Raw genomic sequence first — 71,659 nt, 5'->3', positions numbered from 1 at the left:
GGGCGTGCTTATGTCTGTAGGGTCAGGAGCCTTAGGTCTGCCTAGTGGAAGGGAAGGGCAGGGCTGGGAGGGAAGGGCTGTCTCAGCAAAGGGTGTGAGTCAGCGGTGAGCTAAGTCAGGTCACTTATCACCTCTCAGGCTACACATTTTGTCTCTGGGTTATTCTTGGAAAGTGAAACTGACTCCTAAATGACGCTGCCGGGAAATCTCCCTCTTTCCCACACCTAGGAGCCCAGGACTCGTTGCTCCCCTGGAGTAGGGCAGGTGGGCTGGTGGAGGTATTTCATTTCTCCCGGGAAGCATCCTGGAGGGCTGGGGTGGGGTGGGGTATGATAGGGGGTCTGGTCACTCTCTCCTCCTGCCCTGTTAAGGGTGAGCTGAGGTGGAGGGAGCCGACTTTCAGCCGCTGGGGTATGGGATAGGGGCAGGGGGAACGAGCCACGTGGGGTAGGTTAATTGAGGTCTGAGACCTGCGGTGTTTTCTGACTTACCGGCTCCCAGTTGTGCAGCAAGCAGCAGCAGCAACAGCGCGGGGAGGGCCAGGGTGCTGGCCTGGGCCATCAGGGTCTCTTGTGACCCCTGCCAAATCCCTGACTGGTCAGTCTCTGTCTGTCCCGGGCTGGATGTCACTCTCCGATCCGATTCTCAGTCTCTCTTTGCCTTGGAGCCACTCTCCTCCCCCTGGACTCCAGGCTCCACCCCGGAAAAATTCCTTGTACAGTCCCGGAAGCACTGCCCTTGCCTCCCACACCGCTCCCACCTCCCTCTCACTCTGGGATTCTTCACTTGTCTGTCGCCCTCTTTCTGTCTACTCCCCCCAAATCTTTTTGAGAATCAGAGCATTTCAGAACCTGTAAAGACCTCTGGGGAGACGGCTCGGGTTCAGATCTCACCGCAGATAGTACCTCTATGGACAAGTCACCCTACTTGTCTTTGCCTCAGTTTCCTCATCTGTAAAATGAAGGTTGAGAGAGACTAGCAGGTCTCCGAGGTCCTATCCAGCTCTAAATAGGGGATCTTTTGTTGCATTTCTGCCTCCAGTCCCATGCGAGAATCCCCAGTACAGCTCTTCGGACAGAGGGCAACCAGGTTTCAGCTGAACATCTCTGGTGGCAGAGAGCCCACCGGCTCCCGCGATAACCTGTTTCGCTTTTTAACATTTCTGATTAGAAAAATGTCCCTTAAATGTGCTAGGAAACTCCTTTCTGGCTTTCTAACCCACTTTGCTTTTCGTTCTGCCCCACCTGGGGCTGCCGGAAGTCAGTTTTGTATAAACAGTCAACCAGAGATAGGGGATTCCCCCCAGACATTCCCAGGGGTGACTGGGATTAAAAAGAGGAAATGTTTTATGCTTATTTTTACCCACTGGAATCCCAGCCATGATAGCCAGGGACAACAAGGGGAAGTTATCAGGAGGCAGATTTAGTAGCTATATAAGGAAATAACTTCTTACTTTGAGGTTTGCAAAATGCATTCAGTATCCTGTGAGGCAGATAATATTTTACTTCCATTTTACAGGTAAAGAAATTGAGGCCCAGAGAGCTTAAATAACCGACTCAAGGTAACGCAGATAAGAACAGATTATATTTCCATCGTGCTCCAAGGTCCAAGAAGCATTTTCTACCCAATCCCTTTTGTAAGAAGGGTTTCTTCACTCTGTGTTGTGTGGTATATATTCTTTTATTTATACTTTCTCTGATTTTTGTTTGTTATCTGGCTAAGTGGGTTTATGTATTATTTGTTATGTGTATTTATGGTGAAACTGGCATTTGATGGGAAGAAAATCTAGCCTTGGAGATATCTATATGAATAAATAAAAATATATATAACATAGGTAATGGTATACAAAATATGAAATATACATACACACACACATATGTACATACACACATACATACATCTATATGCATGCACACACAGAGCTTGGGGCTCTCCTTTCCTATGGAACAGTAGTGATCAGGAGTGTCACTTGAACCTAAAAATGACTTCTCCTAGAATAACAACATTTAAGGGAGCAGATAGATATAATTTTCGCCTCTCTATGAAGAGAGCAGAGTGGACAGCCTCTGGTTCCAACCTCCTGTTTTCCCTCCTGGCAGGAATCAGTCTTCCTCGAACAAGGGTGGAAGGGGGAGGCACTTCCTTTGAGATAAACTCATGTAGATACACATAACTTACATGGGCAAAATCAAAATCATCCCCACACCGCTGCCTCTTACTCATAAAACTTTCCTTATTCCTCCTGACAGCCAGAAGATGTCAATGGAATACTTGGGCCGTCTGCTTGTCATCTCTCTCCCTTTCCACATGGCCAGCTCTTTTGACCATACATTTATTTCCCTGGTGAATTCTTTACATGAATTTACCTTCAAAGTTCCATATTTGTTGTGTTACAGACGGCTTGCACCACTTAAAATTATTTGCAGATTATACTGCTACATGACCAGCAGTCAAAAAGAACACTTTCAGTAGAGAATTGCTCTTTAAAAAATGAGCCTTTGTTACAGGGAGAAGTTTGGGGTCATTAAAGCAGATTTGTATTTTCCTTAGGAAAATGCTGCCCATATTTCTCCTCTTCTTGAGCTCTGGGGCCAACTCATTGTTCATTGGTAATGTCTATTCCAGTTATGTATTTTCATGGACAAATTCATACTGATCACTACATGTTTTAACCTAAACACTAGCCATTTTTATCCCCTTATTTTGTTTTAAATTTTTATTATTTCGATTACTTGTAAAACAATTTTAAACAGTCATTTAAAAACAATATTTTTAATATTAAAATATATCTTAATATTAATTTAAAATTTTTGGGTTCCAAATTCTCTCCCTCCCTCCTTTCTTTCCACCCTCCCTGAGATGGTAAGCACTTTGATATAGGTTATACATATGTAATCATGTGAAACACATTTCAATATTAGTCATGTTGTGAAAGAAGACTCAGACAAAAAAAACCCCAAGAAAAATAAAGTGAAAAATAGTATGCTTTGATTTACATTCATACTCCTTCAGTTCTTTCTCTAGGTAGAGAGTATTTTTTTATCATAAGTTCTTCAAAATTGTCTTGGATCTTTGTATTGCTGAGAATAGCTAAGTTGATCATTGTCCAATATTGCTGTTACTGTGTACAATGTTCTGGTTCTGCTCTCTTCACTCAGCTTCAGTTCATATAAGTCTTTTCAGGTTTTTCTGAAATCTGTCTGCTAATCATTTCTTATAGCACAGTAGTATTCCATTCCATTTGTATGCCATAACTTGTTCAGCCATTCCCCAAATGATGGGCATTCCTTCAATTTCCAATTCTTGACCACCGCAAAAAGAGTTGCCATAAATATTTTTGTACATGTGGGTCCTTTTCCATTTATTGCTCTCTTTGGGGTACAGACCAAGAAGTGGTACTACTGGATCAAAGGGTATGTACAATTTTATAGCTCTTTGGACAAAATTTCAAACTGCTCTCTAGAATGGTTGGATCAGTTCACAACTCCACCAATGGTGCATTAGTGTCCTAATTTTCCCACATCTTCTCCAACATTTATCATTTTTCTTTTCTGTCATATTAGCCAGTCTGATAGGTGTGAAGTGGTACTGTAAGAGTTTTAATTTGCATTTTTCTAATCATTAGTGATCTAGAGTAATTTTTCCATATCACTATAGATAATTTTGATTTCTTCATCTGAAAACTGCCTGTTCATTTCCTTTGATCATTTATTGGTTTGGTTAACATTAATTTTTAAAAATTTTGAATTCCAATTTCTGCCTCTCCCTCCCTTCCCCCTCCTTGAGAAGGCAAGCAATTTGATATAGATTATTAATGAGGTATTATGCAAAGCATGTTTCTGTATTAGTCATGTTGCAAAAGAAAACACAGAGAAAAAATCCCCGAAACAACTGCAAGAAAAATAAAGCTAAAAAAGTATGCTTTGATCTGCGTTCGGACTCCATCAATTCTTTCACTGGAGGTGGAGAGCATTTTTCATCCTAAGTCCTACAGAACTGTCTTGAATCACTGTATTACTGATAATAACTAAATCATTCAGAGTTGATCATTTGGTTTTTCTTATGAATATGATTAGACCAAAATGCCTTTGAGTGGTTATAGATCTCTTCTAGAAGGTTCTGCAAGTGTTCTAGTATTGATGCAACCAATACAATGTCATCCACAAGGAGGAACATCATTAGGCACTCATCTTCCATAGGGAATCCTTCATCATTCTGCCCTGGATTCTGTGCTATATCTCTTTTATGACTATGTTGGAACCCATTGCAGAGTGTGCATATAACTCATGTCTTCACTGATAAGAATGATCAGAGGGTCGTTGAACAAGGTAATCTCTGCCAAGGAGTTTCAAATAATTTTGAAGTGTGAATGGGAGGTTCCTTGTGGGAAGAGAGCCTTTAAGGAGACATTTTGCTCTATTGAAACAAAGGATTTTATTAGAAAAAAAATCAACAAATAGTAGACACAATAGGCTCTTATAGTTGTCAGATCTTTCTGTCAGTTTTGTAATTGTAATTGTAAATTCCACTGTGGAAAGTTGCTTTTGAAAGCCTGACTGTTTTCTATTGTTGTCCTCATTGAGGATGCTTTTGGTGTGTGTGGACTTGAACTTCATAAAAATTTCATATTGATGAGAAGTTGGGCATTAGTTTCATAGTAGTGACTTTCTTGGAGGGCTGAGGTGTTTTCCCCTATGCTTTTGGCATGTTTCCCTTTTCTCCTTCAAACACCTTGTGGGTCTTTTAATACCTGTACATTCATATCACTTTCTGAACAGAAACTCCTCTATATACCCTTGGTCCAAATCAGTTGCTTTTTCCATCCTTGCTCACTTTAATGTCCTTTGTACCCTCTCTATAGGCCCATCCATTTTTCAAGCCCAAGTGTGGGCTTACTGTCCCTGATGGTGAACAAAAGTTTGTTGTATAAAGATTTTCAGATCTTTCTCCTTTTTCTTCTGTTTTTTTCCCTCCCTTTGACCCATAAATGTCCTCAGTTTGCTTAATTTGCTTAGTTTCTTATCAGACTTTCTTTAAACTGGTTTTACTCCCTCCATTATTTCTTTGTTTTCAATGAAATGATAATGCTCATATATTTTAAACTAATGTCTTTGGATGCCATCTCTCTCAATAGGTAAATAAGTCAAATGCTTGTAAAGATACTTTTAAAAACTCTTCTGGTCTCTTTTTTATGGCGATTGAATTATATTAACTAAATTTTCATATGAAATTATTTTAGTCTGTGTCTATGTCCTTTTTCTTCTGTCCACACCCCATTTTTCAGCATTAAAATCTGTTTGAATATGTCAGGATTGAGACATTTCGATTGCATGCTACGTTCCATGAATTACAAGATCACTGTATGCTGAGTGTCTAAGTTTTGTGAATGTGTGAGGTCATAATCAGAGATTGGAGAGCTTAGACATGGGGTCCTAGAACTGCAGCTTTTGTAACATTAACATTCCACCCCATCCCTTTTGATTAAATTCTGAGCCTGGTCAGTACTGTTGTTTGAAATGGTAGCCTTCATGTCCATGGAGGAGAGTGGAAAGGGTAGTCCAGGTATCTTCAAGTTTATTTTGGAAGGTTAGGCACACATATGCTCTAGGGAGAATCTGAGACAGGGATCCTTTTCCCCTTCCTTTCAGAAGATTTAAAAAAATCTTATATTTATTTAACTACTTTTTTGGATTACATTTTGAATTCTGAGTTGTCTCTCTCCCACCCTTCCAATCCTATATTAGAGAAGGCCAACATTATATATGTACATATAAACATATATACATATAGAACTATACAATACATAATTCCATATATCAGTCTTTTTTCTGGAAGTGGATAGAATTTTCCTTCATAAGTCCTTCCTGGTTGATCCGAATGATCATATTACTCAGAATACCTTAGTCATTCACAGTTACTCTTTGGCAATATTGCTGCTACCATATATAATGGTTTCTTGGTTCTACTTTTTCACTCTACATTATTTCATGAAAGTCTTTCCATGTTTTTCTAATGACTGCTCATCAATTCTTACAGCACAGTAGTATTCCATCACAATCCTACATCACACCTTATCCAGTCATTCCCCAATTGATCGACATCTCACTTTCTAGTTCTTTACTACCACAAAGGGAACTGCTATAAATATTTTAGAAGATAGTTTCTTTTCCTTTTTCCATGATCACCTTGGGAAACAGACTTAATAGCGGTATTGCTGGGTCAAAGGGTATACATAATTTTATAACCTTTTAGGTATAATACCAGATTGCTCTCCAAAATGGTTGGATCACTTCACAGTTCCACCAACAGTGTATTAGTGTCCCAATTTTTCCATATCCTTTCCAATATTTATCATTTTCCCCTTCTATCATTTTAGCAGATCTGATAGGTGTGAGATGATACTTCAAGGTTGTTTTAATTAGATTTTTTTCTAATCAATAATTATTTACAGCATTTCTTCATATGGCTGGTTATCTGTCTATCCATTCACTCACCCACCTATCTCTCTCTCTCTCTCTCTCTCTCTCTCTCTCTCTCCATCTGTCTTTGATTTCTTTTTCCAGAAATTTCCTGTTCATATTCTTTGACCATTTATCAATTGGAGAATGATCCATATTCTTAAAAATTTGACTCAATTCTGTATATATTCAAGATATAAGGCCTTTATCAGGGAGATTTTCCATGAAGTCTCCCTCTCACAATTTTCTCCTTTCCTTCTAATTTTGGCTACATCTTTTTGATTTGTACAGCCCTCTTTGAAATAATATAATCAAAATTATCCATTTTATATCTCACAATGCTTTCTATCTTTTATTTATTCATAAATTCTTCTCCTATCCATAAATCTGATAGGTAATATATTCCATGTTCTTCTAATTTACTTATTTCATCTACTTTTGTGTCTAAGTCATTTAAATATTGGTGTGTACCTGGTTTCTAACATGGTGTGAGATATTGGTCTGTACCTAGTTTCTGCCAGACTGCTTTATAGCTTTCCCAGCACTTTTTTAAACCAAATAATGAATTCTTATCCTCAAAGCTTAGATCTTTATATTTATGAAACACAAGCGTACTACAATCACTTACTACTGTGTATTGTATACCTACTCTATTCCACTGATCCACTGCTCTGTTTCTTAGTCAGTTATCCCCTTATACTACAATTTTAAGATCTGGTACTGCTAGACCATCTTCCTTTACATTTTTTTCATTAGTTCCTTTGATATTCTCTACCTTTTGTTCTTCCAAATGAATTTTTTTATTGTTACTAGCTCAGTAACATATTTTTGGTAGTTTAATTGGGATGGCACTGAACAAGTAGATTACTTATTTTTGTTATATTGGCTCAGCCCACTCATGAATAATTACTATTTTCCCAATTATTTAAATCTGACTTTATTTGTATGAAAAGTGTTTTGTTTATATGTTTATATAGTTCTTGCATTTGCCTTGGCAGGTATTCTCCCAGGCATTTTATACAGTCCACAGCTATTTTAAATGCCATATGTCTTATTATTTCTTCTTGCAAGGCAGAGATTTTTAATCTAGGGTCCATAAACTTCCAGGTGACCATAGATAGATTTCAGAGGGTCTGTGAATCTAAATGGGAAAAGTTATATCTTTATTTTCACTAATTAAACATTTCCTTCAATTATTAAAAGGAATTCTGAAAAGGGATCCATAAGCTTCACCAGAGTTACAGAAGGGTCCATGACACAAAAGGGTGAAGAAGGCCTCATGTGAGGTTGCTTAATTGGTAGTTTAAGGGGCATGCCACCTGATGGCCAACTCAGCCATTGTAATCTCCTTTAAGATTCAAATTTCATGAGTGTTGTGCTGAGTTTCTGTAGGCTGGAGGTTTAAGGAAGGAAGGTAGATGATTTGGGTGGCTTACATTTACATGTTGCTGTAGGGTCATAAGTACCCATCCTGGACCCTCTTTTTCCTTCATATGTCTTCACTTGGTGATCTTATCAGCTTCCATGGGTTTAATGACCATGTCTATGCTGATGATTCTCCCTGCCCCAAACTCTGCCAACTGCCAATCTTGCATCTTCATCTGCCTTCCAGAGATTCTGAATTGGATGCCCCAGGGCATTTTAAACTCAGTGTAACCCAAGCCTAACTCATTATTTCTTTCCTACCTTCTGCCCTCTGATCTTCCCTGTTACTGTAGAAGGCAACACCCTTCTCCCAAGTTCCTCAGGCTCACAACCTGGGAGTCATCCAGGACTCCTCTACAACTACCCCAAGGGCAGCTAGGTTGTGCAGTGGGTAGAGCACCAGTGCAGGAGTGAGGAGCACTTGGGTTCAGATCTCACCTCAGACACTTGACACTCACTAGCTGTGTGTCCTTGGGCAAGTCACTTAACCCCAACTGCCTCATCCTGGGTCATCTCTAGTCATTCTGATGAATATCTGGTCACTGGATTCAGATGGCTCTAGAGGAGAAGTGAGGCTGGTGAGCTGCACAGCCCTCCCTCACGCAAAACAAAGTCAAGTGCAAGTCATGTCATTATTTCTCTGATGGCATGGTCTTCTTCAGCAACTAAGGACTAACACACACGCACATCTCCCCTGCTTCCATATCCAATCTGGAGCCAAGACCTGTAGATTTCATCTTTGCATCATCCCTGGAACCCATCTTCTTCTCTCCTCTGATGCTTCTCTCCCCCTGGGGCAGGTGTTTGTTACCTCACACCTGATCAACGCCTTTCCCAGGGTCCTGTCCCCATTTCTAGTGCCTTCCTGGCTATTTTCCTTTAGGAAAATCACTTTAGTGGCTGAAAAGAGGATGGACTGGGGTGAAGAGGGATTGGAGGAAGACAGATCCACCAGCAGCTACTGCAATAGTTCAGGAATGAAATGATGGGTTGCTGTGTCAGAGAACAGAGAAGGGTTAATAATGTATCATTTAAGTTAAAAAAGTAAGTATGGAGCTAAGCTCCCTTTAGAGCTACATTGTATCTGGAACTTGTGCCTTGTTACTGTAGCCCTGAACTCTATGGGCTATGTTCAGTGCCGAATTTTTTTCCTGGGAATGTAAGGATTTGCCTCAGGACTAGGTTTCCACCTAAAAAGAGAAAAAGAATCATTTGCTTCCATGCAAAAATACAGGCTAAGAAAACATCAAACATAGGACAGGCTTTATTTGACTCAGGAAAAATACACAAAATGCTCACACCACAGAAACAGTTCTGCCTACTCTCTTCTCTTTTCACTGGACTTCCCCAGGGATCTTCCTGACCTTCCTGACCTGTAATGTTACCTAAGGAGGGCCTGTGTACCCAGGACTGTGGGAGAAATCATGGCACAGTGGAGTCTGGGGAGACTGAGCCAGTCACTGAACATCTCTGAGCTTCAACTTTCTCATCTCTAGGATGAGGAAGATGGACTAGTGGGGCCTCCGAGGCATCTTCCAGTTCTTGATCTAAGACCTATGATGCCATCTACCCTCCAGTAAGGACCTTCATGGTCTACATGACTCCCTGAGAATGGAAGTTCCTTGAAGACAGGGACTGTCTTTGTATTCTCGCACTTGTATTTGTATTTTCAGTGTTTGGCATATACACATGTAATTAATATCTGTTGACTTGACTTGACTTGACTTCTTTCTGTCTTGGGTGGCAACTTGGTGGAGAGGCCACACATCTAGAGAAATGGACCTGCTTCCAAGGAGCTGAGAGCTTGTCTCTGTCCTTCTTCTCTCTATCTGTTCCTGGGCCTCCAGGTTCTGGACTTTGGTGAAGCTTGACCTTTAAAGACCAAGCTGAAAAGATATGAATTAACTATGAATTTTATCATCAATTTGGTAAAAATTGAGCTGCAGAAGCCCATTCCCAGTTGGCTCATGTTTGATCAGAGTTGTGCAGAGCACTGGACAGAAGATTATTCAGGGAAAAAAGGGACAGGGAAGATTCTTCTTGGGACAAGAAAAAAAAATTAGTCAGTCAGTTTCATTGTATTCTGCCCTAGTCACACTTTGGGGTATTTTTTTTAGTTCTGGTCTTTAGTTTTTAGTTTTTTTAGTTCATTTTAAGGAAGACAGCAAATGAGTTGGTGGCAAGCCATTGGGATGTTGAAGGGCCTTGAACATTTGCCAAATCAGGTGCAAATAATTAAAGAAGATTTAAGAAATACACAGTAGTTGTTTTCAGTCAGGCAGTCAACAAGCATTTATTAGGAATTTATAGGTGCAAGAACTGAGAGAAATGATTATTAAATAATAAATTATTGGGAAAATCCAGGGTTTTTTCCCTTCCTATATTCTCATTCTATACTAGGCCAAACCAGCATCTGAGGGACATTGTCAATAATGAGATTAGGTTAACTTTCTCCTCAGTCTTGTTCAGATCCCACCCAACTGGGGAAACTCATTGTGTTTTACTCAGGACTGGACAGTGTGGCTTCAGAAAGGGCTGAGGAACAGTCAATATGGTATTTGCTGCCCAACAAATCCAGGAGATATACCAGGAGCAGAACAGAGGTCTGCACACAATGTTTGTAGATCTGACCAAGGCCTTTGACACTGTTAGTCGTGAGGGCTTATGGAAAATGGCGCCAAAATTTGGTTGTCCAGAGAAGTTCATCAGTATTGTTGGTCAATTTCATAGTGGCGTGTTCGCCTGGGTTCTGGATAATGAACTATGCTCTCGTGCCTTTCCAGTCACCAATGGAGTGGAACAGGCTGTGTGCTTGCTCCCATGCCTTTTCCACATGATGTTTTCAGCCATGTTGTCAAATGGTTCAGTGAGGATGAACAAGGACTCAAGGTCAGCTACCATACTGATGGCAAATTCTTCAATTTGAAAAGGTTACAAGAAAAGACCAAAGTGGAAGGAGTGTTGGTGCATGATTTTCTGCTTTCAGATGATTGTGCACTCAGTGCAGCCTCTGAGATGCCACAAAGTACACATTGACCATGAGGTTGACACACATTGCCAGAGCTAACTTAGTGTTTAGGAGACTCCAAAGAAAAGTTTGAGAGAGAAGAGGTATTAGACCTACTACCACACTGAAGGTCTACAGAGCCATTGTGCTGACCTTCTTGTTGTATACCTGTGAAACATGGACAGTCTATCAGAGCCATGCCATGAAAATGAATAGCTTCCATTTGAACTGTCTTAGGAAGTTTCTGAGGATCATCTGGCAGGATAAAGTACCAGACACCAAGGTCCTTGCTCGAGCTGGCTGTCAAGCATTCAAAGTATACTTCAGAGAGTGTAACTCTGATGGGCTGGCCACGTAGTTCAAATGCAAAATGTATGCTTGCCAAAAAAGCTGTTTTATGGAGAACTCACATGGAGCAAGTGATCACATGGTGGTCAGAAGAAGTAATACAACTACATTCTTAAGATCTCTCTTAAGAACTTTGGAACTGATGGTGTGACTTGGGAGACACAGGCATAGGACTTCTAAGCATGGCGTTCTCATATCAGAGAAAGTGCAAAGAAAAATTGTAACAGTTCAAAGGAAACTCAGAAGATGCAAGTTTAGAGTATCTACCCCAAATGTTCACATTTATTATTCATGCCCAATCTATGGTAGAACATTCAGAGCTTGTACTGCTCTGATCAGCCACGTTGAAGGTTAACTCTAGCACAGTGATGTCATTTTGGTCCTCCTTGAGAAGTAAGGACAACAACCACTCAGCATTGGGTGGGTGGGATTTTTTTTTGGCTTGATTTTCTAAGGCTAGGGGGTGGTCTTAGAGCAGGAGTAATTAAAGTCACGTTCAGCATCTCATTAGAATAGGTCCACTTCATTATAATATTCAATCTCTCTCATTACTTGTTAACCAATCAGATTTGATTGCCACCCTCAGGAACACCTACTTTTCCAGGGGCATATAAATATTGACTGGATTCCATGAGGGGCCTTTGACATTTGAGAATGTCACTGATCCCTTTTATTGATTATTTGCTATCATGATTAATGAAATGATTAATTACCCAGGAACTATGTCTCTTGAATTTTTTATACATCACAGTATAAACCTGTAATTAAACAGTAATTAAACCTGAGAAGCTGGATTCTATGGAGTGTTGAATAAAGAATAAGCAGACTGGGATGGCAGGAGGGGGCCACTTTCTGAAGAGCTTTAAATGCCCAACAGGAGAGCTTATATTTGATTCTGGAAGTAATCAGAAGACATGGGGGTCTTTTGAGCACGGGGTCAGACCAATGCTTCAGAAAAGTTACTGGCAACTGTGTGGAAGATGGATTGTAGTGGTAAAGATGTGAGGAACAGAGACCAGTTAGAAGTCTAATGCCTTCTAATATAAGATGAAGGGAGCCTGCCTCAGGGTGGTGGCAATGTGGGTGGAGAGCAGGGGATTTACGCGAAAGATGTCATGACTGTAGAAATAACAAAATTTGGCAATGAGATATATATGGGAGGGTGAGTGAGAGGGAGAAGCTGAGAACAACCCCAAGACTGTAAGGCTGGGTGACTGGGAGGATGCTGTTAACATCAACAATAAATAGGGACAAGGGAAGATGGGAGGTTGTGAGGGGAAAGACGAGTTCTGTTAAGATTTGTTGAATATGAGATATCTGTAGAACCATTTTGAGATGTCTTTGGTATACATATAATTTTACCATTTATTAAAGACAAGAGCAAATTTCCATGCTGGACATGATTGTTTATTTTTACATAGAGAATTAAATCTTGGTGGAATATTTGATGCTGCAGAATGGAGAGCTTCTTCAGCATTTTTCAGATTGATCGATGCTTTGATTTTCTAATCGTCAATGCTGTGTTCAGAACCAAGGATGAAGTGAAGTCGTGTGATGTGGCATGGGCAAGCACTGCCAGAAACACCTCGGATTCATGACGCATTTCATTTGGAATTAATTTTTGGTCATTGTGTGTTCAGAAAACTTTTACTGTTGCCAAATTTTTCACAATCCTAGAATTCAATTATGGGACCCCATTGTGGGGTTGCAACTCATAGATTAAGAAGTGCTATAGACTAGTCTGCTTCTGCATGGTCCCTAATACTCCTCTCATTTTACGGATGAGGGAACTGAGACTCAAAGAAATAAAATGAGTTGCCCACAGTCACATAGCTACGTAGGAGAGTAGTAATTTGAACCCAGGTCTTGTGACCCCAGAGTCAGGGTTTTTCCCATGACACCACACTGGTTGGTTCATTGCTTTTCATCTAAAGGGGCCTGAGGCTGGTCATCACATTCCTTTCTTGCCTCCCTGAGCTCACTTGGCCCAGACCTGCAGGGACAGAAGAGGGCTGGCATTAGTAGCTTCATAGGACCGAGAGAAGTCCTGCCCACGGCTGCAGTCTGTCTCTGCTGCCCCAGGCTCTTGCAGAAGCCTAGAACTGTAGAATGTTGAAACTCGTCAGCTTGGCATTCAAGGCCCTCCTTGGTCTTTTCTTGTCCTTATCCCATGTGCTCAATACTCTGGGTGGCTCTCTACATCTTAACAGGACCTGTACTCTCCCACTGCTGAGCCTTTGTTCACACAGTTCCCCCAGGGATGACCTTCTTTTCCAGCTTCAGCTGCAACATTGCTACCTGCTCCTTAGAGCCCAGCTCAAAGGTCACCTCCTCTAGGAAGTTGACCCTGATCTCATCCAGCACTTTATACCTGTCTAATGCACTCAGTAAGTAGCTGGGTGGCTCCATAATGCGAAGTATGCTGGACCTGAAGTCAGGAAGCCTCTTCTTCCTGAATTCAAATCTGACCTCAGACACTTACTAGCTGTGTCACCCTGGGCAAGACACTTCACTCTGCCTCAGTTTCCTCATCTGTAAAGTGATCTGGAGAAGGTAATGGCAAATTGCTCCAGTAATTTTGCCAAGAAAACACCAGATAGGGTCATGAAGAGTCAGAGGGTACCCAAAGGGGGTCACAAAGAGTTGGACACAACTGAACAGCAAAAATGAAGATACTGTATATTATAATCCTTTCTGTGTGTTTCTTATTCCCTGATTAGAGTGTGAGCCACATCGGGCCAGAGAAAAGCTCCTCTCTAAATTGTTGCTCAGTGCCCTGTGTTCTAGAAAATTGTTTGTTGAAATAAATTGAACTGAATTGAATTTCTGAGTGAGGAAGGACCTTAGAGATAAGTTAGTCCAACCTGCTCAGAAAAGGAAAGCAATTTATCTGAAGGATCACAGGAAGTTGATGCAGGACCAGACTCCTGACCTCCTGGGTGCCAGGGAGTGAGCTCCACTTTCTCCAGCTGTGTCTTAACTTAGTCTAAGTTAAACCTCAGTTTACCCTTCAGTCTTCTCCCTGTGGTTTGCCCCATTCTTTTCTGGTCATTCCCAGTTCATCCTTTCCCACCTGGCCTGGAGGCTAGACATGGAGATGGTCCGGTCCAGACATTTAGAGGCGGTCCACCCTTGTGGGAAAGATGCTAGCAACTGACAAGCTGCTATTTCTGGCTGGAACAAGGACAGACACCCAATGGACTCCTTTAATATGAGAGGGGTGCAATAAGATCATGTTCAGGTCCTTTTCAGTTCTGCTGATCTCTCTCCTGTTTCAAAGTTCCTTCTCAGCCTTGACACCCCTTGTTCTGAGATCCCTCCCAGCCCTGGCGTTTCCCATTCTAAGCCTCCTCTCAGCCCTGACATCACCTGTTCTAGGGCCCCTTCCAGCTCTGACATTCCCTGTTCTGAGGCCCCTCTCAACTCTGACGTTTCAAGGTTTAAGTTTTCCCCCAACAAGGACATCTGATGCTCCATATTGTAAATTGCTTTCCAGATACCCTCCCCTTTCTCCTCTGCTTTTACCTCATGGGCCGAAGGGTCTTTGAAGCTCACAAGCAGCCCCACCTTTACTCATTCTTCCTTTCCTGCAAAGGAGAGAGGAGAGGGAAGTTAGAGATGGAGAAAGAGGGAAGGGCTCTTCTCTTCAGTCCCTAACTGGGACTGTGAAAAGAGAAGAGGTCTTCTGGGTCCAGTACGAACTGAGACAACCTTTGCTTTTTCATGGCAGGGGAGAGGACTTCTACCTCTTGGTAGAAGAGTTGGACCATTTGAAATCTGTTGGCAGTGCATGGTTCTACCTAGGTTATCTCAGAGATAGAACTAGGGTGCTGCAATGGGGCTTGGCCTCAAGGTAGCAAAATTCATAGGGGCTATGTCATGAAAAGATGAGTTATTCTATGACAATGACATTGATAATCAGTTCAAGGTCTCCTGGCTCACCCCCATGAGGGATGCTTTACAGAATTTTCCATGACATACCCAGCGCCAGGAGGATGGCTGCTTTGGCATGTCCCAAGAATGCCCACTAATTACCCGATGAAAGAGAAGTCTTCCTTACTTCAATACCTTCCTCTTGATTACAGAGCATGTTATGAGTGCGATGGAGGATCCTATCCCTGCGATTCCTGCAATGGTCAGGAGGATGGCGGGAACCCCAGAGAGGGCATAGTTGGGTCCAGGTTCTATGGGCTTTGTGTCAGTATCCTCTGAAGGGGGATCTAGGGAATGAGGAGACTCATGGAGTGAGGGCCTGGGGATGCTGCAGCCATTCTCCCTGCCCCCTCCCCCACCAGCCACAAGCAGACAAAAGCAATGGCAATGTCACAAGAATGTGTGTCCAGACCTTTGCCTGAATTCTGGTCCCAGGGACCTTCCCTTTGGTTGACTTTGGTTCCTTAATCTGTAACAATTCAATTCAATCCAATGAGTGAGGATCAAGCCCCTACTGGGTGCTTAGCACTGGAGCTAGGCACTGGGCATAGAAAGATGGAAAAGAACCGATCTCTACTTACATTCTAGTAGACAGTGAGATATGATTTCATACACATGGAAGCTGGGGTTTCACTGGCACAGGGAACTCCCAGGTCAGGAAACTCCCTCCACCAATGCTGATTGGTATCTTATAGTCCCAGAGAGGTACCTGTGGGCACTAAGAGGTTGAGTAACATGTGTCAGAAGTGAGACTTGAACCCAGGTCTTTTGGTTTGCAAGATCAGCTCTCTATCAGCTGTGGCATGCTAGCTTGTGGAAACTAAACCAACTTAAAGAAATGTGGGAGTGGGGTGGAGGGACCCAGAAGAGCCTTGTATAGGAGGTGGTCCTAGAATGGAGGCTTGGAAGGAACAGGAGGAGGTGAGGAGGTAGAGTGTACCAGTTATGGAGAACAGCTTGGGCAAAGGAGTGGTGATGGGAGATGATGTGGTTTGTCCTTCCTTCTAGAAGAGGACCTGTGACATGAGGGAGGTGATGCCATGGCATGTGGGTGAATTGGTTTGAAGTGAAGGAGGGATGGGCAAAGTCACCAGCCTCACTCTCTCCTCTGGAGCCATCTGGGCCCTGTGGCTAGATGTGGGTCAGGGTGACAATGACTTCTTCCTGAATGGAGGTCTTTAGGGAGAGAGCAGATGGTTACTTACTGAGGGTGTTGCAGAAAGGATCTCTGGTTAGTTATGAGCTGGATATTACATTTCCAAAGGCCTTTCCAATGCTAAGATTTCTTATTCTGGCATTCAAGGCTCTCCACCTTCTGGCTTCCTGTTTTATTTCCAACATTCCCCTTCTCTCAGCTTAAGGTAGCTAAAGGTTCAGGACCTTCATCACCTGGATGACCAAAAGTCTCCTAATTGGTCTCTCTGCCTCCTGACTCCCTCCTCTGTGATACATTCCCCATGCAGCTGCATTCCCCAAACCCAGTCAGACCATGGCAGTCCTTCACTCAAGAAACTTCCATAGGGACTCCACATGGCCCTTAAGAGAAATGCAAGGACCTTGTTTTAGCATGTAAAGCCCTTCACAATCCAGCTCTAGTCTGTCTTCTCACTCTTCCTCACTACTCTACTGCTCTCTGTGCTCTGGCCAAATCTGACCTGTTTGCCATTTCCCATCTCCAGCCTCCTTGCCTTTGCATAGGCTGTGCTCTCCCCTGTCCCTGTCCTGGAATGCTCTCTCTCCTCACCTCCCTTTCTTGCAACATTTACTCCTCCCAGGGCTCAGCTCAAGTGCCACCTTCTACAAGTGGCCTTTTCCAGATTCCTCCCAGTTTTTAGTCTCCTCCGAGTCATCTGGCATTTATTTTCTATACATTCCCTATTTGCTGATTTGTGAGCATGCTGCATGCCTTGTTGGGCGTTGTAGTTTTCTGCAAAGAATGCTGGCTTTGGATTCAGAAGATCTGGGTTCTAATCCCAGCTCTGCTGCTAATTTGCTACCTGTGTGACTGGGAAAGTCACTTAACCATTCTGCACCTCAGTTTCCCCATGGGATAACCTCTGAAGTCCCAAGGCCACTCACGATCATGGGATGGCAGAGTTAGAGCTGGAGGGAAACCATCTTGTCTATTTTCTTTATATGACAGAGGAGGAAACTGAGACCCAAAGAGGTCAAGGTAGGTATTCCAGGTCACATCGCTAGTGAGAAGGATTCACACCTGGGCTCTCTGACTCCAAACCCTTTTCAGTGTATGACAAACCTCTCTCTCCACTCAGCTCTCTTGACCCTGACTGCTTATAGTAATCACTTGGCACTGGATTTAGACCTCCAGGTGTTGTTAATAATATTGGGTGGGGCAAGTATTAAATCACTTTTACAGGTGAAGAAACTGAGGCTGAGAGAGGTTAAATGACTTGTCCACAGTCTCTCAGCCGAAAATTAACAGAGGTAAGAGTGGAACCCTAGTCTTTTGACGCCAAGCCATGATGCCAACTGGACATGTGTGTGTTTCATCTTTCTGAGGAGAGGATGAAGATCATGCCTTGTGTTGCTTTCCCCCCTCCCACAGCAGCTAACGTGGGCATCTTGAACACAAAGGGGGCTTGGAAAAGGGTTATTCATTGATTTGGGGCTGGGCTGGAGGGGTGATCATCAATGATGAACTCACTGGGCAGGCACACTTGGATGGGATGGGAGATGTTCAGGCCCACGCTGTTCTCAGCCGTACACGTGTAGTTGCCCAGGTCCTTCTGGGTCAGTCTCTGGATAATGTATTTGTCATGGATGCCACACACGCTGCCATTAAGGGACCAGGTGATCAGGGGACTGGGGTTTGCTGTAGCATAACACTGCAGGACCACCGAATAATTGAGATCACTGACAACGATGCCTTCATATGGTTTTGGATATGAAGATGTCACCACTGATCCAGGTCCATCTGTGAGGGGTAGAGGTTGTCACAGTGAGGTGAAGAACCTGGGAGAGAGGGTTAAAGAGAGGGAAGGGGTCCAGTAATTTCTTTCAAGTGGAGGGGGAACAAAAGTGGAATATCTGAAAGGCAGGATGAGGGTCCTTAGAGCAGGGGATGTCAGGGCTGGGAGGGTCCTTAGAGCAGGGGATGTCAGGGCTGGGAGGGGCCTTAGAGCAGGGGATGTTAGGGCTGGGAGGGCTCTGAAGGACCATCTAAAGTAGTTCCTTTCTTTTACAGATGAAGAAACTGAAGTCTAGAGAGAAGGAGTCTCCTGCCCATGGCAACCCAGTAAGTTAAGAGTAGTGCTAAGATTATCTCCCAGGCCTTTGGACTGAGTCCAGTGTCTTTTCTACCCAAGTTCCCTGATTCTTTCTCCTTCAGACTGCTGGCTGCCCCATACCAAAGGCTGAATGTCACAGGAAGGCAGATTTCATTTTGTTATTTGTTGGGGGGTGTAAGCTCAGTTTCACATGGACAGTCTCGGGCAGGTAAAAGTGAGGACTTCTAAACCTCAGAGTTCTCATGAGGCCCCCCAGGGAATAGCTGGGAATTGAGGCGTGAGACACAGGCTATCTCGTGCATCTCTGCCTCTTCTCCATGGGATACATGCTGGGGAGAGCATCCCACCCTTGAAATTGGCCCGGGGTCTGAGCACACTTGTTGTTGACTAGCTAAAGGCTGAGAGCACGTCCGGTATTCACGTGCAAACTATGCGGCGGGAGAGCTTAAGTAGGGTCAGGAAAGCCTGAAAGCACTCTTCGCGCTGAGGGGCCCTTAGAGGGCAGAAGCTCCCTCCCCTCTCCCACTCCCATTCTCTTGCTGTACGATCTTTGCCTCCTTGGGAGGAGGAGGATTCCTCTCTCCTGAGGAAGAATTCACCCTGCACATGTAACCAAGACCCTGAATAAAGCCTAACCCTTGTTCAACTCTGGAAAGTCTCTTCTCTCAATATGTTTATCCAGTTTGGCCGCCGAAGACCTGCGACAGGTAAGGTAAGACTCGGGTAGCCCATCGGCCTCAAGGCTGAACAGTTATTAGGAATCATGATAGCTAGCATTCATATACTTCTTTGAAGTTGGCAAAGCATGTTAAATTATTTATCTCATCTGATCCCCACAACTACCCTGGGAGGTAGACTCACATTATTATTATCCTTATTATTCAGATGAGGAAACTGAGGTAAGCAGAGGGTAAGTGACTTGCCCAGGTCACACACTGAGTTGGTGTCCAAGGCTGGATTGGAACCCAGTTCTTTCTGATTCTGGGCCCCATGCTGTTATGTACTGTACTCCACCTGGTGCCCTATCCCTGGGTTTCACAGCCTCAGATTCACCATTTGAAAAATGAGGTTGCTGAACTAGGTGACCCCAAAGGCAGAGCAGTATAGAGAAATCAGTGCAAGATTCAGCCAGAGGACTTGGTTTTTGATATTCCTTCTGCCACTTACTGAGTAACCTTGGGCAAGTCACTTCACTTCTCTGGCCTCCATGTCCCCATCAGTAAAATGAGAGGATTCTGTGGTCCTTTCTAGCTCCAAGTCTATGACACTCTGTTCCTTGGGGATGATTGTGCTCCTGGCAGAGAATTTCTGCCCGGGGTGAGAGGTCTGGTGAGGCTTTTCTTCTTCCCCTAGTTTGATGGCCTCCTCTCTTTGCTTGCCTATGGAGGTGGGTGGTGGAATCAGGACAGGCAGGGAGAAGAGACCTTAGTTACAGATCACAGTCAGCTGGATAGTGTCACTTGTCCGGTTCTCAGACTGTTTCCACACTCTACAGAAGTGCAGCCCCATGTCATCTTGGGTCACCTGATGGATGGTCAGGGTCCTGTTCCCGTTGGACAGCTGCAGCCGCCCTCCCCGCTGCAGCAGCCAGCCGCCATCATACCAGAGGATCTTGACATTGGTTTCATTGGTGTGGCATGTGAAGACCACTGAGTCCACGTTCTCCAAGGCAACAGTCATGTTGGCTGAGATGACCGGCCACTGAAGGTACACTGTGGAGTAGAAGGGGGTGGAGGAGTGAGCACGGAAGTTTGGGGTGGACATCATGGGACCCAAGGTTCAAATCTCATCTCAGTCCCTATCTCTGAAACTTTGGGCAGGCCGACTGGGCCCTCTAGAAAATGAGAAGCTGGACTGGACTTGGTAGTTCCTGAGGTTTTTTCCTAGCCCCTAACTCCATGGTCCTATATATGATCTTGGGTTAATCATTTCACTTCTCTGACCTCAATATCCCCCTCTGTAAAATAAAGGGGTTAGAAAAGAGAGCCTCAAATGTCCCTGGTGGCCTCCAGGATGCCCTTGTGAATGCCTTATCTCCATACTCTCCTCTCCTTCCTTTAAACTGTCATCACACTTATCACCCATGTACAAATACTCTGGTGTCTTCGATCTTTCTGGGTATAGTTCCCTTCCCTCTTGGAGGAAGTGTGTGTGCCCAGACAGTTCCATCCCCATAGCAGCCCACTCTAGAGGGATTGTCCTTCCTCCCACTTTCACCCTTGGCTCCTGGGGTGAGAAGGAGGTCTCATGTGAGATTGGAGATATAAGGGGACTATAGATATCACTGAGTTCTCCCCCTTTTACAGAGGTTGATTCTGAGGTCCAGAGAAAGAAGTGACTCATCTAATGTCATTGGGCTGTAAGCATCAGAGGCAGGAGTAGAACCATGGTCCTTCTGTGTCAAATTCAGCAAGAATTGATGAAGCCCTACTATGTGCCATGCACTGTGTTAGGCACCAGGGATAAAAAGTGAAATGGTCTTTGTCCTCAAGGATCTTCCATTCTAGGAAGGTGACAGAGGCTTCAGGGATGTTCCTTCTTGGGGGACCAAGGGCAGGTGTTACCAGCCCATGGCCATGCAGACTGTGCTTACCTTGTTGGTGCCCCACTCGGATGTAGGTGGATGCCTTCACTATTCCTGAGTCAGTGTTCAGCACCAGGGAGTAAAAGCCAGTGTCAGAGGGAGTGAGGTTTCTGCTGCAATGTGTTCCAGCTTACCAGAGCCTCCCTCGTGGTGTGGGCAGGACCAAGGCACTGGGCACAGGGGCCTGCCTGGGTAGTGGGGATGCAGCTGGTGATCATGTCAGGATACAAGGTCTGGAACCCTGAGTACCAGGTGGCATTGAGGATTCCATCTGGGGCGTGCAGGGCTGTCAGACTCACATCGCCTTCTTCCATGGGTTGGTTTGGGATGGTGATGATGGAGATCTGAGCAGATTCTGGGTGGTCCCAGAAGGTCAGCAGGGTAGCTTGGAGAAGGACCAGAAATGAGGTTGAAGGTGAGGTGGGAAGAACAGCTCTGTGAGGGACTGAGTTGGGGTCAGGTTGGCATTCCCTTCCCAGACATGAATGGTGTTTCTTTCTGGTCTAGTGGGTGAGAGTTGAGGTGTAATTTTTACACATGCATATTACACATACTACACACCCTCTATTATTCCAGGGATGGTGTCATAAGATATGGTTCTTTTGTTGTAAGGGAAGCTAGACACCCTGGAATACCAGTGCAATGCTGAATTTGGGGGAATAGTTTAGAACAGGGGTGGGCAGCCTGTGGTCTTGAGGCCACATGTGGCCCTCTAGGTCCTCAGGTGCAGCCCTTTGACTGAATCCAAACTTCACGGAACAAATCTCCTCATTAAAGGATTTTGTTCCATAAAATTTGGACTCAGTCAAAAGGTTGCATCCGAGGAACTAGAAGACCACATGTCACTTCAAGGCTGTAGGTTCCTCACCTCTGATGTAGAGCAAGGTTAGTGCTCCCCTTAGTCTGCCATTTTAATTAGTTTTTCTTGCTAACTAGGTGCTTAGTGTGGTCACTGCCCTTTAGAGTCATCACCCTAGTACGAAGCACTGACCTTTGTTATGAGAGAGAGGATAAATATTTGTGTGAGGCTTTTGTGTGTCTGATGAAGTATTTCGTGCTTTCCTTGTGAACAAGATAGAGAGAGGTTGTCAAGACAGTAGTGCTTTGGGGGAGATTCAGAACTAAATGAATGGGTGGATCCAAAAAGTAAGTAGTCAGCTAGAATAGGTCTCTGTCAACTTGGAGGGTGGTCTTCAGGGATGTTACCTAATGGTTTGTCACAGATATTTTATAAAAGCCTTGATGATAGCATAGATATATGTCATGCCTATCAATTGACAAGTGACACCAAACTAGGAAGAATGCCATCCCCAGGGAAAGAAGAGAAGAGGGGCCACAGCTAGGTTTATTTCCTTCATCTTGCCCAAGCTCAGGTAGACTCTAGTAGCTAAGTGATGGCTAATGACACTCAGTTTCCCACAAGACCGTGACAGACTTCATTCTAGGGGAAATTCTAACAAGATGAAATTGACTAGGGATAAATATAAAGTCACTCACTTGGATTTAAGGAATCACCTTCTCAAGCACAAGATGAGAGGAGCTAGCATGAATATCCAATTACCTGAAAAAGACCTAAAAGCTTGAGTAACCTGCAAGCTATGGCAAGTGCTCCCAGGGCAAGATGGTGGCCATGAAAATGAAGATCATACTTGGCTGCATTATAGGAGTAAAGAAATGATGGTCAAACCTAGATTGCACCTGGAGTGTTGTGTTTAGTCCTGAGAAACCCTTGTTTAGAAAGGTCAGTGATTGGTTAGAGAATCTCTAGAGAAAGATAGCCAGACTGGTGAGGGATTTGGAAATGATGACCTATCCAAGGGTCAGTGGGGATGTTCATCCTGGAAAAAATGAGACTTGGGAGAGGGGTGGGCCAGCTTTCTCCAAGTAGCTGAAGTTCTGTTACACAGAAAAGGGTTAGATCTGGTCTGCTTACCCTATGAGGATGAAATGAGAGGGCAAAGGCAGCAAGCTGAAGAGACTTCTTTGGTCTCAGTGTAATACAAAGAGATAGACTTCCTCACAATGGAGCTGTCACAGAGTGGATTGTGTTGCCTTGGAAGGCAACTGGTTGGGCTCTTCTCCAGGTTGTTTATATGACCTCTGAGGTCCCTTCCAACTTGGGAATTCTGTGAACCTGTGACTCTAGCTAAGAGGATAGGGGGCTGCATGGAAAGAGCACTGGAGAAGCTGGCTTCTGTTCCTCTGCAACAAGGTAACCTTGAAACTTGGGGTAACTCAGTTTCCCCTTATGGGAGAGTTTCTCCATCTGTAAATGAGAGGACCATGATAGATATTTTTAAAATGCTGCTTTCTGGCTCTGAAATTCAGTGCTCTGTGTTCTCAGCACTCTGACTTCCTACTCCCTGAGGTCTCTGATATTTTGGGTGAAATTCCTTCTGGCTCTAACATTCTGGCTCTTTCTAGCTGTGACTTTCTACCTTGTATGTTCCACTGGTCTCTCTAATGTTCACATTCTAAGTTCTGATAACCCTCCCAGCTTGGACACCCTTAATTCATTCTACATATATGCATATATGTGTCCAAGGGTTCGTGGATGATTTTTGTGACCAGCCCAGAGTAGGCAGAGCCATCCTATTATGTTGAGGTCTGGGCTTGGATTGTTTTGAACTTGGGATTGGGTCCCCCCAAGACTGTTCCCTCCCTTATTGATCTCCTTAAACCTCACTGGTAAGGGTATGGATGGTTCTCCTCTTACCTGTGAGCAGGAACCTCTCTTCCAGGGGTTGCCCAAGTCATGTGGAAGGTCTCTGGACAGCTCCATGGCTCTGCCCCTCCTTGCTCAGCAGTTCTTGCCTCCCTTCCTGAGTGGAATCGTTTTCTCAACCAGAGCAAGTGTTGCTGTTGCCCAATCCTGGCCGTAGGACAGGCCTGGTTCCTGTCACTGGCTTTGCCCTTGGTGACTTGCCTTGCCATGCCCAGGATCACATGGTCTTTCTGTCTGGGGAGGGACTTTGCCCTTTACCCTCCCCCCCTGAGCTGTACCCAAGTTCTTCTGTCTCCCCAGGTGAACCTTTCCTGGACTTACACCCCTCCTGCCAATCACTCTCTGGAGACCTCTCAAATCTCCCTGCATTCCAACCCACCTCTTTATCCATGAGAGAACCGCTCTGTGTGTGTGGCTTTTGGGTGGAATAATAACTAGATACATTCATATAGTGCTTTAAGTTCATAATAACCCTCTGACTAGGCACAGAGTGTCTTTGGTAAGATTCTTTTTTGGGTCACCCTTCTCTCTGAAACTTCACTCTTTCCATTTCTCCTCTGAGAAACCCAGATCATCTGCTGCCTCATTCCCAGGGAAAGAAGGGAAGAGGAGCCCCATCCAGGTTTATCTCTCTCCCATGCCCAAGCTCAGTGTAGGCTCCAAGTCCCATGAGAGGGCCTTGTGATCAGAGAAGAATGAGGTTGGATGGTGTCTCTGTACCATGTTAGGATGGGAGCTGAGTGATGATGGTGGTGATGCCCTTGCTGGATTCTCTGTTCAGTGCCATGGCCTTTGTTGGAAGGGGCAAACGTTCCTATTCCTTCCTCTCAGGGTTTTGTGGACTTATCTCTTCCTCCTTCTTTCATGTCCCTGTCAATTTGTTTGTTCAAACTCTTTCTCAGCTCTCCTGGGCAAAGGTTCTCAACTTATCAGATAAAGTCCAGGAATGATAAGGCTAGTATTCATGATTTGTTTCTTTTATTAGCCTAAAATTAGAGGCTAACTAAGTTTATTGTATTAGTCACTAAGTCACAGGATGAGGCAGAGGCAAGCGATTCCTTCTCCCTTAGCCTTCCTTTTGCTCTCTCCCCTCCTCCTTTGCTTCTAGGGCAACATGGTGTAATGAGATAAGACCTGAACTGGGTTCTAGCCTTGGTTCCGACAACACCTTGGATTGGGAGTGGGTCAGGGATTTCAAAGCCATAGGGAACTTCCAGGAGAGGAAACTCCCTCTACCAGTGTAGGTTGGCAACTTCTCTGTAACTTATAATTTTAGAGAGAGTTGTCTAGAAAACATGACGAGGTTAAGCGACTTGTAGAGGGTCTCCCAGCTAGTGTGTGTGTGTGTATGTGTGTGTGTGTGTGTGTGTGTGTGTGTGTGTGTGTGTGTGTGTGTGTGTGTGAGAGAGAGAGAGAGAGAGAGAGAGAGAGAGAGAGAGAGAGAGAGAGAGAGAGAGAGAGAGAGAGAAGCAGGCAGGATATGAACCTAGGACTTTCTGTTCGGGTTCTGAGGTCAGTTTTCTGTTCTGATAATACCATTTACCTACTATTAAATCTCTTAATCTTTCTGGGTCTTAGTTTTCTTACTGAAGAAGTGAAATACACTCTCATCTACCTTCCTCTGCTTCTGGTACTATGATCAGATCAGCTCTGCTATTGTTGCTGGAAGGGATGTGTTCCTCCCTATGGACCTGCTTACTGGCTCTGAAACTTTCTGGACCCAGTTGTCCCTTCCTGGCTACCACTCCCTTGTGGGTCATCTCTCATCTTAGAATATAAGCTTCTTTAACAAAGGAATGGATTTGCTTTTCTATTTATATTCTCAGTGCTCATTATAGTGTGTTGTTGTTCAGTAAGGTCCAGCTCTTCATGATCCCACGGACCATAGCATGCAAAGACCTTCTATCCTCCCCTATTTCCTAAAGCTTATTCAACTTCATGTTCATTGCTTCTATATGAAAATATCTATCTATCTCATCCTTTGCTGTCCCTTTTTCTTTTTGCCTTCAATCTTTCCCAATATCAAGATCTTTTCCAATGAATCTTGTTGTGTCAATATGGGCCCAAAGTATCTGAGCTTCAGCTTTACTATTTGTCCTTCCAGAAAATAGTCTGAATTAATTTCTTTAAGTATTGACTGATTTGATCTCCTAATATCCAAGGGACTCTCAAAAGTCTAAGCTGAAAGTGTCATTTCTGTGGTGCTCACCTTTCCTTATAGTCCAACTCTCACAGCCATACATTGCTAACTGGAAAAACCACAGCTTTGACTGTAAGGACTTTTGTTGTCTCCGCTATTTAGTATTCCATCCAGATTTGCCATAGCTTTCTTCCCAACGAGCAAACATCTTTAATTTCATCATCGCTACAGCCATCATCTGCAGTGATCTTTGAATCCAAGAATATAAAATGAGACCCTGCTTCCATTTCTTCTCCCTCTATTTGCCAAGAAGTGATGGGACAACTTGCCATGATCTTAGCTTTTGTTTTTGTATATTAAGCTTCAAGCTAACTTTTACACTCTGTCATTACGAGACTTCTTAATTTCTCTTTACTTTCTGCCATCAGAGTGTTATTGTCTGCATGTCTGAGATGATTGAATCTGGCTTTTGATTCCTCCAGCCTGGCATGTCTCATGGTGTATTCTACATGTAAGTAAAGTAAATAAAGTGACAGTGTATAACCTTGTCATACTCCTTTTCCAATCTTAATCAAGTGAGTTATTTCATATTTGTTTCTAACTGTTGTTTCTTGGCTCACATACAGGTTCCCGAGGAGATAAGAAAGATGACCTGGTCCTCCTGTTTCTTCAAGCTCTTGTCACATTTTGTTGTGATTCACACAAAGATTTTGGTATAGTCAATGAAGTGGAAGTTGTTGTTGTTCTGGGACTCCCTTGCGTTCTCCACAGTCCAGCAAATGTTGGCATTGGTCTTTAGTTCTTCTGCCTCCTCAAAACTCAACCTACACTTCTGGTAATTCTCAGTTTACCTATTGCTAAAGTCTAGCTCACAGAATGTTTAAAAAATTATTTTCCTTTCCCCAAATTACACGTAAAACTATTTTTGACACTCATTTTTTTTTCAAAATTTTTGAGTTCCAAATTGTCTCTCTCCCTCCCTTCCTTCCCTGTCACCCTTATTGAAAAGGTAAGCAATTTGATACAGTTTATATATGTGCAGTTATGAAAAACATATTTCCATCTTAGTCATGTTGTGAAAGAAATGGAAACCAAAAAACCCCACAAAAAATAAAAATGTGAAAATGAGTATGATTTGATCTACATTCAGACTCCAATCAATCCTTTCTCTGGAGATGGATAGCATTTTTTAAATCATAAATCTTTCATAATTTCCTTGGATCATGGTATTGCTCAGAATAGGTTTGTAGAATCTTAAGAATGACCTTGCTTGCATGAAAAATCAATTGTTCTTTAATTACATTCCTTGATGTTGCCCATCTTTAGTACTGGAATGTAAACTGATCTTTCCCAATCCAATGACCCATGCTTAGATTCTAAATTTACTGGCCTACTGAGTGCTGCACTAACAGCATTAACATCTTAGGGGTTTTAAAATAATTATTTTTAAATAATACAGCTAGCATTCCATCACTTCCACCAGTCTTATTGTTACCAATACTTCCTGAGATCCACTTGACTTCACTCTCCAAGATGTCTGGCTGTAGACTGCTGACCACAGCATTGTGGTTATCAGTGTTGTTAAGATGTGTCTTGTATAGTTCTTTGGTGTATTCTCGCCATCTCTTCTGCTTCTGTTAAGTCCCTACCATTTTTGTCTTTATCATGCCCACTTTTGCATGAAACTTTCTCTTGCTATCTCTAATTTTTTTTGAAGGGATCTCTTGTCTTTCCCATTCTATTGTTTCCTTCTGTTTATTTGCATTACTCATTTAAGGAAATCCTCTTATCTTTCCTTAGTATTCTCTGGAATTCTGTATTCAGTGTTCTTAATGAGTATTTATTTTCTGTTTCTTTCCCTTTCAAGACACCTGGCATGCCTTTGAGAGAAAGTGTGTGACTCAGGAGAGAGCTCCCTGGAGAAGAGATTGAAAAACTTGGGTTCAAGGCTGATCTCTACTATTAACTCTCTGGATGACTATGTCTATGTCCCAGGTGCACAGCTTTCTCATCTGCCAAGAATAGAGAGGGCTAAATGTACTGAGTCATGCCAAGGTTTCCTTCCTGATTGGCATTCTATATTCTGGAGTCTCAGGCTCCTTTCTACTCTGATGTTCTGGGTGCTGAGTTTTCATGTTCCTTCCTCCTCTAACTAGATTATCATGTACATCAGAGTTTTAATACCTGTACTCTGTGTTTTAAATTTCTTCTCAGTTTTCTTGGTCTATATTTTAAAGTAACTCACTGCTGTGATACTCTGAATATTTTGAGGTCCCTTCCCGTCCTGACATTCTATGTTCTAAGGTTATTAATATTTTGTTTCATGTTCTATTTTCAAAGGTTCTTTCAACCAATATTGTGCATTCAAAGATCCCTCTGAGTTCTGCAATTTTATGTCCTGTGTCCCCTTCCACTTTTGACATTCCCTGTTCTAAGTTCTCTCCCAGCTCTGACGTTCCCTGTTCTAAGTTCTCTCCCAGCTCTGACGTTCCCTGTTCTAAGTTCTCTCCCAGCTCTGACGTTCCCTGTTCTAAGATCTCTCCCAGCTCTGACGTTCCCTGTTCTAAGATCTCTCCCAGCTCCGACGGTCCCTGTTCTAAGTTCTCTCCCAGCTCCGACGTTCCCTGTTCTAAGTTCTCTCCCAGCTCTGACGTTTCCTGTTCTAAGTTCTCTCCCAGCTCTGACGTTCCCTGTTCTAAGTTCTCTCCCAGCTCTGACGTTCCCTGTTTTCTAAGTTCTCTCCCAGCTCTGACGTTCCCTGTTCTAAGTTCTCTCCCAGCTCTGACGTTCCCTGTTCTAAGTTCTCTCCCAGCTCTAGCAATCTGCGAATCCACCCTTTCCAGTCCCCCAGAGAAATCATTTGTGATGTCCAGACCAATGAGATGGCATTCTTTGTATTTATTGAGGCTGTCACACTGTCCCCCATCTCTTTCTTCCCCTCTCCCTGCAGCTTGTTAGGCTTCTTTTCTTGACTTCAGTCACCTGTGGAGGACAAATGCATGAAGTTTGTATCTGGTTTGGGGCAAGGAGCTCCTTGGGGGGGGGACTGAGACCCATAATGGCTGCCATAGCCTCACCCCATGATCCCTGGGCCCATCCCTCCCACATCTTTGCCCCTGATCCTCACTATGCTTGGCAAAGGCTGGACTGTTCCATCCATCTCTAATCCCTCCTTGTGCCCACTGCCCAGTGTGCATTCAGTGCTCTAGGTAAACCAGCTGCTGGTTGGTCCTCTCTTGTCTCTGGGCACAGGATATCCCCATGCCTCAATGCCCACCTCCTTCTCTTTGGCCCTTTGGCATCCTGCTTCCTTCAGGACTCAGTTTCCATAGGAAACCTTTCTTGGCCAACCCTACTCCTTACCCACTAGTGTCTCCTCCTACCCCCATTACCTTGTATTCACCTTGCCAATATTTTGCCATCTACTCAATGAATTCCTGTTGTTTTCATGATAGAATAGAGGCTTCCTGTGATGAAATTGTCTGGTGTCAGGTCTAGCCTTTGCTGGTCTAGGTTGGTTGGCTTTGGCATAATTATTGAATTGAATGGAATTTCAGGGTCAGAGAATGATGTTGTGGGAGATGAAGAGTGTAGGGCAGACAAGAAGGGGGTGGGCAAGCTGGTGTACAGCTACACTTCAGCAGAGGGTACAAGAGGGGAGAAGTCTGAGACTCAGGTAGCAAGGTCAGGCTGTGCTGAATGAGGAATGACAAAGAGGAGAGTGGCCTCTTTTGGGGGCAGGGCACCATGTGAGAGGCCTGTGACCTGTGCACATGGAAGATGAGTCTGGCATTGGGTGATGGATTTGTAGGAAGATGGATCTTCCCCCTGTCCCAGCCTGTCCCTCTTCTGACCCTGATGCCCTCCACCAGCTCAACATGGCATGAACCTCTGGAGAACAAGTAGAAGAGGAACTTTCCAATGAGGCTTAACAGGAAGAGACTGATGCCAACGCTGAGGAAGATGACCCTTCCTTGGCTGATGGTATAGGAAGGCCTCACGATGGAAGAGAAGGACACTAGAAACCAAGAGGGTAAGAATGGAGTCACATGTCATCTGTAGGGATGCCTTCTCTGGCATCCCAACCAGGCAGATCTCTCTTCCCTTGAGAGTGTTCTGGTGTGGATGCCAGATGGCCATGCTCTTGGGGCTTTCTGTGTGGGAGTGCCCTGGGTCCCCAGCTGGACTGCTGGCTCTCTACAGATGTCAGGGAGCCTGCTGTAGCCCACTGAGGCTCTACCTAACTTGGGAAGGGGTCTCCTGATACCATGCTTGCCAGGGCTCTCTTCCGCAGGATTTCTCTGGGCACCTGGTGTATTTCCCATGAGGATGGGAGGTTAGGTGTGGGGGAGGACTGACTGGGCTCCATTGACACATCATGGAAATGGGTTTTTAATAAATGTTTGTGGAGTTGGGCATATAGGCGAGGCAGAGACAATGCAGACATGTCAAAGTCATGGAACTTCAGATCCTTAGAAAGGGGAATGTCAGAGCTGGGAGGGGCCCTAGGACAGAGAATGGGATGACAAGGGCTGTCTTCACACTCGTTGAGTCCCCCTCTCTTGGCTTTCACTAGGACTATCTAATTACCTTTAATTTTGCTTTCACCCTTATCCCAACTTTCCTTTTCCATCCTGTGGCATTCTTGTACTTTTCCTCCCTTTCTTCTTTATCTCTCTGGCTCATCCGCATTCAGGGGACCAAGTGGATGGGACCCTCCCTCTCCCACTGACTGTCCCTCCTTTCAGTGAATTCATTTCAAGGCTCAGTGTTGAGATCTTCTCCCTCATCCCCTCATATCCCCAAGGTAGCAGAGGGATGACACTTTCCAGAAAAACTTACCATAAACTTTGAGGGTGACAGTCGAATAGAGAATGATCTGGGTCTTGGGATTCTCTGCGATGCACCTGTAGGTGCTGACATCTCCCCAGGACATTGTCTGTATGCTGAGGGTGTTGTTGGTAGCCAGGGCAGTGCCATTGAGAAGCCATCGATACAGGCATTCCGGCTGTGACCTTGCCAAGCAGTCCATGTTTACCCTGGTGCCCAGCTTAGCTTTGATGACGTCCGTGTAGAGAAGAGGGGTGCTGGTTATATACATGGACTCTGGCCCATCTTTGATGACAGAAAGGAAGGATCCTTGTCTCTGATCCCTGTCCTTTGAGGTCTAGTTCAACTTCTTCCTCCATTCATGCACACATGCATTTTACAGGCTATTTCTCATTTTGACAGGGCTTCTCTAATTCCTAAACATTATTAAACACCTCTATGCACACCCTGCTGGCACTGTCTACAAAGGGGAAATACTCTCTGGGAATTCGTGTGGGTACATCCAATGCATTCAGAGATTGGCAAATGACAGAAATGTGGTTTTGCTTTGAATCTGTCATTTGCTTAGCATAGGAGACTTCCCGAGAGAAAACTCCCTCCATCAATGTAAGTCACCACCTGCCCTGCAACCTCAGAGTTTTAGAGCATTGCCTGAAGACAGCAGGAGGCTGAGGACCTGCCAGAGTCACACTCATGCTGTGAGGGCGGGCCTTGTACCAGTTCTTCTTGACTCTAAAACGAATTCTCTCTTTCCTGGACCATGTTTTCTAGCAAATATAATATATGCAAAACATATGCAATATGAAAGCTGATATGAAGTCATTTCTTGCGTGTTAAAGGGCCCAGTTAGGGACTTTTGTAAGAAGTGAGCCTTGAGCACAGACTTGAGATTCCCAGAGGTGGAGGTGTGGAGGGAGTACATTGGGGCACGGAGGATAGATAGCTTGTGGAAATGGAGTTGGAGGTACAAATCTGGCAAGGAAATAGGGTATACAGCTGGCATGAGGTCAGTCTGGAAAGGAGGGCTAGAACTAGAACATTGGTTCGAAAGACCAAACAGGAAGCAGCACAAAACCTGGTACACAGTAGGTACTTAATTCATGTTTATTGACTGACTATGCTGTTAGGAACCTCAATCTGGTTGCTGTCTAGGATACCATTGAAAGTGGTCCATGTGAGAGGTTGGAAGGGCGTGAGCTGCGCTGATCATGCACAGAGAGAGAGAAGAAGGTGGAGTGGGAGAGTGAACAAGCCTCAGCAATGGATTGTCTCTGGGAAGGGACAGCCAGGGAATCAAGAAGACCTCCGTTCAAGTACTGACCCCTTCATCTCCTGGGTGGGGACCCTGGGACCTTGAGCTTCTCAACTCTGTAGGCAGTGACTCAAACCTTTTGGTATGTGAATTACTTTTCACTTTCAAAGTTCACTGAGGACTCCCCCTAAAATACTTCTCTTTATGTGGGTTAAATCTCCTGATAGGGCACAGTAAAAAGGGCTTTAGATTCTGGAAGACCCCAGGTCAAAATACAGCCTCGGATACTTTCTTGGAGAGTGACCCTGGGCAAGTCATTTCACTTTTGTCTGCCTCAGTTTCCTCAACTGTAAAATGGGAATAATAATAGCCCTTACCTCCCAGGTTACTTGGGAGTTTCTTGGCCAGAATCACAGATCAGACTTGGAGAGGACCTTAGAGATGTTTTAATACAAAGCTTGAAATGTTCAGGCGAGAAAAGTGAGGCTCACAAAGTGAAGGTACCGGTCCAAGGTCACATGCATGTGCTTGTACATGAAATTTTTGGGGTAAGCATGGCTGATCTTTATTTCCTACACCTCTTATGTACCTGCTGCCTTTCACACTAGTCACCATTGCTGATGGAAGAGAGAAAAATACCTCCATCAGTAAAAGTACAGTGGGGATAAGTGTGTCTGGCCAAGGATTCAAACTGTAGGTAGTCTTGTAGACTGCACCACGAGCTGAGACCAGGTGTTAGACATTAGTGTTGCAAAGAATGTAGTAGGTTTTGTTTCTTTAAGCAGTCATAGATAAAATTCTGGGAGGTTTAAATAGAAAATATGTCTTAATAGAGAATCTGAGTTGTTATAAGTGATAATTGCAAAGTCAGTCACAAAGTCTCTATAAAGACCAACTTCTTTTCCTCTAGTCAGAACCCCTGAATCCAGAACCCTGTCTGTGCTTTACTGCTTATGTTCTAAGACTGAAGAAATCTTCCAGCTTTAAAATAGCTGCTAACCTTGTTGATATTGAATCAATAGATATTGTGTCAAAAAAAAAAAAAGATTAGGAAGCCAGGACTAGGGTATGGATCAGCTCAGTCTGGAGCACCTCCCTCAACCTAGACCTTCCATGTTCTGAAGTCTTGAATTCTGACATTCCACCTGAGGAATAGAATTCCATGTGGGAGAGTGGAGGCCAAGGTCTGTCTCACTCTTGTATTTGTATCCCCAGCATCCATCACATAGGCAGTGCTTAATGAGTGCTTGTGGAATGATTGCTATTCTAAGGCCCCTCTTGGCCCTGACATCCCCTATTCTAAGGCCCCTGCTACCCCTGGCATTCCTTGTTCTAAGGACCCTCCCATTCTTGACATTCCCTGCTCTAAGGATCCTCCCAGTCCTGACTTTCCCTTTTCTAATGGCCCTCCCACCTCTGACAGTCTGTGTCAGTGACCTGAATCCATGTGGTAACTCTCTCCATGGCCCTGACTGTGTCTTACTTCTCCCTCATTGCTGAGGTGTTGGGGGTCTGGGAGAGGATGGGAGCCCTGAGTTACGCACAGTATATTTGCAGATTCAAATAGGTGCTCCTCCGTGTAATGGCTGGATTTGAGACTTGGCAGAAGTAGGGCACATACTGGAAGCGAGTGACCCAGCCACTGAGGATTCTGTTGTCTGAAGACAGAGTCCACTGAGAGCCCTGAGACATGGGCAAGTAGTTGTAGTACCCCTGAATCTGGATGTTGTTGGTGTTGTTGCAATGACACGTGAAGTTCACAATGTCCACATATTCTGCTACACTGGCCTTGCTTACTGTGATGTTGGGTTGGAAGAGATTCTCTGGGGGGACAGCAGAGGGAGATGAAGAGATGGGGGATAACGCACTCTAGACCCAGGCCAAATGTCAGCCTAGCCTCCTCCCCCCAGATCTCAAGAAGGCAAGGGGAGGGGACTCAAAGCCAGACCATAGGAGCATCCATCAATGACTGAATAAGGAACAAAATACCCCAGGATTCCCACCCTAAAGTGGCCTATGTTCTTCTGGGGAATCTAACATTCATACCTCTGAGAAAACCTATGATAATTTCAGAAGGGTGAAGGCACCAACAACCAGGTGATCAGGGAATGTTTCCCCCTACTGTTCCTGGCTCAAGCCTCTCTGGCTAAGCCCAATGGGGCTTCTCTCTCTTCATGGGATAGGTCCTAATCCATCTCCACCACAAACAACTCCAGGGTCTTCAGGATATCCTCACTCAGGATGACCCGGGATCCCCAGGCCTCTCCACCCTTGTCCTTTACTCCCTCCCTTATAGAATCCTTTGGGAGGTGGGAAGGGAAAGTGACCCTTCCTGTTTGACTCCTACTGACACCAAAGGTCATGCTCAGGAAGCCTGGCTACCCCAAACCCACTGTCTTCTCACACTCAACCATTTTCTTGAATTGAGGCCCACAAAAGTTTCTGAGACATAAGGCCCAAGGCTAGAGCCTTCAAACAACTTCCAAACCATCTGATGAAATTCTTGGACAGATAGTGAGCTCCCCATTCCTGGAGGCATTCAAGCAGAGGCTATACACTCCTTTTTAGGCATGGGATCTCAGAGGCGTGAGGTAGCCTCTACCCCTTGGATGCTGTGATTATCCCTTACTGGAGAGACAGAGGAGGAACTTGGCTTACCCCAGACCTGGATCTGTCCAGTGGTCTCCTCGGATGCCTCAGTGCTGGCCACCACTACTGTGTAGTTCCCAGCATCACTGAACTCTAATTCTGTGATAGTAAGGTAACCTTTTTCAGTCACATTCTCCCAACCAGTATTTATAGGGCCAGGAATCTAGCTAGGAGGGGAGGAGATGTATGAAACAAGCATGTTTGCTTCGATGGATCCATTCCCCCGGTACCATGTAAAGTTGACGTCACTGGTGTGGGAGGTATAGACCTTCCATGTAATTGAACTGCCCAGTAGCTTGTTCAGGAGTTCAGGGCAGAGGAATAGTTCAGCAGTTGCCATGGAGGCAAGCAGGGTGGCTAGGAGATCAAGGAGGGGAGACACTGGTCAGTAACTTCCAGCCCTGTAGCCAAGAGAGCAAGTATTTTGAGGCAAGCATATCACTGTGTACTTGTAAACATGTGCTGGGATGTATTTGTGTGCCACCCTGATATAGCTGGTGGAAAGAGCCTGAACCTGGTGTTACCTTGTTGTGTGACCTTGGGCCCTTCCATCCTTCTACTGGCCTCAGTTTCCTCATCTGACAAACCAAGAAGAAGGACTAGACAGTTGTTAGCTACATTGCTTTCCACTTCTGACATGTCTTATGTTATATATGTCCAATGTTCTAGGGTACTTTCCAGCTTTGACATTCTATGTTCTAAGATTTCTTTCATTTCTATTTCTGTGTTCTAGGATCACTTCAAGTTCTGTACTTCTCTTTATCAATATTAGATTTTATTTTTGTATTTAAATATGGGTCTGAGCCACCGAGTGAGGATGTGGATAAAGGACCAGTTCAGAGGGAGGAAACCCGGGTTCGAGTGTCTCCTCTGATACACATCCTGGCTGGATGACCCTGGACAGGTGGCATCAACATTTTAGTGTCCCAGGAAACTTTGTGAGACATCAGACAGAAGAAGAGTTGCTAGTCTCCCTTCACAGGGCCAGTTTCTTCCCTGGGAGTAGCCAACTCCACTGAAGTCATAGGTGTGAATCTAAGACAATTAGTGTGCTTTTGCCAAGCCTTGGACTCCCAGTATAACACAAATACTTTCCCTTATTCCTCCCCTGTCCCCCCACTCCCCTCAATCCTCTCACCTGTGAGCAGGAGTCTCATCCACTGACCGCTGGCCCTGAGGAGAGTTTCTGAGGGATGCACCATGTGTGGGAACTACAGGGTTGATGGCTGTCCTCTCTCTCCTGAGAAGAAGAATCCTGGTTATCCTTGGCCCTGGGTCAGTCTCACAAGACTGAGTCAGCCTGCCCTCACCTCGCCCAATGTCATCTGTCTCCTGCCTCTGCCTCCTTCTGGCTCTCTCTTTGTCTCTTTCTACTTTTCTCTCTCACTCTCTCTGGGTTTGTCACTGAGTGCATGTCTCTGTCTGTCTCTGTCTACCTATTTCTCTCTCTGCTTATTTTTCTCTGTCTGTCTCTGTCCACCCCCCCACCATCTTATTTCCAACACACTGAATTCTCTCCCCACCCTGAATGCTATTTGGTCTCCCAGATCACATGAGCAGGCAGGGGCTTTGGCCTGGGCAGGGAGAGGCTGGAGCCCTGGCGAAACGGGGTGCATTCTCCTAAAGACAGCAAGAACTCTCATTTCTCTAGAAAGGTTAATACATTTCCAAAGCATTTTCCCCAGAACAGCCTTGGGAAAACCATAGTGCAAATATCATCATACCCATTTCATAGATGGGGACACTGAAGCTCACTTGTTCTTGTGTTAAAAAATTAACTTTGAAAGGAAAATGAGGGGGAGTAATGGGTAGATAGCACTTTGTCTAAGAAAGATGTGGGTTGATTCTTTTTTTTTTAGTGAGCTGAAAACTTCCTATGAGACAACAGGGAGATTTGTGCAGCTTGAATTACTAATGGACTGCATTAGGAAGGTCCTAACTTCCAGGAATAAGAAGGTGTAGTACTATTGTGTGCCACCCTCATTAGACTTCCTCTGGAGTGCTGTGCTCAGTTCTGGACACCAGTTTGAGAAGGACATAGATAAGCTGGACAGAGTTCAGAGAAGGGAGATGAGGAGGATTGATGAAGGAACTTGGGAGATTTAGCCTTCAGAGAAAAAGACCCATGATGGGGAGGCATCATCGTTGCCTTCAAGTATTTGAAGGGTTATGTGGAAGAGATTAGATTTGTTACTGTAGCTGGGTGGCTGAGTGGATAGAATACTCAACCTGGAGTGACACAATTCTGATAGCTGTGTGATCTTGGGCAAGTTACTTAACCTCTTTCTGCCTCAGTTTCCTCATCCTTTATAAAATGGGGATAATAACAACTCTGCCTTCCCAAGGGTGTTGTAAGGATCAAATGAGATAATAATTTTAAAGTGCTTAGCACAGTGCCTGGAGCATAGTAGGCATTATATAAATGTTAGCTAGTTTAAAAATGTAGGTGTTATATTTGATTTGAGGAGGTGAACCAGGAGCAGGCGGTAGAAGTTAAAAATAGGCTTGAATTCAGGAAAAGCTCCTTCTGGGTTAGAGTGGTATCACAAATTGCCAGAGGCTACATTCCCACCTGGTAGGGTCTACCTCTCTGGAGCTCTGTCAATTGAGGTCAGACAGCCTACTGGTCAGGCACGGTAGAGTGGGGATTCTTTCATGTATGGCTCAGTCAGGCACCAAAGAAACCCTTACTCTGTGCCAGGTTCTGTGCTGAGCCAGACCAAAAAAAAAAAAAAAAAAAAAAAAAGCTCACACTAGAGGGCGCCTGAAATGACTTCCAAGTGTCAAATTCTAGGATTCTGTTGACTATGGAGAAAAGAAGAGCGACTTCAGAATCGGAGAAGAGCAAATACTGTCCACATTTTCAAAGAAGTGAGAGAACAGAGTCTACAGACAATAGACCAGGGAGCTGGATTTCAGTTCCTTGCAAAGCTTTAGAGCGTCTTACTGAAGGGATGGTACATGCACATTTAGAAAGGGGAGCAGTGGGCACTGAGAGTCAATACGGCCTTATCACAAACGGGTCATGGCGGACTGACTTTGTTTTGTTTTCTCATATTCATACTTACATAGCGTATCAGGGGAATGCTGCAGATAGAATTCATTTAGATTTTTAGCAAAGAATTTGATAAAATCTCTTTCACTTTTCTTGTGGAAAGCATGGAGAAATGTGGGCTAGAACACATCTGACCAGGTACTAGATACAGAAGGCATATCCATCAGTAAGCCAGCTAACATTTATTAAGCACCTATTATGTGCCAAACCCTGCGCAATTTTTTTCTCTCTCTTTTTCTTTCTCTCTCTCCCTCTCCCTAACCTTCTCTTCCTTGTTTCCTTGTCTCCTTCCTTTCTTCCTTCCTTCCTTCCTTCCTTCCTTCCTTCCTTCCTTCCTTCCTTCCTTCCTTCCTTCCTTCCTTCTTTTCTTCCTTCCTCCCTCTCTCTCTCTCTTTCTCTCCCTTTCTCCAAATTTTTTCTGATTTGATCCTCACAACAATCTTAAGAGGTAGGTGCTGTTATTATCCACATTTTACAGCTGAGAAAACTGAGGCAAGCAGAAGTTAGGTGACTTTCTCAGGGCCACACAGCTAGTAAGTGTCTGAAGCAGGATTTGAACTTAGGTCTTTCTGAATCCAGGACTACTACTTTGTCCACTGTGCCTATGGGAGATTGATGTATGAATGGGTCTACCTTAGAAGCTGTGTGATCATTATTGTGGTGTAGGATTTGGAGGTAGGTGATGATTTTGAATCCTGGTGACCCTGGGCATGTCACCTAACATAGGCTGTCCCTTATAAGCTTGCTGATTGATTGATCCCTGGGCCTCATCTTGTACATGCATATGCACCCAGAGTATATGTACCCTATTCACAGACATGTGTATATTATACATATACACATACGTATATGTGAAGTATACATGAAACACACACATTCTCTTCATCTATGAAATGATAGCTCCTTCAGAACAAGGCCTGTTTCTCTTTTGCTATTTCCAGGACCCAGGACAGAGCCAGAACACAGTACGCACTTGATAAATGCTTGTTGCTTGATGGTTGAATTGTGTTTTGGACACCTTGAGATTGAGATGCCTAAGGCATATCTGGGTGAAAATGTCCAATAGGCCTTTGGTAATGAATGGCTGGATCTCAGGAAAGAATCTGGGCTGGATCTAGAGTCCAGGAAGGCAAGTTACTCCTGCAGAAAAGAAACTAGATTTGGTATCAGACAATATAAAGTCAAAAGCTGGCACTCAAACTTGCTCCCTTTGTGATATTGGGTATGACTCTTCTCCACCCTGGGTCTTGGTTTCTCGATATTTAAGATGAAGGAGATGGTTTCTGAGGTCCCTCCCAGGTCTAACTTTATAATTCTGAGAGCCTTCCATGGGTCTCAGTTTCCCCATCTGCAAAATAAGAGAACTGGACTAGTCAATGTCTGAGGTTTCTTCCAACTTTGGACCTAGGATCCCTTGATTTCTCTCTCTCTCCCCTGTTTTCTTGTCTCCCCACAAACTGATGCAATTTCTGGGTGACCTTTCTTTCCTCCCAGTCTCAATTTCTTGGGAGGGGTTTTGACTCATATTATGGACAGGCTTTAAGACCCTGTCCAGCTTGAGTGATGTTTCAAAGGACGGAGAGTCAGATGGCCTGGATTCAAATGGTCCTATCTCTTTTAGGTCGAGGGGATGCTGAACTCCAGCGGAAGGGCCCCTGTCCAAAGGATCAGGGAGTTCCTGGATCTCCACTGTCATAGGTTCTAAGTTGATTCATTCACTCAACAAGCATTTATTAGGCACTCACCAAGGGTCAGATGGGTGCTGGGCCCAAAAAAGACAAAATCAAAACCAGTGTTGGTCCTCAATGAGTTTTTATTTTATTGAAGAAAAATAACATATACACAGATTAGCTAATGCCAAATATGCAGACAAAGGGTGCTGATAATTGGAGTGACCAGGGATGGCTTGTGTAGGAGATGATACTTGAAATGAGTCTTGAGAGAAACCAGAGATTCCAAGAGCAGAGCTAAAAAGGGATGGTTCTGGGGAGTTGTCTGAACACAGTCTTGGAAGTGGGAGATGGACATGGAGATGGAGAAAGGTATCCAGAAGCCAGCATAATGGGCTTTAAATGACCAGACAGGAGACTGTAATTTACTCTAGAAGCAAGAGGGAGCCACTGAACCTTTCTGACCCACAGAGGCATCTAGGTGGTGCTGTGGATAGCGGGCTTGCTTGCAGTCAGGAAGACCTGAGTTCAAATCCCACTCCAGACACAATATCTGTGTGACCCTAGGCAAGTCACTTAACTTGTATTTGCCTCAGTTTTCTCACTTACAAAATGAAGAAACACCTGTTTCTCAGGGTTGTTAATGAGGGTCAAATGATGTATTTGTAACATGCTTAGCACAGTACCTAGCCCATAATAGGAGCTTAATAAACGCTTCCTTCTTTGTATCCCACACTTTTAGGAATGTTGATTGACATCTTCCTGGAGGTGGAGTTAGAGAGGGCAAAGCCTGGGTCAGGGAGACTAATTAGGAGGTTATCGAAATAATCTAAGTGAGAGGTGATGAGGACCCAAAACCAGGGAAACTGTGAGGTAAGTATAGAGAAGGAGACAGAAGTTGGGGAAGTAGAATTGACAAGACTTGACCAGTGGGGTAGGTTGAGTAACTGTAATAGAAATGACAATATTACCTAAATTAATTTACTTATTCAGTGCTACACCAATTAGACTTCTAAAGGATTACTTAACATTGCTAGAAAAAAATGACATTCACTTGGCAGAACAAAAGATCAAGAATTTTAAGGGAAGTAATGAAAAAAAATGAGGAAATAAAAGAGTGAAGTACCATATCTCAAACTACGCTAGAAAGTAGTAATTCTCAAAGCAATTCAGTTCTGGTTTAAAAAGCTTAGAGGTCAATTGGTAGAACAGATTAGGCACAAACCATACAGATGCAGAGGAATCTAGTAGTCTAGCATTGCGTAAATCCAAAGATCCTAGCTTCAGGAGTAAGTGCATGTGACAAAACTTGATGGAAAAATCAGGGAAGATATAGTTATAGAATATTACCATCTATGATTTGTAGAGTACTGTAATGTTTGCAAAGCACTTTACATTTTGTCCTCACATCTATCTTGGGAGGTAAGCGTTGTTATCATCTCATTTTATAGATGAGGTAACTGAGGCAGATGGAGGTGAAATGACTTTCCCAGGGTCACACCATTCATAAATGCCTGAGACATCTTCCTGATTTTATATCCAGCCTTCTCCTCATGGTACTATTTTCCTGCCTAGAGCAACATCTCACATCATGTAATAAGATATACATGACTTAGATATAAATAGTCATAAGCAAACTAGAGCAGCAAGGTAGAAATTACTTGTGTGATCTATAGGGGAGGGGGAGAAGAATTCATGATCAAACAAGGAATAGAGGACATCTATAGGGGAGATCTATAGGGGAGGGGGAGAAGAATTCATGATCAAACAAGGAATAGAGGACATCCACAGAAGATGAAAGACAACTTTGATTACATAGAATTAAATAGGGTTTTTGAACAAGCAAAAACAATGCAGCTAAAATTAGAAGGGGAACAAGGAATTGGAGATAAATCTTTGTGTCAAGTTCACAGATGTCTGACTGAGTGAATGAAAATTTTTTTGTTCCTTTGATGGCTGTAATATTCAGATATATAGCTAATATACTAACACAGGTGGTAAAGGTGATTGAGTTGTCAGGTGAGTGAGCTCTTCTGCTAGGTCAGCAAAACTAAGGAGGTCCAAGCAGGGCTGGCCATGTACAACACTGACTCCCCAAGGATGCCATTGCAGTTTGCCCATGTCTCTGCTTTGGCTCCAGGGAGGGTTGTGGGATCTCATGGAAATGGGGGAGTGAAAAGCAGGGTAGGAAAGTTGGTGTGTGTCTCAGTCTCTGAGTTCTTCATCCTTCTCCTGGGGGAATTCCTTACAGCTGATTTGTTCATAAACATCCACTGATGCAAAGGTCAGTGTCTGGGGATTTAAGGAAGTACGATTAAGACTGTGTTGAAGCCCTGAGAGGGAGAGGGGTTGGAAGGGACCTTGTCAATCATCTAATCCATGGGTTCTTAATTTGAAATTCACAACCTTCCAGAGACAGATTTCAGGCAGTCCATGTACTTCCATGGGGAAAAACAAAGACAATTTGTTTCCACTAATTTCTATTTGAAATTTAACATTTTCTTCAGTTATTTAACAACACAACTCAGAGAATGGGTCCAGGGACTTTTCCAGCCTGACTGGCCAAATGGCACTTCCACATCTCTGCCCAGAGGAGGGAAAGTGTTTCATCTTCTGGTTTCTAAAACCCTAGTCTGCCAACTATTCAGCTCTCTCCCATCATGCACTTGTTCTTCTAAACAAATTAATTAAATTTTTTCATTAAGGAAAAATTTGTTTTCTTTCCTTCCCACCTTCCCCCTCCAATCAGGAGGAAAAACCAAACCCTGGTAACAAACAGCCTTAATCAAACCCTATTAATCATAGCATTTACCCCAGACCCTGTTCATCTCCCCTTCCTCACTTTTAGAGTTTTCAATTCAATTCAGTAATTAGCCTGACAAGCTTAGTTTCTGATTCTTCTCTCCCTTCCTCTCCCTCTCCTTCTTCCTTACCAGTGATTAGCTACCAAACCCTGTTGGACCTCTGACTCCTCTTCTGGTTCTCAGTCCTATCTGGCTAGGCTCTTGTGAGAGTCTCCTAGTAGGTTCTAAACCCTTCTCCAATCCTCACCATTCTTGTGCATCTGATCCTGGCTCTGCTTGGCCCAAATATTTTCAAAAGCTCCAGGTTCCCTGCTGAGTGAGAATTCCTTTACCTGAAATTCAAGGCCCTCTACAATCTGACTCCCACTAACCTTCCCAGACTTGCCTCGTGGTTTTTCTTCAGTCAGTCAATGAGCACTTATAAAAAGCCTACTGTGTGCCAGACATTCTGTTAATCCCTGGGGATACAAAAAAAGGCAAACCCAAAGAGCCTACAGTTGATACTCCAGCCTAAATGTTAGTCTGTCTTCTGAGCATGCTCTGTCCTCAGAATGCACATCCTCATGTCTGAAATGTAGACCTTTCTCTTCTTTGCCTTTGAATTCCTGAGCATCCTTTAAGGACTCACTCATATGACCTCCCCTCCAGGGAGCCTTCCCTGATTTCCCCATGAGCAACCATCTACCTCTCAGATCTCACATATTACCTTGCCTGTATTTCTCCAAGGAAATCACATAATATTGTATATTGTAACTTCCCTGATGCACTTTATTCTTCACTTAGACTGTAAGCTACCTGAAGGAAGAGACTTTGTTTTATTTAAACTCTGTCTCTCCCTCAGCCTTGCACTCAGTCAGTGCACACCAGTTCAAGGCAATCAGTGAGCATTTACTAAGTGCCTAGTGTGTACCACCTGTGAGTCCAAAGCTGAGTCCAAGCATCACCTCCTCCAGAAAACTTTCCTGAGCCTCCTGGCTGCTTATGCCTACTCCCTCCATACTGACTTTTAGCCGATATATATAGCTCTTATGTCCCCTGTGACAAGTAAACCTTTAGAAGTCAGAGGATAATACACTTTTGCCTTTGTATTAGCAGAACCTGGCACATAGGGGGCACCAAAATTGGTGGTTGATTGATTTGAATGGGAGTCAATAACAAGGTGCTTTATTTAGCATCTATTTATGTCAGGCGCTGTCCTAAGTGCTGACAGACTAGAGACTTGGACTTTCCATTATGCACAAATCACTTCAGGTGTGACATCCCTCTTTCTGAGGATGACAAAGAAATTGTCCTATTTTTCCAAGAGAAAATATCGTGGGACAGTTGGAGGGGGTCCTGGAAGAATGTTTCCTGATTCTTAGAGTCGTAATTGGGAAGGGGTCTCAGTGACTCTCTAGTTTAATCCATATGCCCAAGGAATCCTCACTACACCACATCCTATCAGTCAATGGCTGAGAATTAGAGTGATGATCAGTCTGAATATTAACAATAATCAATAAGAACAAATTACTACACTGCCTAGACTGGAAGAAGGAAGGTACTTGGTTGGTTCTCAGGATCATGGGTACCAACGGGGGAGGCTATAACAGTTTGGCCCAGAAGATGGCAGCAGAGAGCTAGGAGCCAGGGCTTGTCCTTGGCAGGAGGGAAAGATGGTTATGGGGCAGTCTGATAGCCAGGGCTGGTCTCTGGAAGTCATAGGTCAGGCTGGCAGGAGTTCAAAGGGGTCTGAGGTCAGTCAAGTTCAAGGTTTAGGATAAACAACCCTGGATGAAGACAGGGTGCCTGGATTCTAATCCTGACTCAGTCCCTGACTCCCTGAGAGACCTTGGGCAAGTCTCTGTCCATTTCTGTGTTCTAAGGGCCCTCCCAACTCCGACATGATACTGAAAGTTAGTGAGTGAGGATGACTATGAGTGAGGGTGACTACCTGGTAGGGATCCTTGAGTGATTCTTCAGAGAGGGTGGAGTAGGGATGCATGTCCTGTGGAGGGGTCACCATCTGTAAATTGAAGTTTCGTAGAGAGGTTAGTGACTGCTTTGGTCTGGGCACCCTCTCCCTCTCTCTACTCCTTCATGAGAGAGAATGACCACCCAGTGTTTTGGCATCCCAGAATAGGAAGGCTTTCAGGTTGTACTTCTCTGCCACCCCACCCCAGCTGTCAAAGAAGTCTGTATAGACTGTCTGGTCTTTACTCCCAACTTCCTGTCACCCCATCCACCTGGTGGTCTATACCAGAGGTGTGCCTCTGTCTACAACACTTCTGAATGAAGCCAGAACCAGATTGAAATGTAATTGTGAAATATTAAACAAAATGGATAAAATATAGTAAAACATAGAAAACCTTACATCTGAAAGTGGTCCATATGTGACCCACAAGGATCCTTCTGTACGGATCAATTCTTTTTGTTTCCATTTGAACTTAATAACCTTGTTCTCGATCCTAGTCATTGGCACTTTGATGGCTCTGACATTTTGTGTTCTAAGGCACCCCACCCTAGCCCTGGCATTCCTTGTTCTAAAGTTCCCCCTGCCAAGCTCTGAGGACATTCATCCCCTCTCCCCCAAAGGTAGGGGATGTTGTCTGAATCCATGGAAAGCTTAGAGCTGGGGACCCCAGACGTCTTCTCCAAGTCAACTCCTCTGTGTACTGTAGCACACCTTAACTGCCTCAGAGTCATCATCTCCTTTTGCCCTCTCTCAATCCTTAGCCAGGCCATGATACCAACTTTACAAAGCCCTTTCTTCATGGTAACTCTGTGAGGTAGGTGGTAGAAATACTATTTTGCCCTCCTTATAGATGAGGGAGCTTAAGAACCAGGGAATGACTGTGGTGTTGGGGCGTCTTGGAGTCGCAGGGCATGAGTTTTAATCCTGACTCAGTCACTTGCAACCTAGGTAATCCTGAGGAAGTCACTTCTCTCTGACCCTCATTCTCCTCCTCTGTAAAGTCATGGGGTTGGACCAGATGACCCCTAAGGCCCTTCCAGTTCTAAATCTATGACCTTGTGAAGTGATCTGTCCAGAGTGAATTAAGTAGTAAGTGGCCGAGCCACGGTTTATGCCCACACCTTGGTATAACCTCCACCAATTCTACTCCTTCCTCCCCTGATGAGGAATTTCCTGGTCCTCCAGTCTTGGAGGGAAGATAGCCTCCTTCTCCTCCCTGAGCCCTGGGAAGAAACTAGGGTATGCCCCTTAGGGAGAAAGAAACAGTAGAGGGGAGGAATAGAAGTCCCCCGACATGGGCTCCCCAGGGGATGGCTTACTTGTCCATTTGAGTACTTGGACTGAAGCTGCAGATCATTTTCATATATGCCAGAGTCACCTAAAGAAGTGAGAAATGCTGATGGGGACTCCAAGTCTTAGTCTCCTGGTTGGAAACAGGGCTCATGCTACCCAAAGAAGGGAGAAGAGGAGGTAGGAGACCAGTCATCTAAGATGTTCTTGGGGTCCCAGAGATGTTCATTGTGAGAGGAAGTGAGGGGATCCCCTCCTTCCCCATGTAGGGCTTAGAAGAGGATAGATGCACAATTCTAGAAAAGGCGATATTGATGAATGCTTAGGGCCCTAGGGTGGGGACAGTTCTGTTCACAGACTTTGAAAGGAGAGATCTCAGAGGTTATAACCAGGACAGAAAGCAATGGGAAAGACAGGGCAAGGAGGGTGACCCAGCAGCTTGGTTATACTCACTGCATTTCATGGATGGTTTCTTTTTCTCTTTTTGGCCTGGCCCTCCTAATCCTTCCTGTGAGTACCTGATGGGATCAGATGGAGAAGACGGTTGGGTAAAGCCTGGGAGCAGGCCTAGGAGGGCTGGTCAGTGAACCTGAGGTTTGCTGGGCTTTAAGGGGCCCAAGCCAGGAGGATTTGGGAATTCAGTGTGGCTGAGAGTCATAGTAAGGGTCATTGACATTTAGGCAACCCTCTAAGGTTTTCAAAGGACTTCACAAATGTTGTTGCATTCCATCAGCTCAACAGCGCTGGAAGGTCTCTACCTCATACACATAAAGCTGGGGCTCCTTTTAGAGGAGTTCATAACTTCCCATCTGAAGGATGTAGCAATAGGGAATAGACCCATGAGTTCATTGGTCCGGGGAACAGAGGACACTCCTTCTACCAGTGAAGGCTGGCATCCTCTCTGTAATTTAGAAAGGTGTTCAGTCACACAGTCAGTAAGTGCGGGAAATAGGACTTGAACCCAGGTCTTCCTGGCTTCCACTACCCTCCAGTGCCTTTCAAGGTAGTCAATGATGTGAGGCTTTGAGTAGCTCATTTGTACAGGAAAAACCCAGGAGAGACTGAAAGTTGCTAGTAGTCAACAAATTTACCCTCAGCTCCCAGATGGCTTATGTCCGGAATGCAGAGAAGTAGAGGCGATTCCTACTCTGGTATACTCTGGATTATAAGAGATCACTTCTAGCTTCTGGGCTCTTCATGGAAATAAACTTTACCTGTCAAACCTGGCCCCGCTGATCCAGTACTGCTGAGCTGTCAACCCAGTCCAGTTAGAACCACCGGCTCTTGGGGCAGGAAGGCCCTTGGAGTCCAAATGTCTAGTGCCAGTTCCTTGAATTTGTCTCCACTCCTGTTTCCCTCCCTCCCATCCAGATATGTGCTAGTTATTCAAGCTTAAATATCAGTGGGGATATGAATTCTTTCTCTTACACCTTGTTACCTGGTAGTCTTTTTGGGGACTCAGAGCCTCTTGTCCAACACATAATAATCTATCCCACCCAGCTTTGCATTATCTGAACGTTTTCTAATCATGACCATCCACGAAGGAATCACAACTCTCCCGGTGAGAAGCTGGCTATCACAACATTTTAGCAGGGGGAGGGGAGGGTTGGATCTCCATTTCTGGGATGACATTACCCTTGTGCCTTTTTTCGTAGGAGATATGCCAGGACACTGAGAAGAACCGTCACAACCAGTATCCCCACTAGGACGCTGACAATGGTGAGTGAAGAGTGAGAGAAGTCAGAGGAAGGGGTATCTGTAGGGAGAGAGAGCAACCTGAGGCAGATTGGAGGAAATGAGTTCGAATCCTACTTCAGACTTTTACTAGCTTAGTGACTTTTGACAAGTCTCAGTCTTAGTTTCCTCATCTGGCAAATGAGAATAATTCTCACATCACAGGGTTGTCATGAGCATGAACTGCTGTCATTTTGCAAACCTTAAAGTGTTGTATGAATAACTGCTATTGTTATCATGGTTATTGGTGTTATAATAAAGGCAAGTCTGTTGCTTCTACCTTTCCAAGCAGTGGATACAGAGTATCTTCACCAGAAATGGCAATACCTAATGGTTGGGGATACGTAATGTCTGGGAATACTTAATGCCTTGGGGATACCTAATGGCTGGAGATACCTAATGACTGGCTAATTGAGTCTCAGCTCTTATGTAAAAGGTGATCGTTATCTCTTCCAAAGGCATCTCTTGCGTTCAAGCAAGCTTATCTTTACCTCTTCCTCAAATTCAGTAGGTCATCTTCTGTCTCTGTGATTTTACTCAGATGATCACCAAGGCTTATAACTCCCTCCTTCCTCATTTCTCCCTCTCAGAATTTCCAGCATTCTTCAAGGTTCATTATCTCTTCTGAGGGGCTTCTCCTGATCCATCCCCTCCGCACTTCCCCTAGCTGTTAGCACTCTCTCCCTTCTGAAATGACTTTGTATTTATTTGTCTCCATACATGAAGTCGCCACGTTTCAGCATCCTTCCCCATCATCCTGGGGCCCAGCCAGATGTACCTTAGTCTTTAATAAATCTCACTTGGATGAATAAGTGCTGTGCTGGACTCTGTGTTCACTTTTTAGTGACTTCATGAGAGTACTTACCAGAGGATCACTCATTTGGAGGACTACATGATGGGAAATGAATAGGAGAAACTGATCACCCCTCTAGCCTCTCAAATTAGTCCTTTGGACCTCAGACTTTATTGTTTGCTCTTTGGTGGCGGGGTTGGAGATGGGGGTGGGGAAGGAAATATATGCACCCAGTATTCTTATCTTGACCAGCAGCATAGTATAGTTGGAAAGGTCCTGGATTAGAGTCAAAAGTCTTGGGTTTAAATCTTGGCCCTGCTGCTTGCTACCTGTAACCTTAACCAAGTCATCTTTCTGTACCTTAGTTTCCTCATCTATAAAATGAAAGAGTTGGACTAGATGACACCCCCCAGGTTCCTTTTACCTATGGATCTCTGCTCTATGATCTCCAGAAGTTAGAGAGAGTTTGTGGAACAATTTCTAATCTAAGAATTTTCCCCAAACCCACCATTCTGGAATGTCACCTATGTGGGAACCCAGCTAAGGTGGGTAGGGGATTCTCAGTGGCTCCTCCTCTGAGAGGAGAGCAGCCCCCTAGGACTCATTGGTTGATTCTATAAGGGGCTCAATGTAGATGGAGCAGCCCCCCAGAACTCACCAGGTGATCCTATGTAGATGTAGACAGAGGTAGCTGCAGAACAATTTGTCCAGTTGTTTTGCACCTTGCAGGTATACTTCCCTGGAAGCAGGGATTCCCCCTGGAGCACGAGATTGTCCCTGTCTGTCACCAGCATGGAGTTGTTGAACAGCCACTTATACTGGGCAGATGGGTGAGACTCAGCCTTACACCTTAAGGCCAGAGTGGAGTTGGCCTTGACCTGGATGGTGTGGACCACGTGAGATCCAGGCTCCTGGGTAATCTTCACCTGATCTGGCCCATCTGTGAAGACAGGAAGGAAGGACTCGATTCTGTTCCATGATCATCAAGTGAGGGCCCATTGTGTGGAAGGCTGGTGAGGGGCTGGGACACATGTCAATCTCTTTTCTCATTCTCCTGTCTGGGAGTGGGCCAATGGAACATGCCTACAAATAAGTCAAGACAAAGTGATGTTTGGAGGGAGGACTGAGGAAGGCCCTTGTGTGTCTGTGTGAACCTTCAAAGGAGTGAGAGGTTGTGGGAAGGAAAGAGAAGACAAGAGGACATCCCCAGCCTGGGATGGGCTGAGCAAAGGCATGGAGATGAGAGATGGAAGACTGAGTTTAGGGAATCATGATTAGGTGAGTTTCACTGAATCATTGAGTGAAGAGGGATAATGTGAAGGCCAGCAGGAATCTGATGGAGAAAGTGCTGGCAAGTCTTTAGCAGATTAAGGTATTTTTATTTTTTCCTCCAGGTGATAGGGATCCAGAGAAGGTTCTTGTGTAGGGGAGTAATATGGTTAGACTGCACTTTTGGAATATTAATTTGGCAGCTGGTTAGAGATAGTAATAATAAGCATTCACATGGTACTTATTATGTGCTAAGTGTTTATCAATGATTGTCTCAATTGATCCTTACAACAACCCTGCAAACTAGGCGGTGCTATGATGATCCCCATTTTACAGATGAGGAACTGGAGGCCAGCAGAGTTAAGTGACTTGCGCAAGGGCACACAATTTGAATTCTGGCTTAACTTCAGGCACTGCATGACCTAGAAGGGGTAAGATGGAAGGCACTATTGCTATAATCCAGGTGAGGATGAATGATCTGGGGCAGGATGCTCCATCAGAGAGAAGAAATCAGGAGAGAAACTTACAGTTGACGATCAGAGAAATGTCGTCACTGCTCTGGCCGCTGACCTGGTTCCAGACTTCACACTGATAAAATCCATTATCTTCCCTCCTGGCTTGCAGTAGAGTCAGAGTCTTGTTATCTTTGGACAGAGAAAACCTCTTGCTCACTGGAATTGCCCGGTTTTTAAAGATCCACAGGATGGTGATGTTCTTGTCTCTGGTATGGCACTGAAAGGTCACTGAGCCCTCGCCTTCTGTGATCCTGGTAGGGCTGGCTGTGATGCTGGGTTTGGACACGCTATCTGGACACACACACACACACACACACACACACACACACAGAGGTACAGTCAAGGACACCATCTACTCAGTGGATCTGAAATCACAATCCCTGCTCTGATATCATTTCCTCATTTCTGGTCCTAAATTTCTCCATCTGAAAAATGGCAAGTTTAGTGTAGGGATGGCTTCATAGGCCACTTCTAGGGGAAAGTCTCTGATTTACTCTGACAGAGCTGGTGGCAGGGTTGGCCAGCACAAAGGTTCTTGTCGTTGGAGGTCCTCCACATGAAGGCATTTGTGGGGATGCCTTTGCTGCTCTGGGCCAGGTGTGCAGCTTGCTTTGATGGGGTGCCTTAGACCCACTGTCTGATTCCTACAACCTGCCTGGGATGGGGAGGCAGAGAGAGGAAGTGGGGACCAACCAATCCAGCAACAAGCATTTGATAAACACCTACTATATGCCCAGCACTGGGAAGAGACCAAAGAGAAAAGAAAAGAAACAATTCCTGCTTTGAAGGTGCTATTATTGATCTATCTATCCTGTCCGTCTATCTATCTATCTATCTATCTATCTATCTATCTATCTATCTATCTATCTATCTATCTATCTATCTATCTATCTGTCTGTCTGTCTGTCTGTCTGTCTGTCTGTCTGTCTGTCTGTCTGTCTGTCTGTCTGTCTGTCTGTCTGTCTAATCTGTCTGTCTATCTATCTATCTATCTATCTATCTATCTATCTATCTATCTATCTATCTGTCTGTCTGTCTGTCTGTCTGTCTGTCTGTCTGTCTGTCTGTCTGTCTGTCTGTCTATCTAATCTATCTATCTATCTATCTATCTATCTATCTATCTATCTATCTATCTATCTATCTATCTATCTATCTATCTATCTCTCCTGTCCATCTCTCTGTCTCTGTCCCTCTGTCTGTCTCTCTGGTCCATCTGTCTGTCTGTCTATCTATCTAAGCAAATGCAGCATGTTTATTTTCATATATGCATATACTTACTGAATAAATACAATATGGACACAAGTTCTTTCAACAAAAGGGAGGGAGGGGACTAGCAGTTGGGGAAGGGGATCACGAAAGGAATAGGGTAGAAAGTTTCCAGGATTTCCAGTGAGACAGATGTGGGTTTGAGCCCTGGCTCTGATGCTTACTAAGGGTTAGACTCCAGACAAACCACTCACTTGTTTGGGGCCTCAGTCTCCTCATCTGCCTCTGGGAGTCCTAATGGCAGTTCCCTGCCCTCCTGCACTTTTAATTGAGTTTCATGGGATCATAGACTTACATCTGGGAGGGACCTCTGAGGTCATGAGTCTACCTCTCCTCTTTCCCTTCTCCCCAACCCCAAATTCTGCAGATGAGGAAACCAAGACCCAGCGAGGTTAAGCCATTTACCAGGGTCACAGAGCTGATGGGTGCTCAAGGTAGGTTTTAGACCCAGAGTTTCCTGACTCTGAGTCCAGGGCCAGTTCTTTATCTCCCCCTCCTTCCAAGTGGAGGAGGCTTGGGCTCAGAAGATGGAAACCAGGGTCTGAAGGCAGGACTCATGTGGAGGCTTAGCTCCTCACTTAGCTCAGTTTTCTTTTCTCCCCAGTACTGGGTGGAATGTGTCTGTGGCCTTGCCTGTTCTGCATGCCCCACCATGAGAAGCTCCCCAGGGTGGGGGATTTGACTTTCTCATCCAGTCTCCTCCATAGGGCCAAGCCTTGCTAGACACAGTTGGCTCTTAATCTGTATTTGGACACAGAGTCATAGATTTCAAGGAGGCCTCATCTGGCCTAACCCCCTCATTTTCGGGATGAGGCCACAGAGGCTGAAGGAGGTCGGAGCATAGTTCAGGGAAACACGGGAAGTTGGAAGGGCAGAGTTGAGATGCAAACCTATATCCCCTGACTCCAAAGCCAGCGTTGTTGTTTTCTTCTCCACAAACCAAGCCTCCTTTCCTGTAATCTGAAACCCTCAGAGGCAGATAGGGGTGTGTAGAGCAAAGGGCTGGGTGTGAGTGCAGAGCTATGCTCTCCAGGGGCTATGGGAATGTCTGATGAGATGAGCTCCAGGAGCAGAGACCTTGCAAAGGAAGCCAGACTTGTGACACCCTGAATCCTTGCACTAGCAGTTTCCTCTTTTCTCTGAGGGAGGGAGGGATGAAGTGTCCCCTGGTCCCCTGCTAGGAAATACAACAGGAAAGAACAGACGGGAACCCAGAATCCTGACCCCTGCTGGGCCAGTTGGGCCTCTACCCTGCAGGGGATCATTGAGGCTGTTTCAGAGAAGCCAACAGAAGATAAAGCTCAGCGAGTGGGGGAGATGATTCGGGCCTCATACTCTAGAGCCTGTGGGCTCATCTCCACTTTCCCCCCCACAACCCTCCTACAGCAGAGGGAAGGCAAGGAAATCTGGCTTGGCTGGAAGGCAGGATGTCTGCGGTCTAGTCATGCTTTTGCCCTGACTTTGGCCAAGTTCTCTTCCAGTCATTTTTTTCATCTGTATAATGAAATGGGTGGGATGAAATGATCTTGAAGTTCCCTTTAGCTCTGATGTAACATGCTCTATGTACAAAAGTTTCTTCTAACGCTGACATCCCTCACTCTAAGGGCCCTCCTAGCCCTGACATCCCCTGTTCTAAGGACCCTCCCAGCTCTGACATTCCATGGTCTAAGGTCATTTCCAGCTCTAACATCCTCTGCTCTAAAGTCCAATCTAGCTCTGATATTCTAGGTTTCCATGACCTGCAGATACAAACCACAGGCATCAGCATGTTGTCAGAGACAAACAGAGTGGTCATGTTGCAAGAAGGTGCAGGGAGGCCCATGTGGGGAGGTGTCTCAAGAGAACTGCATGTTGCTTGGGGGAAGTGGATGAAAGGAGGAAGAGGGCAGAGGGAGCCCTCGCCAGTCAGGCAGCCTGGTGTGTCCTCACTCTTCTGCTCTTGCTCATCTGGCCTGCCCGGGGTAAGGGTAGAGGTCATGGGTTGCCTACCTGGGTTTGAGGATTCCACACCCTTCCTCCTCCTCTTGGCTACAATGACTTTCCTAGGGCTTCCTGCTGCCTCTCACCCACTGTAACATAGGCTCCCCTTATTTCCTCAGGACACAGAGCTTGATGAGGTAGAAGAAAGATCCTTGGCCTTGGAGCCACAAGGACCTGGGTTTGAATTTTCGCTCTACCCCCTTACTCTGAGAGGCTGTTTAATTTGACAATTAGACTGTAGAAGTTGGGGTCCTGAGACCTGGATTCTAGTCCAATCAAATATTTACCAGCTATGTAAAGGCAGCTAAGGAATGCCATAGTACACTGAGCACCATGGAGTCAGGAAGACTTATTTTACTAGCTGTATGACTCTGGGCAAGTCATTTTCATTTAACCCTGTTTACCTCAGTTTCCTTATCTGTCTAATGAGTTAGAGAAAGAAATGGCAAACCACTCTAGAATCTTTGCTGAGCAAACCCCAAATGGGGTCATGAAGAGTCAGAGATGACTGAAAAACAACTCATCAACAATAACCGTCCAAAATTGCTATGAGCATCAGACGAGATCACATTTGTAATGTGCTTTGCAGGCTCTAAAACACATACAAGATGCCGGTTATCATTAGTTTCTTATTTCTGTCTTTGTGCTGACTTGGAAGGCATTCTCTCCTCACTTTGTGACTTAGAATCCCTGGTTTCTTTGATGACTCACCCCATGCATCACCTCCTACGAGCAGACCTCCCTGATTTCATCCATTGGTGCCTCTTCTCTCCCAATTACCTGATACTTATTGGGTACATGTTCTCTCTATATGTCTATATGTATATGTATCTGCTTATGATCATGTGTACTAAGTGTATGCAATCCATGTACAAAAATGTAACCACCTCTATCTTCAAAGAAGTAACATTCTATCAGAGGAGATAGTGTGTCTGTATACAAATGTGTACATGTACAGACACACATACAGATTGTTTCACCAGATAGAATATTAGGTCCTGGAGGGTGAGGGTGATTCACTTTTGTCTTTCAATCCCAAGTCTCAAGCATGGTGCCTGGCACACACTGGTGAATAGTTGGGTAAGATCTTACTATTCAGATGAGCTAGTTAATTAGAAAAACCTTTTTTCTTTTGCTGTCTAGGAGCAGAGAAAGCACAGTATACAGATAGATTTACTACCATCCTCAATAATCTTCAATGTCTCCCTATGGCTTCTAGGGTAAAACCCAAACTCCCCGGCTTGGCATTTAAAAAAGTCCTGCATGATCTGGCTCGAACCTATTGTTCCAGACCGGTTTCACATGATTCCCCCTCATATAGTCTATATTCTTGCCAAACTGCCCTGATTGTCACTTCCTGTATGTGATATTTTGTTTCCCTCCTTCAAGCATTTGAACAGGCTGCCCCTACCCCTTCATTCTCCCTTTGGAGGCTCATCTCCGGGGCTCTTTGCCGCACAAGGACTCCTCCAATTGTCTTGGTTATTAGTGTTCCCCTCCCCACCCCCTACAAATCTGTACTTATTTTGTATATCTCATACGCTGACAAAGGTCGTTTCCATGCCCAGGAGTTTCTCATATCAGTGAAATCTCAGGTCCAGATCCTATCCCTAGTCCTCATACTTATTTATCTGGGTACGTGGTGTATCCCTCCAGGAGAAGATTAGCTACAAGGCGAGGGTCTGTTTCATTTTTTTCTTTGTTACTCCAGTGCCTAGTATAGTGCCTGGAATATAGGAGTTAATAAATGTTCTTTTCTTTTGTTGGTTGAGTAATACGTGGATTCTCTGTTGGACATTTACTAGCTGTGTGATCTGTAACTTAATGGGTTTCAAACTCAGTTTTCTTATCTGTAAAATGGGGATAATAATGTCTGCATCCCTTGCTTGACCAGATTGTTGTGAGGAGCAAATGAGATTTTGATGATTAAGGCTTTGGAGAAGATCTTTTGAATTTAATGAACAGAGAGAAGGATGTCTTATTCCATAATGGTGGTGAGTGCATTGGGGTTGATGGCAAACTGGGCATCACTTGGGCATCCCTTTGCAAACCTTAACCTGCTAGATATGCCAGCTATTTTTAGGACTTAATCAAACTCCTTGAATTTTACAGATGGAAAAATTGTGGCCAAAGGAGAGGTTCAGTGAGCTGCTCAGAGTCATGAGGACAGTGACTGGTAGAGACAGGTTTCAAAGTCAAGTCCCCCTGGCTCTGAAATTGACAATGTTTGTCTTTATATCATCCTCCTCTGACTGTCAGTGCCATCCTGGGAGCAGGAGAAGGACAGGCACTGTCCTCAGGCAGAGGCAGAGCCCACACGAATTGGAAACAAAACTCATTAGACTCAAAGCTATCTGAAGGCAGGAACACTGTTTTGCCTTTCTTTGTAACCCTGGCTCTTAGTACAGGTATAAAGTAGGTGTTTAATAAATGCTAATTGACTGACCAATAAATTTTCTTCCCTGATGACAGAAAAGCCCAATACTCACTGTAGACCTGGAGCTGCTTGTATGTGGTCGCCGTGGAGAGATTTGGTCTGATCTCTTGGAAAGTGTAATTCCTCCCATCGGTCACCTGGACATTTTTAATTAGCAGAGAAGCATTTTCATAAAGTACTTCCCGGCCAGTGTAGCCAGGGCCTGTACTGTTGGCTTTAGAGGAAATGTTGTAGGATAGAATGAGATTTTGAAGACCAAGGCCTTGGAACCAGGAAAAAGCCTGACTTCCTGTCTGAATTCCATGGACAGAGAGAAGGACATTCTGTCCCACAATGGCGATGGGTGTTCTGGGGTAGATGGTAAGCTGGGCATCACATGGCAGGCTCCGAGAGGTGAGAAATGAGGCTGGGAAGGAGAGATAATGAGAGTAAATAAAAAAGGGAAAAGGAAAAGAAAGAAAAGGGAAGAGGAAGGAAGGGAAGGGACAAGAAGGGAAAAGGAGAGGAGAGGATGGGGTAGGGGGGAGAGAAGAAAGAGGAGAAGGGAGGGGAGCCTTAGCAAATACATTGATACCTTTGAGATCATAGGATCTTGAAAACAGAGCCATAAGGGTCTTAGAGGCCATCTGTTCCATTTTACAAACAAGGAAATTGAGGTGCAAGGTAATGTGTCAGAACTGGGATTCAAACCCAGGAATTCCTGACTCCAAGTCCATTAAGAGGAGAAGAGCCCTCAGTTTTTGGTCTTAGGAAGCAAGTCAGTGTCTGCCCATATGGAGGCAGTTTGGCCTACTGGAGAGAGAGCTTAGCTTTTGTCAAAGAGTAACTGGGTTCAGATCTGGACCCTAACACTTACTTGATGTGTGGCCCAGGGCAAGGCACTTAGGCACTCCTGGCCTCAGTTTCTCGATCTGTAAAATGGTTCCTTAGTAAGCTAGCTAAGGATTAAGAACCTAGGTCTGGGAGTAGCTCACCTTTCTGCTTTGATGCTTATAAAGAACATTCCTGAGTTGGCACTTGGAGATGGGAAGGGCAAAGATGATTTTCGCCACTTTACTGAAAAGGAAATTGAAGTCTAGAAAGAGGAAACAAGTCGTCCAAGGTCGTACACCAACTAATTGTCAGCAGAATTAGAATTCTTACAGTGCTTTTGCATAACAAGTTGGGGCTTGTTTGGGGTCCTACATTTATCTTGCCCATGAGCAGGTACAGAGACAGAAGTGTGTGGGCCTGTGTGCATGAATCTATGCATACTTAAGACTGAGTATTTACACGTGCATGTATATGTCATGAGAATGTTGTTAAGGGATGAAGCAGCTTAGTCGGTTTTAGTCTTTGCCACAGAGGAAAGAATGTCACAGCTGGGAGGGGCCTTAGAACAGGGAATGTCAGAGCTGAGGAAGCCTGAGAACCTGGAATATGACAAGTAGGAGAGAACTAGGAACAGATAATGTCAGAACTGGGAAGGACCTTAGACAAGAGAATGTCAGATTTAGAATGCTGGACTTGGGAAGGCCTGAGAATGAAGAATGTTGAAGAAGGAAATCAGGAATTCCCTTAGAATAAGAAATATCAGGACTAGAAGGGGTGTTAGATTGTCAGAGCTGGGAGGCCTTTAAGGGATGTCTAGTCTAAGCTATTCCTTTTCCATCTGAGACCTAGAAATGGGAAATGATGTTTAAATTTCTTCCATGACTCAGTAGCAGAGTCAGATAGTGATTTTTGGTCTCCTGGTGCCCATCAGGTGTTTCTTCCTTCTATGATTTGTTGGGAGGAGGGTAGGGGAGGAGTCCATGTTTGGAAAACGAGATGTCAAAGGATATGAATAGGTAGTTTTCAGAAGAAATCAAAGCTATCTTAGTCAGATGAAAACAATCTCTAAGTCACTATTGAGGAGAGAAATGGAAATGAAAACAACCCAGAGGTACCACCTCACAACTGCCAGATTGGCCAACATAATAGAAAAGGAAAATGACATATATTGGAAGGGTTGTGGAATAATTGGAACGCTCACACATTGTTGGTAGAGTTGGGAACTGATTCAAATTATAAAGTTGGGCACACCCTTTGATTCAGGAGTACCACTACTACCTCTGTATCTCAAAGAGATAAAAGAAAAGCGAAAAGGTTCTCATGTACAAAAATATTTATAGCAGATCTTTTTGTGGTGACAAAGAATTGGAAACTGAGGGTATGTCTGTCAACTGGCTGAAGAAGTTTTAGTATATGATTGTAATGGAAAGCTAATGTGCTATAAGAAATAAGGAGTAGGATGCTTTCAGAAAAATCTGGGAAGACTTACATGAACTGATGCAAAGTGAAGTGAGAAAACCCAGGAGAACAACGTACACAGCAACAACTATATTGTAAAGATGATCAACTGTGAAAGACTTGACTGCTCTACTTGAGACAATGATCCAAGACAATTCCAAAGGACCCATGATGAAAAATGTTATCCACCTCCAGATGGAATGTTATCCATCAGTTGATGAGCTCTAAATGTTATCCACCACCTGATGAGCTCTAAAGACAGATGGAAGCGTATTTTTTTCTCTTTCTTTTTGGACAAGGTTAACACAGTAATTTATTTTCTATGACTATACCTATTTTTATTTTTTATTGCCTTCTCAAAGGGAAAGGAGAGAGAGGAAAGAGAGAATTTGGAACTGAAAATAAAATGAAATTGAACTAAAAATGAGATGAAAGGGGAATACGAGTGATCCAGGAACATGGGTCCAGGCTAGACACACAGGAGCCACTCAAGAATCATAGCCCTTTGCTTTCCCCCTTATTGACCTCAGTTTCTTCACCCATGAAAGAAGGTGAGACTATATTCTCCCCAAATTTCCTTCCATTGATGACATTCCATGGTTCTGTGACTCCCTGTAGGATTTTTGCCAATTTTCTTTCTTAGTTTCAATTTCCCCATCTTTAAAACAGAGGCTTCTCATGTCTGAGATTTTTTCTACTTGCTGAAACAAATTGAATATGTAAGGAATCCCTCTTAATAATCAATAACTGACATTTTGATAGTGTTTTAAAGGTTACAAAGGGCTTTAATACATTACCTCATTGCCTCTCACAACAATGCAGTAGAGGTAGGTGCTATTTTATTCCCCCTTTTACACACAAAGAAACTGAAGTAAAAAGAGGCTAAGTGGTATGCCCATAATCATCCAGCCAGTGAGTGTCAGAGTGAAATTTGAACCCAGGTTTCCCTTGTTACAAATTCAGTGCTCTATCCATTATGCCCTACTAGGGCATAGAGACAGGCTGGGCTCCTATGAATGAGTACTGAGTCTTTCTCATCCTTCCACCCCTTGAGTCCCTCGTATCTCTCTCTTCCCCACTGGCCCTTGAAAGAGTTCAGCCTCAGCAAACAGACTTTTCCATCTTTCTTGCCTGGACACCTCTACTCCTTCTCTGCTTTGTCTGGGATTTGGGGTGGTCTAATTGAATAATCCCACTGGATGCATATGTGGATGTGTGGACCTCTTTTTTTCTCACCTATGAGCAGGAGTGCCTTCCAGAATCCAGAAGGGTGGGAGCAAAGGTTCATCTTGTACTGAGTCAGTGTGGCTTCTCAAGCTTGTACTTCATACACTAGTCCAGACAATGGCCTCCTCTGATGGGTTCCGAGGTTCCTCTCTGCTCCTTGTTCCCAAGGAGACTTATCTCCCTTATTTGATCACGTGGGCCAGCTGAGGTTTCCTGTTCATCCTCTCTTGTACCTCCTTTCTGGTTGTGTACTTGGAAACTCTGGTCCCCTCAGGATCTCCCCCAGGGATCCCATGAATGTCTATATGGTTTGAGTGCTTTAAAACAAGACTTTCTGGAACAGTTACAGGGTAGTTGACTAGACAGGGAAACAGGTCCCCATGCTAACTATTGGGAGAGATTTCAGAATTAGCTCTGCCACTGATTAACTATGATATTGTGAGGGGCTCATTTACCTCTTTAATTCTCAATTCTTCAATAGTATTATTAGGTAGAGTTGGAATTGGCTGAATCAGTGGCACCAAGGAGTAATTATTTAATGGATAGATTTCAACATGGAGTTATGTCTTTAGTGAATTGCTCCATGGATGGGTTCTTAGTCCTGTGCCAGTCAATATTTTGATTAATAATTTTAAAGACATTTAAAATAATGACTTGGATAAAAACTCATGAAATTTGAAGAGGATACAAAATTGGTAGAGATAGCTAATGTATTAGATGGCAGAGTCAAAATCCCAGAAGGCACTAACAACCTAGAATGATGGACTGAACCTAAAAAATGGAGAGAAATATAAAAAAAGCATTATGCTTGACTTCAAAAATCAACTCTACAAGTAGAAGATGGGAGAAGGTGTGACTGGACAGCAGTTTTTACGATAAAGTTACAATGCAATGTAAGTTGAACACAAATCAACAATGTGATGTGCTAATCCAGTCGAAAACCACTTCCTGTAAGAGTCCTTAATTTAAAAAAGCCAGGGTCACCCATTGTATCTTGGGCTATTGCCAGTGATATTGACTCTTGTCTTGCCACAGGACTTTGATGACTTTGGAGGAGAGAGTGAGGCTGTTGACTCTGCACAGCTTTGCCTCACTTCAGCTTAATTCATTAGCAAGTTAAGACATCATCCTTGTCAGGTTATCAGTCCTCTTTGAGAAAGAAGGACCAACAACAGCTTGTAAGTACTTATTATGTGCCAAGTACTGGGTTAAGTAGGGGGAAATAAAGAAAGACAAAAACATGATCCCTTCCCCTCAGGGAGCTCACATGCTTATGGGAAAGACAACAGGCAAAAAATGATACACACCAGATACATACATTGAAAGTAAATGGTAATATCAGAAGGAAAGTACTAGCAGTGGTGAGGAGTTAAGGAGGCCAGAAAAGCTTCCTATAGAAGGTGGAATTTGAGATGAATATTGAAGAAAGCCAGGGAATCCAGAAGGTTGAGATGAGAAGGGAAAGCATTCCAGGAATGGGGAATAGCGAAGGAAAGGCAGGAAGATGGAGTACAGGAAGAGGAGGCCATTGTTATTGGGTTATAGAGTAGATGGAGGAGAGTAAATGTAAGAAGACTGGAGAGGTAGGAAGGCTGCAGGTTGTGAAGGGCTTTAAAAGTCAAAAGCTAAACAGAGGATTTTTGTATTTGATCCTGGAGATAATAGGGAGACACAAGAGTTTATTGAATAAGGGTTGAGGTGATGAGATTAGACATTTTTGGAAAATTACTTTGGTAGCTGAGCGAAAGGGGAGCTAGGTAATGTGATAGTGTCTAGAGTGCCAGACTTGAAGTCAGGAAGGCTTATCTTCCTGAGTTCAAATCCACCCTCAGACATTTCTCTCTGTGTGACCTTGGGTAAGTCATTTACTCCAGTTTGCCTCAATTTTCTCATCTGTAAAATGAACTGGAGAAGGAAATGGCAAACCACTTCTATCAAGAAAACCCCAGAGAAGGTCACAAAGTCAAAAGAATTGGACATAACTGAAACAACTGAACATCAATGGCTGAGTGAAGGATAGATTGGAATGGGTAAAGATTTGAGGCAGGAAGAGCAACCAGAAGCCTATTGAAATGGATGAGAGGCTGCACCAGGATGGTGGTAGTTTCAGAAGCAAGAAGACTTACTGATATATTTTACTTGGACTTGAGGGAGTGTGAGTGAGGAAGACACTGAGGCTTTGAGCCTTCGTGACCAAGAAGATAGTGGTTTCCTCAATAGGGAATAGGTAGTTTTCAGCAATAGGGAAGTTGTAAAGAGGAGACAGGATGCAAAGATGGTGAATTCTGTTTCAGATGTTTGAGACATCTTCTCACCAGTGTGAGTTATCCAAGAGGTGGTTGGTAATTCAAGATGAGAGTTCAGGAGAGAGGTTAGAGCTGGATATATAAACCTGGGAATCATTTGCATAGAGATCATTGATGGCAGGGGAACTGATATCTTCACCAAGTACGATAGTACAGAAAGAGAAGAGAAAGAAGACCCAGGCAGTTCAAAGCCTTGGGGGACACCCTTAGTTAATAGGCATTACCTTGATGAAAATTGGAGACTGAAAAGCAATGGGACAAGTAGGAGAAGAACAAGGGAAGAGAAATATCATGAAAGAGAAATTAGCCTGGAGAAGAAGGTGATCACCAGGGAGGATGAGAATTGGTAACTTAGGAGAAGTTTCAGTTGAATAGTAAGTTTAGAAGTCAGATTGCAGAGTTCAAAAATAGTTATTTAATTAGTTAGTTGTTGTCTTTCATTGTTGGAGAGGACCACAATGACATCACTATGCCAGAGTCAAGTTATAATGCATCTGACTATGGCAGATCAGACCAATACAAGCTTGGAATGCTCTACCACAGATTGGGCACAAATAGTCTGCGTGAACATTTGGGTTGGATTCTCTAAATGTACACATCCCGTATTTCCTTTGAGCTGTTTCAATTCTGCTTTGCTCACAGAGCACAGTACTTTCTATAATGTGGGCATGCCAAACTGGGTGGTCCTGTGCCAATCTCTCCCATGTCATACAATTAATTCCAAAGTTCTTGAGAGAAACCTTGAGAGTGTTTTTCTATCGCTTCTTCTGACCACCATGTGATCACCTGTCCCATGCAAATTATCCATAAAATAGTCTTTCAGGCAAAGATATGTTGGGCATTCAAATAATGTGATCAGCCCATTGGAGTTGTGGTCTCTGAACCATGGTTTGAATGCTTGGCAGTTTAGTTTGAGTCAGGAACTTAGTGTCTGGTACCTTATCCAGGTGATCCTCAGAATCTTCCTAAGACAATTCAAATGGAAGTGATTCAGTTTCCTGGCATGGAGCTGGTAGACTGTCCAGGTTTCATAGGCATACAACAGTGAGGTCAGCACATCGGCTCTGTAGACCATCATTTTGGTAGTCAGCCTAAAACCTCTTCTCTCCCATACTTTTCTTGAGATCCTCCCAAATGCTGAGCTAGCTCTGGCCAGCTGTGCATCAATCTCATTATCAATATGTATATCCCTGGAAAGTACATGACCAAGGTAAGTGAACTTACCCACAGCATTCAAAACTTCTCCATTTGTTGTATCCACTAGTTCCACGTATGGATGGTGCGGTGCTGACTGATGGAGCATGTATGTTTTCTTGGTGTTAATTGTTAGGCCAAAATAAGCATGAGCAGCAGAGAATTGATTCATATTTGTTGCATCTTAGCCTCAGAGGCTGCACTGAGTGCACAAACATCTGCAAATGAAAATCATGCACCAATTCTCCCTCCACTTTGGTTTTGTGTGTTCAGGGAAGACTAGCACCTATGGTGTGAGGGCTGCTGAGTTCTGTTCAGGGTTGCTTTTCAACTTTGGTGTCCACTTGTTCCACCTAACTCTCACCTTTGTCTCCAAGAGTTTAGAATAGAGAACAGAGGAAGGAGAGTTGCAGAATGTGTACCACTTTCTTAAACTTAGCCACAAAGGGAAAGAATGACATAGGATGCTAGCAAGCAGGGATGATCAGACCAAGTGAGAGTTTTGTTTGAGAGGGAGACAGATGTGGGCATGTTTTTAGGCAGTAGGAAAGCCTCCAAGGAATAGAGAGAAGTGGAAGATAAGTGAGAGAAGGGATGATAGACAGGGGAGTGTGTTAGAGAAGACACATGGAATGAGATCACTATTGCAGGAAGAGGTCTTTGCCTTTTGAAAGAAGACAGACAAGTGCTTCACATGAGACAAGGGTAAAGGAGAAGACAGTGGCAGAAGGCACCTGTGTGACATGAGATGAGGAGGAAGGGAAAAGGGAGAAGATGGAGCTGTTGGTGAATGATCTCATTTTTTTCCAGTAAAATATGAGACAAGCTTTTCAGTGTGTGTGTGTGTGTGTGTGTGTGTGTGTGTGTGTGTGTGTGTTTGTGTATGCGGGGCATGGGAGGTTTGAGGTGGAATGAAGAGATTTGGAATAGCTGCTGTGATGAAAGGGATAGTGAACTGATCATGGAGGTGTAAAAGAGTTGCCTTGCTGAACCAAGAGCTTTGTTGAGATGATGTAAATTGGACCAATGGAGGAAGCTGGTGGCTCAGTGGATAGAGCACTCAGGAGAGACTCAGGAGATAACTGAATTCAAATACAGTCTCAGACACTTCTTAGCTATGTGACCTTGGACAAGTCACTTAATCTCTGATTGTCTGATAAAATGGATCCACTGGAGAAAGAAATAGCAAACCACTCTAGTGACTTTGCCAAGGAAACCCTAAATGGGGTCATGAAAATTCAGACATGACTGAAACAACTCAACAACAACAACAATTGCAACAATAGAAGAATATCATTCCTAGAAAAAAATGAGATGATAACCCCACTCTAGTTGCCCTACTCAGATCACAACTAGAGTGTTAGGGTCAATTCTGAGTGGCTGCACATTGACACAATGTAGTGCATCCTGAGGAGAGCAACCTATAAGAGGAGATGCCTGGGTACCATGTCACAGGAGGACTGTTTGAAAGAACTTGGGATGTTTAGCTTGGAGGAAATAATACTTAAACATTTGAAGGGATACGAGGGGAGGGGCTACCCTCTAGGTCCTCAAGTGTGGCCCTTCATAAATTCCAATTGATTGGAATCCAATCCGTCAAAGGGTTGCACTTGAGGACCTAGAAAGTCACATGTGGCCTCGAGGCTGAAGATTCTTCACACCTGAGCTTGTTGAAAAGGGAATGGATCCGTTTTGGTTGCCTCCAAAAGGGAGAACTAACAAACAATATGGGAACACTTCAAGGACAGGCAGATTTTAGGTTCATTTAAGGAAAAACTTCCTAAGGATGAGCTGACCAAAAGGGAAATGGATTGTCTCAGGGGGAAGTGAGCTCTCCATCACTAGAGGTCTTCAAGCAGGTTCTAGATGACTGTTTGTCAGGTATGTTATAGAGAGGAACTCATATCTATGTAAGTTAGATTGGATGTCCTGTGAAATTGTTTCTAATTCTGATAGTAACTCTGAGATTCCATATTCTAAGATCCTTCCTCATTATGACATTCTATATTCTGAGCTCTTTTTTTTTATTTCCGACACTTTTATCCTTTATTTGAAGGTCCCTTCCACTTCTGGCACTCTAGAGTCTATGTTCTAGTCAAGGTTCCTTCCAGCTCTGATCTTCTGTGGTTCAGAATCTGTGGAAGGGACAATAGTCCTCCATGTTTCACAGTTCTGGTACCCACCTTTCTTCTGTTGTTGAATTTTTGGTGAGGGTCACAGATTCATTCACAGTCTTGTGCTCATGGCTCAAATTCTAGGTCCTGTCTCCCTTCCCTGATTTTCTTGACTCTTCAACAAGACTCCAGGGAAGTCAGAGAGTTGTAAGATGGACTCTGGTTCTCCTCCTGCTCCTCTACCAACTTTGTGGTGTGGGAGGGCACTAGGACCCATATCCTTGCACAATCACTTAGAGTTTAAGCTTACAGACTGGGAGAAGGAAGGAACCTTGTACAACTCTCTCAGTTTGCAGAAGTGAAAAACGAGGTCCAGAGAGATTAAGTGATTTGCCTTGTATTTGCCTCTCCAGACTTCCTGGATCCCACTTAGCCTATGTAGCATGCTAATCATAATACCTTTTTTTTTAATATAGTGTTTGCTAAACACCAAGCCAATATCAACTCATTCTGTCCTCACAATAACTCTGGGATAGTATTACTCCTCTTTTACAGATGAGAAAATGGAGAGTTGGCCAGCTAAGTGGCTGAGGCTGGATTTGAACTCTGGTCTTCCTGGTATTAGGTCTAGCACTCTACACACCGTACCATCTAGCTGCCTCACTCAGTGATACAATTCTTTCAATTCCTTTGTGAATTACCAACTTCCCTGTCCCCTCTCCTTCCTTCCCTGCACTTGGGAGGCAGCTTCTCCTATCACGTCTTCAAACACCAGAAATGAAACTGCCTCATTTCACCTTAAAGAATTACAGCAGATACTTGACAGCCCCTGATGCCACTACTCAAATCTCTTCTTTCTCTTCTAGGATCCTCAGGCTCTATCCAGGCAAAGAGGAGGAAATTTCCCAAGCAGAGGAAGGTAGTTTTGTGAGAAAAACTCCATCTGAGGTGGGAATTCCCCTTCCACAGGGGCCAGGGATTAGCAACCAGAAGCTATGGGAGTTCAGAAAAGAGTACAACTTTTTTGGCGGTCAGGTACTTTTATTGGGATTAGTTCAGTAATTGGGGACAGTGGTTTATGGCTGAACATTTGGCGAGGGTTCCCAGTCCCTCTGTCTTGTCTCCAAAGGCTTTTCCTCCATGGATCCTTTTTCAGCAACGTGGTGCCTTGGTGGGGAAAGGACATCATTTCTGGGACATCTTCCTTTCTCCTTGGCTTCTTGGGTGGATGATCTGGTCATAGACATCTACTTTGGTGACATCTAGCTCCTAGGGACCAAAAGAGAGAACTAAAACTGAGGTTCTTAGTGAAGAAAGAATCTTGGCTGAACCTCAGTCTGTCTCCATCTCCCCCACAGTTCCCTCAGCTCTTGTCACCCCTTTCATGGGCTCATTTCTGTTCTCACAGACTTTACCTGGGTGATCCTGCACAACTGCCTTAATTATCTGTTCATATAATCATAAAATATCAATTTGTGATGGACCTTAACACAGGGAATATTGGAGCTAGGAGGGGCCTTAGAACAGAGAATGTCACATCTGGGAGTAGTCAGAACAGGGAATGTCAGAACTGGGAGGAACCTTAGAAAAGGGAATTTAAGGGTTGGGGTATAGAGAAACAAGTTTCAGTTCAACCTAAGGAAGAACTTCTACAGGTGGAAGTTGTCCAGCAAAGGCATATCAAGTTGTCTTCAGAATGTGAAGAGTTTTCCAGCCCAGGCTGGATGTTCTAAGAAGGAGCTGCTAAATTGACTACAGCCTTCAGAGTCACTCCCAAGTATGAAATTCATTCAGTGAATCTGAGATACAGAGAATAAAGAGACTTACTCAGAGTCTCACAGCTAGTAAATTGTTCCACAGAGGCAAACTCTGCTTCGTCTTTCCTGTGGGACCTTAAACATGTCACTCAACTCTTCTGAGCCTGTTTCCTCATCCATAAAATAAGGAAGTTGGACAAGATGATCTCTGAGGTCCCTTCTAGCTCTTAGGGTAATCCTTTTATCTGGAGCCAGAATTGGAAAGCAGGTTTTCCTACTTGAAGTCCTCTTGGGTGAGATCATCCACCATCAAGATAATAAGGTCAAGAGGAAACTGGCTCAAGCCAAAGCACCCCTCTCTCCTGGAGTCCAGATGTTTCTTCACTTTGTCCCTATACCTACATGGTAAACTTTCTCAGACAGGGTTGAGGAGGAGGCTGAGACAAAACTCTGGTCCTGTGGAGAGGAATAGGAACAAACTCTGCCTCCTTCAGTCTCATATCTCCCCCATCACAAAGAAAGCTCCCAGGGTGTCCTTCAAGAAACCGATCCATCAATCCCCAAGCATTTATTAAATATCTGCCATGGGCCAAGCAAGTGATAGGCATTGGGCATACAAAGACAAAAGTGAAAGTATCCCTGCCAAAATGGAGTTTACATTCTGTTGGGATTAAAAAACACAAACTTGTACATATACAGATATAAAATATATATGGAATAGGTTCAAGGTGACTTAGGGGGGATATGAAGTTTCTTCCATTCTAGAGGAGGGCTCTCCTTCATCAACCTCCTGAGTTAGGTTTGAGGGGTAGCTCAGAGAAGCCTTGGGGATCTTCTCTCTAGAGAGACAGAACAGTGGCAGGGAGGGACAGATCTACAGAGGAGAGCATGAGGGGAGACAGAGACCAAGGATGATGCTCCTACCTGTGTGGCAGCCATCCCACCTCTAGCTTAGGGATCATTTTCATATATACGCAGAACTGTAGGCTGGGATTGATTCTCATATGTGTGCAGAACTCCGGACTGGAAATCATTTTCATATGTGTGAAAAACTTTTTCTGCAGAAATCAGAGAACAGGGAATAATAGCAATGATAATGATGATTATGATGGTGATGACAATGGTGATGATGATGACGACGACGATGACGATCATGTTCAGTTGTTTCAGTCACATCTGACTCTTTGGGACCCCATTTGGGATTTTCTTGATGAAGATACTGGAGTGGTTTGCCATTTCTTTTTCCAGCTCATTTGACAGATGAAGAAACTGAGGCAAACAGAATTGGTGGTTGTTGTTAATATCACCATGTTGGGATCAAGGTACAGTGTGTCCACCTGTGGCAGATCAGACCAATACAAGCTCAGAACACTCTGTGACAGGTCAAGCACAAATACTCTACATGAACATTTGGAGGGGAGATGTCTCTAAATTTATGCATCCCACATTTCTTTTGAGCTACTGTAATTCTGCTCCATTTAAAGAGCACACTGCCTTCTTTGATGGGAGCATGCCATGATGGGTGGTCCTTTGTTAGTGTCTCCCAAGTCACAAATAGATTCCAAAATTCTTCAGAGAGATAATTAAGAGGGTTAAGTGACTTGCCTAGGGTCACACAGCTAGCTAGAGTTTGAGGCCAGATTTGAACTCAGGAAGATAAGCTTTCCTGACCCCAGTCCCAGCGTTCTATCCACTGATCCACTTAACTGTCTGAATAACAGTAATTCATACGGTGCTTTGAGGTTTGCAGAGTCCTTTACAAATATTATCTTATTTGATTCTCACAAAAGCCTTGGGAAGTAAGTTTTATTATTATCTACGTTTTTGACGAGGAAACTGAGGTAAACAGAAGAGTCAGAGTCACATGGCTAATGTGTATGACTCTGTATTTGAACCAAGTCCAGTACTCTATTCACTTGTTAATATTTAATATCAATTTTAGACTTTAATAAGGGCCAAAGTTTGAATTAAGAAGAGTCTGGACCCTAATAGTCTCCTTTGTTTAGAGGATGCCTACACCTTGGGTTGTGAATAAACATTTCAAAGGCCTATTTAGGACAGGATGTCTGCAATCTGGGTGGTGGGGCTTTTCCTTACCTTGAATCACAAAGGCATGCTATGGAAGGAAGATGCCCGCAGCCTGGGAACACAAACCACAATTACAATGTGTTTACAGTGTGAGAACTCCTTCCTCATGGCAAAATGTACTTAAGACAGTCAATTTCTGTACTGAGGCAGCCAGTTCTGATCCTGACTCCATAGCGCTATGTAACCGTTTTCTTTATGGGGAATTGCTTAATTAATTAAATCATAAAATGTATGCATTTAGCCTGTTGCCTTTTCTCAAACCAAGTTTTCAGGTCAACACACTGTACCAATCTGGGAGGATCTTAGAATGTGGATCTTGGAGAAGCCTTAGAACAAGGAATGTCAAGGATTTGGGAGACCGCAGAGGTCTAGACTACTCTTCTCATCCTGACGTAGAGGAAAGAGCCTTGGTCCTGGATCTGAGGCTTTCCTTTCCGACTTACCAGTGTTGTGACAATTTCCTTATCTGCACAATAAGAATTTCAACAAGATGAGCAGATTGACCAGCACTCCCTTCCCAAACTTCCTCTTTAGACGTGATTTACCAAGGACTGGCACCTAGAGGTAAGCTCAGCTGTGTTCACAGTATACTCTCTGCGTGAGATCACCAGCAGCCTTGCTCTAAGCCCTCCCCAAGACATTCATTGTAGTGCCCTCAGGGATACCTGACCTTAACACACAATGACCCTAGGAGGAAGGCAAGAGCCATGGCAGCTCCTACGACACCCACCTCGATCACCGACTCTTGCTCCACCCTCTAGAACTCACATATCCCTGTCTGACTTCCACCTGCTTTTGGGAAAGCAAGCCCAAATGCACTTATCGTCTTTACTGAGCAAACGGGTTGTCTGGTAGGCTGAAGATAGCACCACCTAGTGTCTAAATGATAGATTTCATTCCTTGCTGGTTGAAGTGACAGCCTGTTTTTCAGTAGGTGGCAGAAAGTAGGTTAATGAACCAGATGTGGGCTCTGTTTTTGCTTCTACACTATCACTCCGTGTACATCTTGAGAATATCACTTGTCACACCATAGCAGGAAGAAACCTCTGAGATCTTTTAATCCAGCTCCTTCATTTCATAGATCTCTTGATTGAGGTCTGGAGGGGCAAGGCACTTGCCCAAATTCATATAGTTAATAAGTGGCAGGGATGGGTGGATGAATTCTAAACTTCTTCTCCACCACTATCATCACCACTGATGTTTTCTCAGTATTTTAAAGGTGACGGAGCAAACTTTACATAAGCCTCATAACAACCTTACAAAGCAGGTCCTAAGGGTAGCTTTATCTTTATTTTACAGATGAGGTAATCTGAGGCACACAGAAGTTGTGACTTGCCCATAGTCACACAGTAAGTGTCAGAGGTGATATCTGAACCTGGTACTTCCTGACCCCAAGTCCTGCACTTTCACTAAAGGACCTTACAGATAGAGATCAATCCCTTTATTTTGAAAAGGTGTAAACTGAGTCTACAAGACACACAAAGGACATACATAACACAGAAGAGAAATTGTACTTTATGTTCTCTGTCTCTTTCTGTCTCCCTTCCTATCCCTGTCTTCCTTTCTATTTCTCTTTGCCTTCCCCTCTTTCTCTCTCTTTTTTCCTTGCCCTTCACTTGCTCCATAATGGACCCATAGAATAAGGGGTCAGTCTAAAATAGCAATCTTGAGGTTCTACTTCAGAGTAGTAAAAAAAGATGGTACCCTCCTTTCCTAACCACCAAGGTTTTTTCTTGCAGTTGCTTCCTTCTGACTCCCACAGCTCAGTTACCCTGACTTCTGTTATGGTTCAGTTCAGAGTGGAGGCTCTAAATTTCCCTGGGCCTCAGTTTCTTTATCTGTAAAGTGAGGAGATTAGACTAGTGATTAACAATACTAACTTTGGATCCTGGTTGCCTGACTCCCCACCTGATCCTAGATCTTCCGTCTGTTTCTGTGAAGCCCTGAAAGAGAAGAGTAAGGAAAAATCCCTGAATTAGTGACTCTTTTTATGACTGGTTCATTGGTTCATCCTGGGGTTCAGTAGAAGGGAGGTTCTGGGGATTATTCCCAAAGGAGACCTCAACCATCTTCTTTTCCATAGGGTGACATGAAGGCCCAGAGAGAGGAAAGATGGTGGTGCTTGTGGTCACACAGCTAGTAAGTGACTGGATCTCCAAGTTTAGAGCTCTTTCCACCTTGCCTCAAAGTAGGAGCCAATCCTAGGATGTTGGACAGCCCATGTTCAGGCATCACAGAAGATGCCCATATTCAGGCATCACAGGGGGGTATTAGTAAAACAAAGGTATGCAAGACACATTTTAAAGTTTGATTTCCATTATTATTAACGTTTTCTCCACCTATTTCTTAATTTTAAGACAATCAACAATCAATAACATAATAAATTAAGCTCTGATTGGCATTTGTCAATTTCAAAGGTGGAAATTCTTAAGTTGAAAATTTAGCAATCACTTCTCTAGCTGGTAGAAATGGCTTCAGCATATCACAGGTACAGTATTTGGGGATTTTTTTTCACCTTAGATACAGAAACATCTGCATGGAGTTAGATACAGAAGCATCTACATAGAGTGACGATGGTCTTGTTATCACCCCATAGCCCCCTACCATGATGTGGTCCACCATGACAATTTGACACCAGTCTCACCGAGATGGCTATGTTCTCACCAGTGCCAGCTTCCCTATCCATGATGTACTCTATCAGAAGAGCCAACATTGTTTCTGCTGGTGTTAGGGCCTCCACCTTGACCTATCTTTGCAGTAGCCAGTCTTCCCTTGGTGATGGGGTGGGGGGTGTGTGATGATTGATTGATTACCCTGACTGGTGATCTGCTGCTAAACAGGTAGGCAATAGAGAAAACATGGTTACCTTTTGGTATTTCTAATAATCAGAATACAGCCCAGGCTCCCAGCCATTACCAGTCCAACCAGAATAGCAACCAAAACAAGGAAGATGGGGTTGACTTTTCTAGACTTTGAGGTCCCAGAAGACTCCTGAGAATCTTCATGGAGAGGAAGCAAGGTCAGGTCTTCTTCATCTACCTTGTTGGGATTCATGGGATCACTGATGATTGAATGTCCAAGCTGGAAGGGAGCTCAGAGATGATCTTTTCCAGTAATCGTATGTTATAGAGGGGGAAACTGATGATCAGAGAAGGGAAGGGGTTCTTTGAGGGTCACATGGGTAGAAAAGAGCAAAACTGGGTAATGAAGGATATTGGGGATCAGAGGATGTTAGAGCTGGGAAGAGTCCAATCACTTCATTTTGTAGTCAGTCAGTCAAATAAGCTTTTATTAAGCATGTACTGTGTGCTCTGCCCTGTGCTAAGCACTGGGTATAAA

At 44.1% G+C, this 71,659-nt stretch overlaps 2 protein-coding genes and 1 long non-coding RNA gene across 5 annotated transcripts in view; all 3 read right to left on the bottom strand.

Annotated features, from left to right (window-relative positions):
- LOC140503731 (nectin-2-like) overlaps window positions 1-1,161 on the bottom strand; it is an 11,784-nt gene extending 10,623 nt beyond the window's left edge. The window contains exon 1 of the mRNA XM_072607964.1: window positions 492-1,161. Within this exon, the coding sequence (XP_072464065.1) occupies window positions 492-561 (70 nt within the window). The 5' untranslated portion in view covers window positions 562-1,161. The remainder of the gene's footprint in view (window positions 1-491) is intronic.
- Window positions 1,162-12,632: 11,471 nt separating this feature from the next.
- On the bottom strand, window positions 12,633-17,922 carry LOC140503744 (uncharacterized). 3 transcript variants are annotated; one of them, XR_011966856.1, is made up of 6 exons: window positions 17,837-17,922; window positions 15,753-15,889; window positions 15,584-15,640; window positions 15,299-15,458; window positions 14,764-14,825; window positions 12,633-13,231 (listed from the first exon to the last, which is right to left on the bottom strand). It is a non-coding gene; the product is annotated as an uncharacterized lncRNA (long non-coding RNA). The 3 variants fall into 3 exon arrangements; XR_011966855.1 differs by having other exon boundaries at window positions 15,299-15,640; XR_011966854.1 differs by having other exon boundaries at window positions 15,299-15,889.
- An 870-nt stretch (window positions 17,923-18,792) lies between these two features.
- LOC140507441 (cell adhesion molecule CEACAM5-like) lies at window positions 18,793-59,002 on the bottom strand. Its single transcript, XM_072615530.1, is given in 16 exon segments — window positions 18,793-20,131; window positions 21,013-21,119; window positions 21,121-21,506; window positions 29,723-29,886; window positions 30,711-30,983; window positions 33,495-33,773; window positions 34,609-34,698; window positions 41,538-41,616; window positions 44,059-44,130; window positions 45,399-45,457; window positions 45,823-45,887; window positions 47,005-47,125; window positions 48,555-48,836; window positions 49,693-49,971; window positions 55,416-55,769; window positions 58,871-59,002. Coding segments are annotated over 16 exon segments (2,949 nt in total). The 5' UTR covers window positions 58,923-59,002; the 3' UTR covers window positions 18,793-19,844.
- Between the last annotated feature and the right edge of the window lie 12,657 nt (window positions 59,003-71,659).

This window comes from Notamacropus eugenii, chromosome 5 (assembly GCF_028372415.1).
Source record: "Notamacropus eugenii isolate mMacEug1 chromosome 5, mMacEug1.pri_v2, whole genome shotgun sequence".
Taxonomy (NCBI): Eukaryota; Metazoa; Chordata; class Mammalia; order Diprotodontia; family Macropodidae; genus Notamacropus; species Notamacropus eugenii.
The sequence above is the reverse complement of the archived record's forward strand: the minus strand, read 5'-3'. Positions and strand labels throughout refer to the sequence as shown.